Below are 63306 nucleotides of genomic sequence, written 5' to 3'. Positions count from 1 at the left end.
GTTTGTGGGTAAATTTCCTCAAGAGCTAGCCTTGAGCCTTCCTCTAACTTTTGTATGCCTCACAGCTTTGTATCTGCCTCCTCTCAACTATGGTGTTTATTTCAAGACTTTGGCCTTCTTAGAAATAACCTCAAAAGAAGAAGATAATTATCTGACTGAATGAGATGATTACATGTTAATGACTGATGGACTCTTCAGGTTAAAGATCTGTGGTTTCCTTGCACAGCATACAGTTGACATAATCTGGAGTCAGAAGTACTGGGTTTCATCTTTCAAGCCTTAACATTTCAGCCTAGTCCTTTTAACTCTATGACTCAGTCTCTGTAACTGTGTGGAAATGCCCTGTGTATTCCATGCAACTCCAGTGATGTTCATATATTTTGAAATATATTTTCATATATTTCATATATTTTGAAATTTTTCTAAAATATCCTATTTTCAGTGAAAAAAAATTTAGGCTACAATTTGAGATTTAAGGGATAGCAGGATATAGCTACTGCTTCAGGAAAGACAGACCATGAAACTTTTTATATTTTGTTTGCAAAGGTCATTGCATCATTTGTATGATGCCACATTTAGTGTTTTGTGTCTGTAAATTTCAAGACACCTTCATTGTAATGTTTTCTAGACATCGTGTCATCAAGCACCTGATCAGGTTCACAAGCTTAGTGACTGAGTGGTAGCTGAAGGAGACGACAAGAAGCCTCCATTTTAATCATCAACATTTGGGCTCAGATGTATGATCAGAATGAGAGTGCAGCAGTCTGGACATGTAATCAGAAATACAGCTCCAAAACTCAGTGTCATTCCTGAGGATAAGAAGGGAACCTCTGTGTTCAAAATTTTAGCAATCTCTGTGTCGGAAGAGAAATCCTTATTAGACATTTGGGGTTTTGTTGCTGAAGGGTTAGATAAAAATCCAGGACATGAAGGATATCTGCCTTGCTTCCTTTGATTGCAAAAAAGGGTGACATTTACTTTGAATGCTATAAATTGAAACATTAAGTCGTGATACTACCCAAGCACATTCCTTATAGCACTGCAATTGTTCAGTCAAAGGATATGAGAAGAAAGGATTTCCTTGATGTTTGCAAAGCAAGTGTTTAGTTACTATGAAACAAAGGAAAATATGCACATTAGTCTAACTATGAGGATTTAGAAACTCAAACTGTGTTTTTTCTGAAATTTGTATTTAGTGAAAGAAATTGTTCTTTCTTTTGAAAGGGGGAGTTTGGAGGGGGAAAAATGGATCTTTATATTTGCTTTTAGAGTCACTTGTCCTGATATTCTGAGTTAAAATCTCACTGTCACAGAATGTGGACACTAAATGTTCCCTCTTGTGAAAAATAAAATACCAGCTAAGGCACAGGTGACATGAAAGAAAAGTGCTGATGGAGAAGGAAAAATGGTCACCAAAGGTGGCTTCCCAGGTTGCTCAGTGGTAAAGAAGCCACCTGCTAATGCAGGAGACCTGGGTTCAATCCTTGGGTTGGGAAGAAACTCTGGAGAAGGAAATGGCAACCCACTCCAGTATTCTTGCCTGGGAAATCCCACGGGCAGAAGGAGACTGGCGGGCTACAGTCCATGGGGCATATGTCATTCGAGTCAGAAAAGGAGAATCTATATGGGCTTGTTTTTAAAACCTTGGAAAACCTTAAAGAGGAGGCTGGTGTATAGGGCCAGAATTAAAAGGAAAAACACACAGAAAAACAGGAGAGAGTCACTCCTGCCCTCCAAATGGGAATATATTGTTTTGAAGGGGTCACAAAAGCAATTTGAGTAACTTGGAAAAAGAAGTTTACCTGACTTCTTTCAATATATTCTGAAACAATGCCATGTTTTTTAAATAACATGTGTCCAAATGAAGAGAGTGTTGTGCTATTATGTGTAAAAAATGCCCAAAACAAAAGGAAAGGCACAGGAACTAATCATCCAAGTTTTCAGGTGAATAAAAAATCAATGTTCCACATAGTCAGTGAATGTTAAACTTGAAAACAAAGCACTGCAGGCAATTTATATTTAAAGACAGACATGAAATATTTAACTGCAAATAACTAAGTGTATGTATATATTGATGAGGGCTTCCCAGGTGGCACTAGTGGTAAAGAAACTGCCTGCCAATGCAGGAGACACAAGAGACACCGGTTTGATCCCTGGGTCGGGAAGATACCCTGGAGATGGGCATGGTAACCCATGCCAGTATTCTTGCCTGGACAAGAATTCCATGGGTAGGGGAGCCTGGTGGGCTACCGTCCATGGGGTTGTAAAGAGTCGGACATGACTGAGTCCCTAACACTTTCACACCAATTAAAGTAACATTTTGATGTCTCTGTGGAAATGACGTAGTCACAAGCCCATGTCTCAGCACTGATATTTATGTATTTCAATAGCTAGGTCTTTTCTCTTACTGATATTTTAGAAGCTCAGTTAATTAAAAAACATAAATGTAAGTTGCTTTTAATAATTTTTATAAAGCAATGGAGTAGATTTTTCCTTTGAAATCATTTTTTTCCCTTTGGAATTGGATCTGTAAACTAATGAGTAAATACAAAAGGGTGCACAGATAGAATGGATCTTATACTCTTTAATTTTTTTCCTTAAGGGAGAACAATGTGCTGAGACATGGGCTTGTGAATATGTCATTTCCACAGAGACATCAAAATGTTACTTTAATTGGTGTGGATGTGTTAGTCACTCGGCCGTGTCTGACGCTTTCCAACCCCACGGATGGTAGCTCGCCAGGCTCCTCTTCTTTCTATACTCCTTGGACTGATATAGAACACACTGATGACAAACCTAGAATTAAATCACCTTTATTGCTAAAAGTTTATTTGACAGTGTTAGGCACAAAACATCAATGTTAATAACGAAAAGAGCTGAAAGCTTGACGCTTATAATTTGAGAATTGCTGATTATAATCACAAACTCTTTAGGTTTTATATGGGCTTTAACACATAGGATGTCTTGCACTGAAAAAATGTGCAAAGATAAACAAGATGTACCCACTTCAACTACAATTTTTAAAATAATGTGCTTCAATGTGGCTGATGTTGCACTTGTATCATACAACTTGGGTTCAAGCTCTTTCTCCAAAGCCCTCAGAATAACAGGGACAGAAGAAACCTTTGAAGCATTTGCAGTTCATTCTGCAGCTGTTTCAGGAAGGGAAAGAAATGTTAAACATCTGCATATTATTTATGTAATTGTTATATATACTTCATTAAAAAAATACCCCAATGCTCACATCCCTCTGTAGTTCTCAATATTAAATACACACTACTTACAGCTTCAACGATAATTTTGTCTTGCAGCATGGCCATTCCTTGTCTAATTTCACTTTGCTCATCACTCAGAAAATGTTCATGATCCTTCTCTAACTCCTCCATGCGCTAAAAGAGAAAGTCTAGTTCAGTGAGAAAGCACCACTTTTCATCTCACATTCTAAATGGATACGATTAAAGTTCAAAAGTAGTAACACTTAATATTCAAAGGATGCCCACTATTTATTCCAAATAAAAATACTGTAACAAATACATGGAGATCGAAATATTCACTTAAGGGATCTTCTAAATGCTGACTTGAGTCAAATTGTATTATTACAGTGGTACAATCACCTTACCCTTTGCTCAAAACAATAACTTAAGGAAGAGTAAAGGTCAAGGGGGACCAAAAACAAAAAGACTGATGGTCCCACGGAATGAAATACCAGAATTTAAAAACCCTCTAATGAGCTTTCTAAACAATAAGTAACAATGCATGTATAGTGACTAATAATGAGTGCAACATGGCTCCACTGGAGGGAATAGAATGAGCTCTACTATGACCTCGCTACATGATGAAAAACAAATTTATGTTCTAAATCTTTACCATTCATTCAACAAATATTGACCAAGTGCATTCTATCTAAAAGTAAGAGTGGTCCTCCTTCCATCCTATCTAAAAACAAACAACAACAAAACAAACAAACAAACAAAAACTAAGGAGAGGTTGTAGGCCCAGCTGTGGTTTTCTATACATATTTTTAAAATTAAAAAACAAAAGACAAAAACATTATAACAATTCAGGAAGCACATTCTGCCGTGACTATGTAGTGGAAAACAGGATTGATTCTGACTTTGTTGGCAAAAGAATAAGATGTCAATTAGTAAAAGAAGGAGGGAATCAAACCTATTGTAGGCGAGGAGCATATGCAAAGCAAGGAGGTAATGGTGACTTAGTGCAGAGAAAGCAACCAATCTGGACAGGTGGGAGGAGACAAAGAATGTATGTGGGAAACCACAAAGGCAGGAGGGATCTTGTTATGGGGGACACGTTGAACACCTGAAACTTCAAACTCGGAAGCTATAATGACAGGATTGCAGGAGGGAAGGGATAAGTGTTGGAGGATCATTATTACAGAAGTGTGAAGGATGGACTGGAGAGAAGTCAGGCAAGAGTTTAATAGAACAAGCAAGGGATGATGAGGCCCTGAACCAGGTAGGGCAGCAGCAGTGGGAATTCAAAGGAAGAAATGAAATAGGTGCAAACTATTGTACTATACATAAAACAGACAAAGAACACAGGATTTACTATGTAACATAGGGAACTATATTCACTATCTTATAATCAGCCACAATGGAAAATGATTGAAATATATATGTATGTATATATTTAGAAACATGTGTGTGTGTGTGTGTGTGTGTGTGTGTGTGTATGAACTCTACATATGTATGTATCAGTTCAGTTCAGTTCGGTCGCTCAGTTGTGTCGGACTCTTTAAGACCCCATGAACTGCAGCACGCCAGGCCTTCTTGTCCATTACCAACTCCCGGAGCCCACCCAAACCCATGTCCATTGAGTCGGTGATGCCATCCAACCATCTCATCCTGAGTTGTCCCCTTCTCCTCCTGCCCTAATCTTTCCCAGCATCAGGGACTTTTCAAATGAGTCAGCTCTTCGCATCAGGTGGCCAAAGTATTGGAGTTTCAGCTTCAACATCAGTCCTTCCAATGAACACCCAGGATTGATCTCCTTTAGGATGGGCTGGTTGGATCTCCTTGCAGTCCTAGGGACTCTCAAGAGTCTTCTCCAACACCACAGTTCAAAAGCATCAATTCTTTACCTCTCAGCTTTCTTTATAGTCCAACTCTCACATCCATACATGACCACTGGAAAAACCATAGACTTGACTAGATGGACCTTTGTTGGCAAAGTAATGTCTCTGCTTTTAAATATGCTGTCTAGGTTGGTCATAATTTTCCTTCCAAGGAGTAAGCATCTTTTAATTTCATGGCTGCAGTCACCATCTGCAGTGATTTTGGAGCCCAGAAAAATAAAGTCAGCCACTGTTTCCACTGTTTCTCCATCTATTTGCCATGAAGTGATGGGACCAGATGCCATGATCTTAGTTTTCTGAATGTTGAGCTTTAAGCCAACTTTTTCACTCTCCTCTTTCACTTTCATCAAGAAGCTCTTTAGTTCTTCTTCACTTTATGCCATAAGGGTGGTGTCATCTGCATATCTGAGGTTATTGATATTTCTCCCATCAATCTTTATTCCAGCTTGTGCTTCCTCCAGCCCAGTGTTTCTCATGATGTACTCTGCATATAAGTTAAATAAGCAGGGTGACAAATATAGCCTTGACGTACTCCTTTTCCTATTTGGAACCAATCTGTTGTTCCATGTCCAGTTCTAACTGTTGCTTCCTGACCTGCATACAGATTTCTCAAGAGGCAGGTCAGGTGGTTTGGTATTCCCATCTCTTTCAGAATTTTCCACAGTTTATTGTGATCCACAGAGTCAAAGGCTTTGGCATACTCAATAAAGCAGAAATAGATATTTTTCTGGAATATGTATCTAAATATATATGTATGTATATGATCTACATATACACCCAAGCCAGGGTTCAATAGTACATGAACCATGAACTTCCAGATGTTCAAGCTGGATTTAGAAAAGGCAGAGGAACCAGAGATCAAATTGCCAGCATCTGCTGGATCATCAAAAAAGGGAGAGAGTAAAAAAAAAAAAAATCTACTTCTGCTCTATTGACTATGCCAAAGCCTTTGACTGTGTGGATCACAACAAACTGTGGAAAATACACATGTATGTATATATATGCATAACAAATCACGCTGCTGTATACCAAAAACTAAACACAATGCTGTAAACCAATCAGACTTCAATTTTCTAAAATGAAAGAAATTGCAGATGCAGAGCTAAAAATTGCAGAGCCCAGTAATTGCTGGGTGGGAAGGACAAGGGACTTGGAGGTGTCAAAGATAACACTGAAGTTAGTACCATAAATGCTGACATTTAGCAATGTCCTTCAGAAGCAATCTTCTTTGGTACTTTATCAAATCTTCAACCAATTAGTAGTAAATGGTTCTCAGGGAACATTAGAGCTACACCTTGTCTACTTAGAAACATGTTCAAGATAACTTTTGCACATATATGATTCTAAAGTTCTTTAAAGATTATCTATTTAAAAGCCTTTTACTAGTTTACTTAAGCCATCTCAATTAGTTTAAAAAGAGTGACACATTAACATCTTGTATTTGGACAAGATGGTCACTCAAAAGAGCGCTTCTGCTTCCTCTCCAAGGAAAAAGAAGGGGAATGTGCAGGGTCCCATCAACTCCTGAGTAAGTATGCACATATATATATGAAGAAAGGGACAACAGGCACTGAGGACAGTTTGCTAATGTGCAAATATCACAGCAAATCACTCTCAATCCACAAACATGTAGTCCTCTTCTGGGTTTTTCATTCAGTTATACACTTTGATTTCTCATGTGATTATAAATTTGCATATAAAGTCACTATTAGTTACTCATATTCTAAAAGCAAATACACCATAAATGCTCATACAATGCATTTGAAAACAAAAAAGGTCTTCACTAATTACAACTGCCTGACTTTATATGCAGCAGCAACAGTTAATAGGAGAAAGGTAAAAGACACCTAGAGATGATTTATTAAATTCCTAAATTTCCAGTATATATTTGTCCTTGGCTGATCGCCTAAATACTCATTGCTGAACAAAATAGTTTTGATAAAAAGGTTAATCAAGTATCAGTTTTCTTCACCATGTATATACATCTAGATTAAATTCCCAGTTTGCAGTTCCCCATTTTAAATGATTCCCACAAAACTATAAGGCTTCCCTGATGGCTCAGTGCGGGGAGCCAGCCTGACTGCTCAGGCTCCTTCTTGGCCCTGAGAGAGATCGGGAGGTCCCTCTCTGTCCCGCCACCCCTGATTTATTAAAGTGCAGGTTGACCTTTCTCACCTCCCTCAAGGAAATTGCTGTAGCGACCTTTTACCCATTTTCCTGACGAGATTGTCAGGCTCCTGTGTATGGTTTATGTCTAGGTAATCTTTAGATAATCTTTAATTGATTGTAATCATGATAATCTTTTAACTGATTGTAATCATACTAAGACGCCAGTCCCTTGCTCTGATAGTCTTAAAGAGTTGAGATAAAATTCCTGAGCGAAGACTAATGCCTGCGATTCTGCACGTATACATGTCCTTGATCTAAATTTAGTGAGTCCTGTTAGCATATATAAGCATGTTACTCCTCAATAAAGTTGTCGGTTTCAGTCGAGAGCTGACTCCGTCCCTCTCAACCCCATCTTTCCGAGTCTTTATTTCTTAGGTATTTCGGCGATTGCGCCCGTGACCGGTTCGTTTGCCGGCAGGCTCCGGCAGCTCAGATGGTAAAGAATCTGCCTGCAATGTGGGAGACCTGGGTTCGATCCCTGGGTCAGGAAGATCCCCTGGAGAAGGGAATGGCAACCCACTCCAGTATTCTTGCCTGGAGAATTCCTTGGACAGAGGCTACAGTCCACAGGATTGCAAAGAGTCAGACATGACTGAGTGACTAACACTTTCACTTTCACAAACGTATAAAGGAATTCTAAAACTAAAAACACATTTACCAATTAGGCTGTATTCAGACCAATGAATTCAAAATGGAGAATGTTTAACAAGTTAAAGGCAGGCACAACCTACAGTGTTTTTTTTCCCCCCCATAAGTTTGGATGGACACAGACTATCTTCTACTTTTATATGCATATTGTTTTTATGAGACTGTACTGTGTTACCAAATACAACAGACCTTCAGGAATTGCTCGTATGAATTTTTAATTTTTTTCAGCCTCTGGTTCTGAAGAAGTCTAGCTTGTTGAAGAACATTTCGTTGCTCTCGAAACATACGCTACAAATATAAAAGAAAAAAGTAAAATGTTGGCAACGTTTAATATTTGGAAAGCAGGTTTATACATTAAGCTTTAAAGGAACTCTAACTCAATGCTTGTTAACATTTCCTGTTTTGACAACTTTGATGACCAAGTTGAAGTAACTGTGTTCACGACTACAAGACAGAAACCATGTAATAATCCTACCCTATCAGTCACTGAGTAGGAGATATTCTTTCTTAACAATCTTCAAAACATGTCATTCTTGATGTCAAAATCCACAAATGACCCTTCCAATAATGTGTTTACCACGGGTAGGCAAAATCTACAAAGTAATCCTTCCTAACAGTAATTGCTGAGGAACTATTCTTTCTTAACAATACTCAAAATATATATTAATTCTTGGCCCCTTCAATATGCACATAGATGATCCTTCCAATAGCTGGCCTTTCTGTTCTTTGACCTAAACTCCAACAATAAACTTACCCTCTTCTTTACATTAGCCACTCACTTATATAGTCATACCCCATAGTCACGGGATTCAGTCATTCCCAAGAACTGCCCCGGCTACATGATATTAATTAGAGCAAAGACTTATACAGCAACTACGGGCCAGGTATGGCTCCAATGACTTTAATAAACTTCTTCTATATGATCTCATTTTTTTATTCCTCAAAAAGTCTCTATGAGTACGCACTCTCACTGTGTTCCCTTTCATAGATGAGGAAACTGAGACACACAGATAAACAATCTGTCCTTGGTTTCACAGCTAGCACTGGTCAACCAGGATTGGACCCCAAACATTTACCGTTCCAGAGTCCAGGCCCTAGACCACTGTACTACATATACTTTTTCATTTCCCCTAGCATTCAACCACTACCTCCCTGTTTTGCACTTCATTCCCTTTCTTGCTACATACAGGTCAACACTACATCAGGATTAACATCCGCTGATGCTAGGACTGTTCATTGTCCCCAACCCCCACTCTCTTGACTTCCTCTTTCGTCCTTCTCAGCTTAAATCCCACCATTGATCATTACACCTATGCCCTTGTGCATGTACCTTGGCCCCTTCTTTGTCAGTCTTCATGACTAAACCCCATCCTGGGAAATCCGCCTCTCCAGCTGCTCTGCATCAGCCATGTGGAGTGGCCTCACTTTAAATTCATGATCACTAGGACAGCAACTTAAGTTGCACCCATAATTGCTGCTTGGCAATGGGATCTCCCTGGTCCTCTCAGGAAACATTCCAAGGCTTCTTCTCTGTCCCCCAAAGGCAACAACTTATCCACCATCCTTACTCCTAAACGGTGACTTTACTACTTCACTAAATAAACAGAGGCACTCCCAAGAGAACACTCATTCTCCCTTCACTACATCCCCCACCCACCTTCACCCATCTGAATTCAGGGGCTCTACCTTCTCTCCTGCATCATTGCCTGAGCGATTGCTAATTGAGACTTTGATACAATAAGCTGATTTTAAAGCTAAGGCTGATACTAACAGCTAGTTTTTCTTCTTGTTCCTGGGCTTTCTTCATGTCTAAATCCCACTCCCGAAACAAAGTCTGAAACTGCTGAGCATATTCGAGATAAAGATTCTGCCTGTAAAACATAAGAAAGAGTAATGTCAAACTCCACAAAGATACAAACAAATATCAACTGTATTTAAAACAAAATTGATTTGACACAATTTACACTATAAAAGAAGAAAGCAGTAATAGCACAATAGCAGCTGAAATATTCTCACAGGAAACAGAGAGGTTAAGTGGATAACTTACTCTTCAGTTCCAAAAGTACTGCTCCTGACTGAATAAATACAAACACTATCGCACATGCTCTCCACTTCTTGAAATCTAGTGACAATTTATTGTACTATGAATTTCCCAGAAACATTCATTTTATCTATTAATAAAAGCAGTTTACTTTTCATTTCTTCTTACTGAATATCCTATATGTCCTAATATGATAAGTAGATTCAGTCAGCTTATACTATCTATTTATCAGAGAAGATTACCAAACAGGAATATTTCACTTAACTATTTCCCCTCTTTGGCACAACCATGAATTTTGAAAAAAAGAACAGTAAACACAACTCAGTTAAATGGTACAAATTTTTCACAATATAAGATTAACCTTTTCTGCATAACTGAATATAGTTAACTGTCACAAGAATAATGGTTTAAGACATCAGCCTTATGTTCAGCTAGGATAGGTCTAGAATGAATATAATTTAATTACATAGAATGAAAACTCAATTGTTCTTTGAAAGGGGAAGGAAAAAGGTCATCTTTATTGTCTTCTAGGAAATATATCTCAATTCTCTTAAGGAGTAGGATTACAAAACTAATGGCTTTACCTGGTTAGGAAAAAAAAAAATCAAGCAAAATATGTTTTGCACTGGAAAATGTAATAGTGTTTGTCTTAGGTTATATGTACCATCAGATACTAAGAAATTATACAAAATGTCATTGTGGCACAAAAACTTAAACCACTTTTACCTTTGTTCTTGGTGTGTTTTCCAAACACTATCAAGTTTTTCATTAGTGATTTTGATAGTAGCTCTTGTGTTCATCTCAAACTTTTTTCTCTTTGCAAGAAGAGCCTGTTTCATGTCAACTATATAAAAAAATATTTACTCATTAAAGTCAAATGTGGAAAATTATCTTGTTCTGATACATTCAAATCAATATGGGCAAATGCTGCCTCAGCAATATGCAAAGACACTTAAGATTTATAATATACAGACACCATTTCAAAACGCAAGATTTGCTCACTTTTCTCTGGAAAACCTTTCCAGTACTAGTATCACGACTCTAATTTTTCTAACCACAGACCACCTTTAGATTTAGAGATACTGGAAAAGTGATAACAATCAAAGCATTTTCCAAGTTTCAAAACGTGTATAAAGAATCTCAAGAGAAAACTTTCCATTCATTCCTCATCAGAAAACAGTGAAAAGGCAACTCTTTCTAACTGTGTAAAATATCCTGTAGTTCAAGGGACATGTTTAGATGGATTACCATCAGGATGTGTTGCAAAAATCGCAGAAAAGAATCCTTCGTGAAAGTATCCTTCAAAAGGATAAAAATCATTATAAAACTGATTTTTCAAGCAATCTAGTGAGTGATGCTTTTTTTTTCTTTTTTTTTTCCATTTATTTTTATTAGTTGGAGGCTAATTACTTTACATCATTGCAGTGGATTTTGTCATACATTGAAATGAATTAGCCATGGATTTACATGTATTCCCCATCCCGGTCCCCCCTCCCACCTCCCTCTCCACCCGATCCCTCTGGGTCTTCCCATACAGAGCAAAGTAAGCCAGAAAGATAAAGACCATTACAGTATACTAACACATATATATGGAATTTAGAAAGATGGTAACGATAACCCTATATGCAAAACAGAAAAAGAGACTCAGATGTATAGAACAGACTTGTGGACTCTGGGAGAAGGCGAGGGTGGGATGTTTCAAGAGAACAGCATCGAAATATGTATATTATCTAGGGTGAAACAGATCACCAGCCCAGGTTGGGTGCGTGAGTGATGCTTTTGACTGTATTTCACTAAAGGAGACAAAGACCAGGGGTATAAAAACCCAGTTTTCAAGTAAGCAGTTCAGGAACATTTAAAAAATATTTTTCCCGGAGCTTTGTACATAATGTTTTTATCCGTAAGTGCTGCATTTCACAAAGATTTATTCCTTTAAGATAAGCTTTGCAAATCACATGGTTTGATTTTATGGGCCAACAATAAATAGTTATCTTTCAGTAATCATGAAGGGTCTGCAATATAATAAAATATATATATATATATATATAAAAATAATTTATACATCCAGAATCTATACATAATAAACGGTTCACCAGGCAGCTCACAAAAGAAGCACTTTGTCCCAACGAAGCAGACCAAAGTATTCAGAGCATATTTGCCTGTGAGGGTGATCTCTATCAAAGGGTCACAAATTATCCCAGATGCTTTCCTAAGTGTACTGTCCTCTAACACAGATATGGTAACTAGTATCTGACAGAACAGTAAAATTCTTCCAAGTTTGGGGACCTGATTATACATCTCTCACTAGCTAGGAGAGTTGTCTCTAGTTTTCTCTGACACAGATTATAAATGTTTAAATAACGAAAAAGGATTCCATTTCTGCTGCTAACCAAAGAAAAGAACATCAGAAAGTCATGAGAAGTAATTAAATTAAGACTATTTAAAATTGACCTGAAACACTGATACGTCACTTTAGTTGTGCACGCCAAAGGTGGTACAAACTATCTCATCCATTTCCTTACACGGTCCATTCAGGGTACACATGCACAAATTAAAGCATCATTCTTGGTTCATCAACAATGTTAGTACCATTTTCACTTTGCAAAAACCTACAAAACCTAAAAGTCAAAACACACTGAATACTTGCATAAAATCCTGCATCTGAGAAGAAGTCTTATAATCCACCAATTTAACATCTAAATTTATAAAAGCTACATGGTTTAAAACAATTTTCATTAATTATAAATATCACTCAAACATACCTCTAAATTCTTCCAGCATTTTCTGTATTTCATTCCTGTGAAGAAGTTACATCAAATATTATTCAATAAAGACAACCTAAAAGACCATACTTGTTATGAAAGAAATCCCCCACTCAAGGATTTCACAGACAATACTTGTTACATGAGCCAAGCTGACTTTACCTAGCAGGTAAAAATTGCTACAAAACATTACCGCAAATCTTCCTGAAATGTTTCTGCAGAGGGCTGTTTCCCCCCGAGGGTTTCAGTCACTGAGCTGTTTTCTGCACAGAAATAAAAATGGAAAACATTTTAAAACTGATGTGTGGCATTTTGGTCAGGTTTCCTGAAGAAACAGCCTCACTGTAGAGGGTCCAGGCTTTGCCCCAACAAAAGCTTCTTAAAGCAGACATCTCAAGAGGAATCATGTATGTGCAGGTCAGATGAAGTTAGGTCAGGGACCAGGACCACTTTTTGGAGACAGTGTTATAAGCCTTTCAGGGTTGACCAGCAGGTGAAAAAAACTGTAGCACCCTGGGAAATGGTTTGGAAAGAAGGATGTGCAAGCTGTTATGAAGGAGAGCTGCTAGGAAGCTTACAGGGCAGTCCCAGTTTGGGATATGAGGCTGAACTGGGCAGTCTCCGATACATGACACAGCTTGGCACACACATGGCTTTCCCTGCTTACCATGTGGAGGACTGGGAAGCAGTGACCCAAGGGACAGGGTTACTGCCCGACCCCGCACCCCCACCCTCACCCATGCACTGTGATCTGCAAAGGTTTCCAACAGACCATACCTTGGCAAACACTCTCTGGCTCACTCAGCTCTCTTCTCTCTTGACTCCCAGAGTCACAGGCTGCCATATCCTGAGCCTCCATCGGGGCATCCTGAGTCTCCTTCGAGGCATCCTTAGCCCTCCTGAGACGCTTCCTCCAAGGCCTCTCCATCTACTCGCGTCTTCCGAGGTACAGACAGCACACCTGCACCCTGGGAGCACAAATGTAAAGACACAGATTGGCACAAGGTCAACGGGCGATGGCCGGCATGGGTCCTCCATGGCAGATCAGAGTGTGTGTATTCTCCTGTCTCTTGTTGGACCAGGAGCTGATGAAGCACGCAGTGATCATGACCCCCTCCCCCCAGCACTGTGATGGGAGGACTGGCTCCTGCACCGCCCCTCACAGCCCCGTGCTGCCCACCGACATCTGAGTGTCAAGACCCTCTGGGGACAGAGTGTCAGGATCCCACGTGGGGACAGAGGCTGACCCCTGTGCCTTGCGTCCCCAAGGATCAGGTGTTGGGCAGGGAGGCCCGATCACAGGCAGGACAAACCTGAGTGTCCCTCCATAGGGGTGGGGAATAAACCGTTCAGCACCTGTCCAGGCACAGTCGGGTTGGGGGCCTTCCCGACACGCCATCTGGACCCCACGATAACCTCAGGGCACTGGCCCATCCTTCCTGCCCGGTAGGAAGGGCAGACCTGGGTGGATGATGCTTGCCCACCTTCTGAGACTCTTAATGGGTTGTGGGGACTGACAGCTCTCCCCAAACCCCGCCTGCTGGCCCAGCCCTCGGGGTCCTCCTTCTGCCCGGCTGGAGGCCGAGGGGAATCCTTGGGGACATCCCCTCAGAGGCCAGCCTGGCTGCCACAGCCCCACACTCTGGTTCCTTCAAGTCTGAGAAGATGGCGCCGCCCCTCCCCCAGCCCTGCTCACGGTCACGTGGTGCCGCCGGCCTCCCTGAGGGTCCCTCTGTCCCCCTCTTGGATCCCTCCGCCTGTCCCTCCCTCCCTCCATCCTTCATCCACACAGGGTGAGCTCCTCACCACAATCTCCAAACTGCGAACCTCACACCGCATACGCGATGCTCCTCTCAGGACCTCGGGACAGCCGGGAAGCAAAACCGGCCTCTCCTGAGAGGGAGCAGCGCCAATTGGCCGGCACAGTGCGCATGCGGGAGGCGGGGCCTGGGCCTCACCCCGCCCCTTACAGAACAGCTCTCGGGGCGGGGCGGGGCGGGGCGGGGCGGGGCGGGGCGGGGCGGGGCTGGGCGTGCTCAGGCTGGGGACCCACGCTTCGGCTCTCCAGGTTCTGCCTGCCGAGGACACTGCCCTTGCGGGCCGTTTTCCTGGGAAATCACAGAAGGCCAGGGGAGTGAGGAACAGGTGCTCCAGCCTCCGCCCGCCTGATGAAGGAGCATTTACCAACTCCTAGTCACTCTCCTCCTGGTTTCCGTTCCATTCACTCCCTTCCGCTTGCAGACGAAGAACCGTACTGCAGGGTGTCTTATACAAACCATCACCCTCCATTTTCCGTTTGGATTTTCCCTTTTTTTTTTTTTTTTAAGACACTGTTATCTCATCTTTAAATAGTCTTGCTTACACTTGTTGTCTGCAAATCACCATCAATTGTATCAGGTTCTCTGTGGTCTTCCGCCACTTCCTCTTTGCATCACTCGACATTGTGGCAGTATCAACCAGTATCTACAGTGTGACCTGTCTCCACCGGGCTTTCTCTTTCCCGGCTCTGTCATGTACCCTTGTGGAGCCACGCCTCCCTTTGTCCCTCCATTTTTCTTCTTGTCCCTGGACATCTGCATGCTTTCCACTTGAGAGCCCTTCAGAGCACCGATGCAAGCAGTGTTCTGATGTCTAGCCCAAGTGCAATACGCATTTCAGTGTTTAAAGGAGTGGGATGGCTAGGTCATAGGCTCACTGAGTGCAGGGAAACTGTGTCCAACTTCTTCCTCCACCAGCGGGTTGAGTCCCATTGTTCCGTATCCTCACCAAATACGTGGTGGAATAGGGATTCTTGCCTGTTGGCACTCTAGTGGGTGTAAAATTACATCGGGGAGAATTATTCTTTTGCATGTCTCCAGTCACTCATATGGTTGAACTCTATTTTTATGCTGAATGACCATTTCAATTTTTTCTCCGTGACAAGTGTCACTGGGGGAGATTTTTCAATTTTCCCTTTGGTAGAAGGTTTCTGTTATAAATTCATAGAAGTCACAGGTATGTTGGGATATTAGTCTTTATATGTGTGCTTTCCTGTGCCTGTTAAAAGAGCTTTATCTTTACTCTGGGGTTGTAACATCTTTCTCCTTAATTTTTTTTTATGCTTTGAAGGTTTATTTTTCATTTTTGAATAGGTGTTCCTGGGGAAACTGGTGTTTTTTGCTGACATCATATAGAGCTCCAATTGCTTTATTTCCCTTCATGTGGACATTCAGATTTGACATATTCACTAATAGTGTATACTTTCCTCACAATCATATCATTTAGAAAAATGTACATCTTTGCACACACTGATTCAAATTCCACCTTTATCATACCATAGATTTCTGTGTGTTATTTGGTCTAGTCTGTGCTTCCCATTACATTCCATTGGTTATTCTGTCTATTTGTGGTCCAAGGCCACACTGTTTTAATTATAGAGACTTTGGGCTATCCTGTAATATGTGGTTAGCTTGTTCTCACGTAAAGCTCTTCCCTTTGGTTGTTTTTGTAGTTTTCTTGCTTTTTTTCTATTCTATCATTTTGATATCTCTGGGAGGAGAGGGAAGAACTTGCTGGCATTTGTATGGGATTGCATTAAATCTGTAAGTTATCTCAGGGAGAACTAACATCTGGATGATGTTGAAAGGTCCTAACAAGAGACAAGATGATACACAGCTAACTGATATTTTAACAAGTGTCCAATATAACAATTGGATTTAAAAGTTCCAAAATTGTAATTTGCAAAGTTAATCTTCAAAGAAGACCTCTGAAGCAGCCTTCCCATCTGTCTGTCTGTAAGTCACCTGTGTGTGTGTGTGTGTGTGTGTGTGTGTGTGTGTGTTCACTCACTCAGCACTTTGGAACTTGTTCTCACCCCAATTTCGGTGTGTATTCTCTGGCATCTTGGTTCCTTAAGTGTCCTCATCTAAAATGACCTGCTCCTGCACTCTGTTTAAACTACATCAACTTCGAGGGCCTCACCCAAAGTTGCTCTGTCTTAAAAATCTGCCCTTCTTATATCATGCACTTGAACCACTGCCTCCTATCCTTCCAGTTCCACCACCGCATCCATTTACCAGCCTCATCAGAACACCCACTCCACTGGCCCTTTTTCTTTCCTATGTCCACAAATCCTCCTAGCGTCTCATGAGTGAAGGTCCAGCATCTCAGTCAGTTCCTTCCCTATAACCTCCTGGGATGCCCCTGCCTTTGTCGGGTGAAATCCTATTTTTCTGAAAACCTGACTCTCTTTACTTTTGCTGGCCCCTGCCATGGTGGAGAAAATTACCTAAGATGGCCAAGAATTAGCACCTTGGATTGATGACTGACAGCCTCAACCAGGCCCACAAATTCCTCCCCACTTATCCCATTTGCATCTGGTCAACCCACTTTCTCAACTTGCCATTTTCGACGTTTTCCACTCTGCTCCACCTTTAATCCTGCTCCTTACCCTCACAACTCCCCTGCCATGCTCAGCAACTCACTCTCTCCCTATTTTTCTGAGAAAAAATGGTTCAGATGGAAACCCCAGCACCTATTGCCCTCAAACCTACAGGCCACCTGCACCTGTCCCAAACTGTCCCCCTGTCTGAGGAGAGAGGGCCTCACCCCTCTGTTCTAGGGCACATGGCCTCCTGTCTTCCAGGAACCTTGCAGTATCCACTCTTTTATCCACGGTGTCTCTCCATCCTCTATCTCGAGCCTCTCTTTCTTTTTCCCACCACTCCCACTAACCTTTGCACGTATTCAAATCTCCTTCAACTCAAAGGAGAACCTCTTGGCTCTATTTTCAATCAAACCACCCCACCCCCACTCTCCTTCTCTTAGCAGTCAAAGGTCTATCAAGACTTGTGTATGCTTGTTGCCTCAATTTCCTCCCCTCCCATGTGCTCTGTGACCTACTGTAAGCCAGCACAACATGAACTCCCACAACTCTTCAAATGGCATTCACCTGAAAGCTGCCAGTGACCTCTGTGTGGCTAAATCGAGTGGATTTGGTCCTCATCTCTTTTGATTTGCAGCAGCATTCATCACCACAAACTGCCTTTTGCTTTTCTTTGCCCTCTTCCTGTGTTCCTTTGGCTTCCATAAGTACATATTCTCTGGTTATCCTCTTGTCCATCTGGCCACTTCTCAGTAACTTTGCTACCTCTGCCTCCCCTGACACTAGTGGGAAGTTACATGGTGGGCCTCTCCAGAACTCGCCTTCACTCTGCTCCCTTCTCGACTTATACCCTTTCTCTTACATTTCCATATATTCCCGCCAGGGTACAATTGCCATTTACATCAGAGTTTCTCAAGGTGTGGAGCATGCACCAGCCTGCCTCAGGATTACAGGTTAGTGGGTATGTTAAAATCCAGACGCCCAGGGACTTCCCTGGTGGTCTGGTGGCTAAGACTCTGTGCTCCTAATGCAGTAGGCCCAGGTTCAATCCCTAATCAGGGAACTAGTTCTCATATGTCACAACTGAGAACTCACATGCCCCAGCTAAGGATCTCACATGCCTCAAGGAATATTGCTGTAACAGAGGCCCGGCACAGTCAAATAAATAAATAATCCAGTCTCCTTGGCCTTATGCAAGGCCCACAGAAACAACTCCGCAGGTGGGCACTGGGAAGCTACATTTTAAATGCATTCTCCAGGTTGCTCTCAACCCCACTAAAGTTGGAACCACTGTATTTGTGAAGGAGGGTCTGGCTGACATTCACAAAGGCAGCTCAACATCTCCACCTGCTGGCTTCCTGACACTAGTGTCTTAGTTTCCCAATTAGAGTCCAGGGATGCTAAGAAAGGATCAAAAACGAGGGGAAAAGAAAAAAAATAAAACACACACACACACAAAGAAAACAAAGAACAAAAGATAAGAATGGAGTATCTGCCCGACCAACAACCAAGATTAAGTTATATCCTCTTCTGACTTTCCTAGCTCCAAATTAGAACCTTCTGTGCCAAAGGTTTAGGGGTGAATTACATTGACGCCTTTCACTTCTCACCCAACAACATGAGAATTCAGGTGTTGGGTGAATCTTTTTATCTATAGACCATCACACCAACGTTCTTACTTCTTACAGTGTACCAACAACACTTAACAAATGTTCAAAGGTAGCCTTCCAGAAGTTAGCTAAGGAGAAGCATTCTACATTCCCCTGATAATCTATGATGGGGTACTCTAATTTAACCTAACTTCTAATGTGAACTCTTTGGTCCAATTGTAGAAATAATAAATCTTGAGTGTAATAAAATTGATAACAAATATGCTTTATGAAGGAAATGGAATTCACCCCTAAGTCCACTACTCAGGCATAATATGCCATTTCAAATTGGTGGTATTACTTGCTTTCATCCTTCTCTCTGCATGTAGAGACAGATAGACAGGTGCCTACACAGAGGTGCAGATGTAAATAGAAAGATACAGTTATATAGACTGTTACAGATAGAGATATTGAGTCTCCCTACATCAATTTAACTTTTCTACCTCCCTCAGTTATCTGCTTGCTCATGCATTTTCCTTCTTTCATCAAAGATTGGCAAACAAAGGCTTCAAGATTTTATTGATTCTGATCACACTTTCACACTGCCTAATCGAGAACTGAGTTAGTTCAAGTAACAAGATGCCGTTAACTAATTGTTCACTTTGAATAACTCTCTTTCTCGTGGCCTTCAGTGTTTCATTAACCCGTGTGAGAACACCAGTGTGTTGAGTGAGGGATGGTTGATTCTCAGATCCCTTCCTGCACCACTAAACTGCTCATTCTGTCATCACGTAATTGAGTCACATTTTTCTGCAGTGACCTTTCTTAAAGAGTATCATTTCACATCTTTATTCATGCTAAAGCTCTCTTAAGATTGCTCCCCTTCATCCTGGCCTTTTACTATTGAAAAAAAAAAACATATAATAACCTGAAAAAATCTGGAGATTGTGCTCCAACAGACAATCTATAGGGAATGTGGAACAGATGCACCACCATTTCACAATTTGTTGCAGGGTTAGTCCTTAGGAGGGCATATTGTTGATACTTGTCCATAGAGAGTCTTGTCCATTTTCTCCCTCTAATTCCCTGTATCCATGACAAAACACTTGCTTTTTTTTTTTTTGGCAGCCTGGGATGCAGAATCTTATTGAGGCCATTGGACAACCTAAATATTACATGCTTTCTTTCCTCATCCACACCCTCAAAGAACTCAAGACCAGAGGTCAGCTCTTAGAGAATTTCTCAGTGCGTGAAATGTTGGTGATGGATCCTGACACATCAGTAGAAGTTTCACAGGTGAGTGAGGACGGGGAAAGATGGTCCAAGCAATAAGAGCGTCATCTGCAAGAGTATCGGGGAAGAGAAGTGCATGGCACCTGTGGGAAATGTGATGTGGCTGACAAAGGGTGTGGCTAGAGCTGGGGCCCGCAGTGGAGGATGAGCAGCTCTAAGATCATGAATATAACCTGAGGGTCACTGGTGAACCATGATCACTGCTGGTCTTGGAGCAACTTTACTATAGAGTCGCTACCGGACTAAGTGCTTGGCAGACCTTTCTTTGGAGCCTCTGAATAATGAAATCCGTCCAATTACAAAAGTTTCATGTAAAAACAGAGCCACAGGTTCATCATATTCATGTCAAATATATTCATTCTGATGACGTTCTGCAGTTGCTTTCAAGTGTGGCAGCATGCCAACTTCAGTAATTAATTACTTCAGGGCTTTGGTCTCCCATGGGCACTTAATGTGTTTTCTGTAAATCTAGAGTGGAGTATTTTGTCAACCCAGTACCCTGACCCACTTCTGCTGAAAAATCTCCATCTGCAGTCCCCACCAGAGGCAGAGTTGGGCATAGTCCCAGCCTGAGCCTGTCGTGGTACCTCACCCCACCGGAATGTTCTAGATTGGAGCCAGAGAGGAAGCTTCTTCTTCCTCTCTGGGGGATGTGAGCCAGGACCCATCCCCACATAAAGAAAACGTTGTGCAAACTGTCTTATTACAGCTAGAAGCACAGGGACATACGGGAGAATAGAGCAGGTGCTCCTAACCCAATGTGGAATGACAGCCTGTGAGTTGTACAAACTACTGTGTCCCCAGCCTAGCTTAGGGGACAGCACACACTAAGTACATGTGCAAAACTCTTGAATAAACAACAAATGGAGAACAATGTTTTAACTGATTCGCACCAGGTATTTGGCAACTTGGGGTGGGGGGAGTGTGTGAAGAAAGAGAAGAAACAGAAACGAGGAGGGAAGAGTCTGGGATTTACTTTAAAATATATCAACAAAGGAGAATGAAATGATACAACTGTACCTAACCCATTGTTCAATGGGAATTCACTGTGCTGTTCTCCTGGATTTTTTTATGTTTGAAAAATGTCATTAAAATCTTTGCTGAAGAAGCAGAGATCTATTGAGATGATCATGCTGTTTCTATTTCTGGTCCTGCTGAAATGGTGAAGAGCACCGATTTCCCACTGTTGGGCCAACCTTACCTTTCTGGAGAGGGTCCAGCTTCATCGTCAAGGGTTAGGTTTTTCAGGAGATCCCTTGACTCGGGGTGCTAGTGTTGTGTTTGGGATTTTCATGGAGGAGATTGACATGTGGTTTTCTTCTTGTGATAACTGAGCCAAGCTTCAGTGGCATCACTGTCTTGATCACCTGGGATGAGTTAGACCCTGTTCCTCTGCTTTCTCTGCTCTCTGAGGAGGTGTGTGGTATTGGTGCTATTTCTTTCTTAAATGCTTTTGGCTGAGTACTGTTTAAACATTACTTTCGAATTTTTGACCTGACAGTCATGATTTGTATACTTTATGGCATGTTTTAAAATAATTTTAAAGTACACACTTTCAAAGAAAATGAGTAAGCAAACATCAATGTTAACTTAGAAACTGTGTCCCTTGTCAGCTAAGGGCAATGCATTCATCTGACCCTAATGACTGGGCCAGAAATCCCACCCTGGCCTGGATAAAAATCCTTCACACAAACTTGCATTGACACTGTCATGATCACTGACACTTACTGGGTGGGACTATATGGCAGGCAGAGTGCTAGATGCCTTGCCAGTGTTGTTTCCTTTCCTTTCCTCATCACTGTTAGCCTATGCCAGCATTGCTTCCAGACATTCCCAAAGAGAAAGCAGAAGAATACCAAGTGATGTCCAGGATCCAGGACTCAAATTACATGCAGACTCCGTTAGGTTCTAACCACAGAAATCTCCATTACACCCAAATGGTCATTTCTCAAAAACCTTTTCAACTGTAAATTCTTCACCTCTCAAATGATGCCCACATGCCCCCCTAAATTCCTACCATATGGTAAATCCCCTTTAGATCCCATTTTTTTCCGAGTAAAAAATAAATATTTTCCAGCATGGGATATTACTAAACTATCCCTCCATGGCTTTTCAGTTAATTTTAGCAGAATTCACTACAGACTAGTGCATTGTCTTGAACCTGACTCACTGTAGTGTCACTCAAGTGACTACTGGATTTGCAAAACAATAAACTCATAAAGTACAATGGATCATCAATATGATTAATAGCCAACTTCTCTTCACAAACCATGGAGGCCAGAAAGCAGTGAATGAATGACTGATATACCTTGAATGATGAAGGTAAAAAGAAAACCTGTCAGCCAGGGTTTCTATTAAACATGACCAGGGAAATCAAGACACATCCACATTCAAACAAAGCAAAACAAATAAACAAAAACCCAAGACACACACACCAAAAAAACCTGACAAACTTCATAACTATTAAAACTACCATACCAGAGAGACTAAAGGGTTAAAATGAACTTCAAGTTAAAATTAAAAGACACTAGACAGTACTCAAAATCATATGCAGAAATAAAGAATAAGAGAAAAGTTAACCACATAGGTAAAGATAAAATCCTATTGAAGACTCAGCAGTGGCCACAGGACTGGAAAAGGTCAGTTTTTATTCCAATATCAAAGAAAGGCAATGTCAAACAATGTTCCAACTATCATACAGTTGCACACATTTCACATGCTAGTAAAGCAACACCAAAATCCTTCGAGCTAGGTTCAACCATCCGTCACCCCAAAACTTCCAGATGTGCAAGTTAGATTTAGACAAGGCAGAGAAACCAGAGGAAAAATTGCCAACATCCATTGGATCACAGAAAAAGCAAGGGAATTAAAAAAAAAATCTGCTTCAATGACTACACTAAAGCTTTTGACTATGTGGATCATAACAAACTGTGGAAAATTCTTTAAGAGATAGGAATACCAGACCACCTTACCTGTCTCCTGAGAAACCTTGTATGCAGTACAAGAAGCAAAAGTTAGAACCAGACATGGAACAACAGATTGCTTCAAAAATGGGTAACAAGTATCACAAAGCTGCATATTGTCCCGCTGCTTATTTAAATTATATGCAGAGTACATCATGCGAAATGCTGAGCTGGATGACACACAAGCTGGAATCAAGATTGCAGGAAGAAATATCAACAACCTCAGGTATGCAGATGATATTACCTTAATGACAAAAAGCAAGAGGAACTAAGAGACTCTTGATGAGGGTGAAAGAAGAGAGTGAAAGAGCTGGCTTGAAACTCAACATTAAAAAAAAAAAAAAAACGATCATGGCATCCGGTCCTATCACTTCATGGCAAATAGATGGGGAAAAGTTGGAAACAGTGATAGATTTTATTTTCTTGGGCTCCAAAGTCACCATGGACAGTTACTGCAGTCATGATTAAGAGTCGCTTGCTCACTGGAAGGAAAACTAAACAAACCTAGACAGCATATATAAAAGGTAGAGTATCACTTTGCTGACCAAGGTTCATATTGTCAAAGCTATGGTTAACCCAGTAGTCACATACAGATGTGAGATTTGGACCATAATGAAGGCTAAGGGCCAAAGAATTGATGCTTTCAAACTATGGCACTAGAGAAGACTCGAGAGTCCCTTGAACTGCAAGGAAATCAAACCAGTCAGTCCTAAAGGAAATCAACCCTGAATATTCATTGGAAGGACTGATGCTGAAGTTGAAACTCCAATACTTTGGCCACCTAATACAAAGAACTGACTCATTGGAAAAGATCCTGATGCTGGGCAAGATTGAGGGCAAGAGGAGAAGGGCGTGACAGAGGATGAGATAAATGAATGGCATCACTGACTCAATGGACAGGAGTTTGAGCAAACTGCAGGAGATAGTGGAGGACAGGGAAGCCTGGGTTGCTGCAGTCCATAGGGTCGCACATAGTCGAGCATGACTTAGTGACTGAACAACAAGAAGGATGTCTAAAATTTAGACACAGGAAAATAACAAGTGTTGTTGAGAATCTAGAGAAACTGGACGCCTTACGCACCATTGTTTCTGCTGTTCAGTCTTTTAAGTCATGTCCAACTCTGTAACCCCATGGACTGTAGCATGCCAGGCTCCTCTGTCCTCCACTAGCTCCCGAGTTTGCTCAAATTCAGGTCCACTGAGTTGGTGATGCTACACTGGGGGAATTTAAAATCAAACAGTGGATGTTGAAAACGGTCTGGAGCTTCCTCCAAAGCTTCAACATAGGATTACTGCCAGATGTAGTGATTCCACTCTTAGAAATAAAACACCCTCCCCCCCAAAAAAGAAAAAAAAACAACTTTTAAAGCAGGCATTAGGAAAACCCAGGGACTATATATTCAGAGTAGCATTATTCAAAACAGCCAAAGGGGGAAACAACCCAATTTTCAGGGGACAGAAGAAGGGATAATTGTTAAGGTGAACTCTCCATGAAATGGAAGAATATGCAGACAAGGAAAGGAATGTTACAACATGAATCAGTTGGGAAATCACCATTGAATTGAAATGAGCCACACACAAAAGGACAGATATGGTGTGATTCCATTGAAAGGAGATGTCCCAAAAAAGCCAGTCCATCAAGACTGAAAGCCGATTAGTCCTTGACCGGAGATGAGGGTGGGGATGGAGGAGGTGGGAATCAGGAGTGACTTCTTAATGGAAGAATTAATGGGGAAAAGAAGATGTCCTTTACGACTTATGGGAACATGTCATAAGAAGATACAGGGGGTGGCTTCCCAAGCTTGTGAATTGGCTTAATGTCACTGAGTGGAACTATGGTCATGGCATCCAATCCCATCACTTTTGGCAAATAAATGAGGGGGAAAAAATGGAAACAGCAACAGATTTTAGTTTATTGGGCTCCAAAATCACTGCAGACAGTGACTGCAGCCATGAAACTAAAAGACACTTGCTCCTTGGAAGAAAAGAAAAGCTATGACCAAACTTGATAACATATTAAAAAGCAGAGACATCACTTGCCGACAAAGGCCCATCTAGTCAAAGGCCTATCTGTGTCATCACACCCAATGTATCAATTTTATCAAACCCAGTGTATGTATGACATCACCTCCACTATATGTATGACATCACAGCCACTATATGTATGACATCATATGCACTGCCTATGACATCACATCCACTTTTTATGACATCACACCACTTTATTTATGACATCACGTCCACTCTATATGACATCACATCCACTATATCTGACCTCACGTCCACTGTATCTGTGTCATCACACCCACTCTATCGATGATATCACAGCCAATATATGTATGATATCACATCCAGTATACGTGTGACATCATATCCACTATATTTATGACATCATACCACTATGTATGACATCACAACACTGTGTGTTGATGACACCACACTCAGCATATGTATGACATCATTTGCACTACAGATGACATCACATCCACTCTATCACACCAAACCACAGTATTTTGATATGTCACATCCACTTCAGGCATGACATCACACCCACTGTATCAGACATCGCACCCACTGTATCTTTGTCATCACAACCTCTCCACTGATATCACACCCACTTTTGAATGACATCACACCCCCACTATATGTGTGACATCATATGCACTATATACAACATCACATCCACTCCTTATGTCATCACACTACTGTACTTATGACATCACAACCTCTATATATGAAACTACATCCAGTATATAGGGCAACATATACACTACACATGTGACATCACAACCACTAATCTGTGTCATCACAACGACTGTATTGACAACATCACACCCACTCATTGTATGACATCACACTCGCCATATATATGGCATCTTTTGCACTATACAAGACATCACATCCTCACTTTATGACATCAAACCACCGTTTTTATGACATCACACCCAGTATATTTGACATCATATCCACGGTATCTGTGTCATCACATCCACTGTATTGATGATATCATACCATCTGTATTTATGAGATCTCATCGACTATATATGACGACATCATATCCATTGTATAAAACATGACATCCACTGTATCTGTGTCATCACACCCACTCTTTTGATGATATCACACCCTTTATGTATGACATCACACCAACTATATGTTTAACATCATATACACTCTATAAGGCATCACATCCACATTTTATGAGATCACACCACATTACTTATGACAGCAAATGCACTGTACTCATGATATCACTCCCACTATATCTGACATTGCATCCACTGTATCTGTGTCATCACAACCACTCTATTGATGATCTCTGAACAACTGTATATATGACATCACACCCAGTTTATGTATGACATCTTATGCACTATACATAACGTCACATCCACTCTTTATGATTTCACACCATTGTAGTCATCACATTACATCCACTGAATTCATGATATCACACACACTATATATGACATCACACACAAGACAACACAAACGTTATATCTGCCATCTCACCCACTATATCTGACACTGCATCCACTGTATCTGTGTCATCAAACCCAGTGTATCAATTATACCACACCCACTCTCTGGATGACATCACACACACTATATGTATGACATCATATTCAGTATGCATGACATCACATGAACTCTTTATGACATCAGACAACTAAATGAATGACATCACACACCCAGTATATTTATGACATCATATCCAATATATATGATATCACTCATACTGCTTTCATGACAACACAACATCTATACCTGACATCTCACCCACTATATTTGACATCACAGCCACTATATCTCTGTCATCACACACTCTGTATCGATGACATCACAAAGTATGGAAGTCATCACACTTGGCATACATATGACATCATACACATTCTACATGACATCACATTCACACTTTATGACATCAATGCTCAGTATTTATGACATCACAAACACTGCATTCATGCCATCAGATCTCCTATATATGACATCACATCCACGGTTTATGACATCTCATCCCCTATACCTGTGACATCACAGCCACTCCATCTGTAACATCACACCCACTATGTCTGTGAATTCATATCCACTATATTTGACATCAAACACACTGTGTTAAGACAATACAACCACTATATCTGACATCATACCCTCCATATCTGTATCTGTGTCATCACACCCACTCGTTCGATGATATAACACACTCTGTATGTATTACATCACACCTACTATATGTATGGCACAATATGCACTATATGCGACATCACACCCATGATTTATGACATCACAACACTCTATTCATGACATCAAAGCTACTCTATCTCACATCACACCCTTTATATCTGACAGCACATCCACTGTACCTGTGTCATCACACACAGATTATCGATCATATAACCCCCATTGTATGTATGATACCACAGCCACAATATCTATGACATCTTATGAACTACATATGACATCACATCCACTCTGTATGATATCACACCACTCTATGACATCACACCCACTGTTCTCATGTCATCAACCCAGTATATCTGACATCGCATCCACTGTACCTGGGTCATTACTGAGTATATTGATTATACCACACCTACTATATGTGTGACATCAAACCCACTATATGTATGACATCATATGAATTCTATGTGACATCACACCCACTCTTTATGACATCACGAGACGGTATTCATGACATCACATCCACTCTATTCATGAAATCACACGCACTGTATATGACATCACATACACTATACTTGTGACATCACAGCCACTGTATCTATAACAACACACCTACTATGTTTATGACATCATACTCAGTGTATATGACATTTCACATGGTGTATGAATGACAACACAACCACTGTATCCGACATCACACCTACTGTATCTGTGTAATCACACCAACTTGATTGATGTATGAAACCCTATGTATGTATGAAATCACACCCACAGCATGTAGGACACAATAGGCACTGTATATGACATTACATCCACTCTTGATGACATCATACCATTGTTTGTATGTCATGGCAACCACTATGTTTATGACATCATATCCACTATATATGATCTCACCCACACTGTGTAGATGACAACACAAGTTCTATATCTGACTTGAAACCCATTCTCTCTGCCATCACACCCACTGTATATGTCATCACACCCACTCTGTCGAAGACATCACACCAACTATGTAAGACATCACAGGTGGCATATGTATGCCATCCTATGCACTATACATGACATCATATCCACACTTTATGACAACAATCCTTAGTATTTATGACATCACATGCACTGCACTATTTATGACATGTCAACTACTATGTATATCACATTCACTATATGTGTGACATCGCACAATGACTGTATCTATGACATCACCCACTCTATGTTTACAATATATCTACTTTATATGGCATCACACACAGTTTTATGACAACACAACCATTGTGTAACTTCACAGCCACTATGTCTGACATCACACCCACTGTATCTGTGTCATCACACCCAATGTATCAATTTTATCAAACCCAGTGTATGTATGACATCACAGCCACTATATGTATGACATCATATGCACTATATATGACATCACATCCACTCTTGATGACTTCACACCATTGTCGTCATCACATTACATCCACTGCATTCATGACATCACACGCACTATATATGACATCACACACATGACAACACAACCACTATGTCTGACATCTCACACACTCTTTATGACATCACATCACTTTATTTATGACTTCAAGTCCACTATATCTGACCTCACGTCCAATGTATCTGTGTCATCACACCCACTCTATCGATGATATCTCAGCCAATATATGTATGATATCACATCCAGTATACGTGTGACCTCCTATCCACTATATTTGTGACATGATACCCACTATGTATGACATCACAACCCTCGGTGTTGATGACACCACACTCGGCATATGTATGACATCATTTGCACTATAGATGACATCACATCCGCTCTATCACAGCAAACCACATATTTTATGATGTCACATCCACTTCAGGCATGACATCACACCCACTGTATCAGACATCACACCCACTGTATCTTTGTCATCACAATCTCTCCACTGATATCACACCCACTTTTGTATGACATCACACCCACTATATGTGTGACATCATATGCACTATATATAACATCACATCCACTGCTTATTCATCACACTACTGTACTTATGACATCACAACCTCTATATATGAAACTACATCCAGTATAGAGGGCAACATATACACTACACATGTGACATCACAACCACTAATCTGTTTCATCACACCCACTTGTACTGACATCATCACACCCACTCTTTGTATGACATCACACTCGCCATATGTATGGCATCTATTGCACTATAGAAGAAATCACATCCTCACATTATGACATCAAACCACCATTTTTAAGACATCACACCCACTCTATTTGACATCGTATCCACTGTATCTGGGTCATCACATCCACTGTATTGAGGATATCACACCAACTGTATTTATGAGATCTCATGCGCTATGTAAGACGACATCATATCCATTGTATACGACATGATAGCCACTGGATCTGTGTCATCACACCCACACTTTCGATGATATCACACCCTTTGTATGTATGACCTCAAACCCACTATATGTATAATATCATAAACATTATATAAGGCATCACATCCATATTTTATGACATCACACCACATTATTTATGACATCACATGCACTGCACTCATGATATCACTTTATATGACATCACATCGACTCTTGATGACATCATACCATTGTTTGTATGTCATGGCACCCACTATGTTTATGACATCATATGCAATATATATGATGTCACACACACTGTGTGTATGACAACACAAGCTCTATATCTGAGTGAAACCCATTCTATCTGCCATCACATCACTGTATATGTCATCACATCAACACTGTGGAAAACATCACACAAACTATGTAAGCATACAGGTGTCATATATATGCCATCATATGCACAATACATGACATTATATGCACACTTTATTACAATAATCCTTAGTATTCATGACATCACACGCACTGTATTCATGACATCACACGCACTATATATGACATGTCATCTACTGTGTATGATATCACATTCACTATATATGTGACATCACACAATGACTGTATCTATGACATCACACACTCTATGTTTATGACATATCCACTTTATATGGCATCACACACAGTGTTATGACAACACAACCATTGTGTAACTTCACAGCCACTATGTCTGATATCACACCCACTGTATCTGTGTCATCACACCGAATGTATCAATTTCATCAAACCCAGTGTATGTATGACATCATCTCCACTAAATATATGAAATCATATGTAATACATATGACATCACATCACTCTTTATGACATCACACCACTTTATTTATGACTTCAAGTCCACCATATATGACATCATATCCACTATATCTGACCTCACGTGCACTGTATCTGTGTCATCACACCCGCTCTATCGAATATCACAGCCAATATATGTATGATATCACACCCAGTATATCTGTGACCTCATATCCACTCTATTTATGACATCATACCCACTTATGTATGACATCACAACACTGTGTGTTGATGACACCACACTCGGCATATGTATGACATCATTTGCACTATAGATGACATCACATCCACTCTATCACACCAAACCACCGTATTTATGATGTCACATCCACTTCAGGCATGCCATCACCACCCACTGTATCAGACATCGCACCCACTCTATCTTTGTCATCACAGCCTCTCCACTGATATCACACCCACTTTGCTATGACATCACACCCACTATACGTGTGACATCATATGCACTATATATAACATCACATCCACTGCTTTTGTCATCACACTACTGTACTTATGACAGCACAACCTCTATTTATGAAACCACATCCAGTATGCAGGGCAACATATACACTATACATGTGACATCACAGCCAGTAATCTGTGTCATCACACCCACTGTATTGTTATCATCACACCCACTTTTGTATGCCATCAAACCAACAATATGTGTGACATCATATGCACTATATATAACATCACATCCACACCTTGAGTCTTCAGACTACTGTACTTATGACATCACAACCTCTATATATGAAACTACATCCAGTATATAGGGCAACATATACACTACACATGTGACATCACAACCACTAATCTGTGTCATCACACCCACTCTATTGATGATATCACACCAACTGTATTTATGAGATCTCATCCGCTATATATGATGACATCTTATCCATTGTATACAACATCATAGCCACTGAATCTGTGTCTCACACCCAATCTTTCCATGATATCACACCCTTTGTATGTATGACATCACAACCCTGTTTACATAACATCATAAACACTATATAAGGCATCACATCCACATTTCAGGACACGACACCACATTATTTATGACATCACATGCACTGTACTCATGACATCACTCCCACTATATCTGACATTGCATCCACTGTATCTGTGTCATCACAACAACTCTATTGATGATCTCAGACCAACTGTATACATGACATCACACCCACTTTATGTATGCCATCTTATGCACTATACATAATGTCACATCCACTCTTTATGACTTCACACCATTGTAGTTATCACATTATGTTGGGGTCCTTTAATGAACCGGAACCTTGTGGTACGGAGTTGGCGATCAGAAAGTAAAAGAGAGAAGGAGGCTGATATCCCTTGGTTTACGCAAAGGACCAATAAAGTCCTTGACACAGGGCTTGCATCACTCACGAAGGCACCAGGCGCCCTCTCGAGGGGGGTCTTAGAAGCCCGGGCAGAAAATTGAGCACGACGGGTCTCCACGCTCCAGAGAGTCAGCCAGAAAAAGAGAGAGAGAGAGAGAGAGAGAGAGAGAGAGAGAGAGAGAAAAAAAGACCCGGGGACCTAAGCTCTAATGGAGCAAAGGTGCTTTAATGATTTTCTATGAGTATATATATGCTGTGGTACAAGAAACTTTTTTCGGGAATGATAGAAATCAGAAAACCAAACTTACAGCAACCATTACCAAGTGAACAAGGGGTAATGTTAGTCAAAAGGTCAGGACACAATCCATATCTCAAGAAAGGGGAACGAGACTAAGCAGTTTTGTCCTAAGGAGAATGTTTACTGAAGGAGACCCAAGCCTGCCTCACACAATGACCTCAGTCCCTGGGAGCAGCGTGCTGTTCCGCTTGAAGAGGGACAAAGGACTCATGAGAGACAGCACGTAGGAATCCTCCCATCAAACATTCCCTGACAATTCCCCCTTATTTATTTATAATATTTGTAAGAAGAGTTCTGACCATCAGAGTTTGTTCAGTTTTGACAATCTTTGCATGAAGGCAACAGTAGACAACAAATATAATTGTTAAGACAATCACCAAAATTATAGTTCTAGACCCAATGCTATGAGTAAGGCTTTGAAACCATCCATGTGGGTCTAGCCCAGATAATTGATCAGCTAATTGTTTAGCTAAAGTTCCCATACTAGTGGAAGAGGGCAGATTATTAGAAAAGGTTTCACATATTTTTTGTAATAACTGTACATTCAGAAAGGCATTATCATATATGTTTTAAAAATGAAACTTGATTTGTTTCCAGTTGTAGCCACTATTATAGAAATGAACAGGAGTAACATGAAATTGAGTAGAATTTCAATCACATTTTAGCATCATCTGTTTTTGTACATCTGTTCATTGATCTCCAACCCATTTGATGGCTGTTCTCAGTTCCTGTATTTCTTTTTGAATATCCTCATCTATTTGAGCCTGAGTGGCCCACATAGTATGAGCATCTTTAGTCCAATTTTGGATAAAATTATGTGTTTGAATTGAGGTTTGTAAAGTAACGCTAGTGATGGCAGCAATGGTGCAAATAGTTATTAATCCTATAATGCCAAAAATCAGCCATCCAATGAATCATTTAGATCACTAGAGCAATTTAGTAAATAACTGGGAAGCAAGTCTAGCCTTGGGACCTTCTTCCCAGGGCCATTGGAGATTTATTGGTAACCATAGATTATGTCGAGATTGAAGAATCAAAAGGGAGTCATTTTTTAAGGAAATAGAGGAGTTAAGACAAGTATATAATTTACAATTTATGCAAGTTACAGAACGTAAAGTCTTATTGAATTGTAAATTTCCTATAGCTACAACAAAAGGAAGTGGAACATAGGCTTGTATAAAATATGATTGATTATAGTGAAAGAAATAATTGCTATAGCTATGATTGGTCCCTGTGAAATGTCTGGTCCAAGTCCCAAGTTCTTTGGTGTTTGCAGCAAGTTTTCAGATGTCCCATTGTTTAGGCCCAATCTGTTTATCAAGGATGATTCGAGGACGAGGTGGGGGCCATTCCATCATCAAGCTAGCCAAGAAGTCCTCTGTCATGGTAATGTTCCATTGTAGTATTAGTAACCTTCCATGTTACTTGAGTAATATAATCATACATAGTATTGTTAATATCATCTGAGCAGTTCAATAACCACATACTATGGGGTCCCCAATTGACAATTGTATGATTAGCTATAAACATTAATTTTCCTGGTTTGGCCTGACATTTGTCCCAATGAACAGGAATATATTTAAAGTTCTTATTAGTAAACCCTTTGCATAATGTTTTTTTAATTCTTTTCCTAAAGTTTTAGTAGTATAAACATTATTCATGGACAAATAAAAGGCAGTAAGTAATCTAAGAAGCATCAGAAAGTCCTCTTTTGGAGGCAGGGGGAGGCCTAAGTTTGTCAGCTAACGTTTATGCATAATTCTGTTGTGCCCATACACAAAGGAAGGATTTCATAACCTAGAAAGATATTAGTTTTTCTTTTTCTTCAGGATGAGAGGGCCCCTCCAAGTTTTAAGGAGGAGGCATATGTGTTGACTCATTAGTGGATATGATTGGTCCTATATCTGTCCATTTTACAACCTACAATAAAAAAGGGGGGTTAGGTATATAAGCCCAGTAAGTGTGATCAATCAAGTCAGCCTGAGCGGGGGAAGCAAAAGCAAGCAAAGCAAGCATAGCGAAGAAAAATATTTTCAGGATTCCGAGGCATTCCCTGTTGAGAAATCAGGTTTTCAGTTTAATTAGTAAGGGTTTTTATCTGTCCCCAAGTAGGGAGATCATAAGGTCGATGACGTCGAGTGCGGCGTTTTTTGGAAATTTTTAATGTCGCCATGGCTTGTATTGGAATTCTTTCTTTTTGGGTTTTTTGCTGTTTTATCTCTAGTCTGAATGCTGGGGGCCCCCTTAGGTTGAATCTTCTGAAGAGGAAGTCATGTGAGCTCGTTGGATCCATCTGGAGAAATAGAAGCATATCCTTTCCCTGTAAGATTAGTTTCTTAGATTTCCATTGATTAGTTAACCCGTCTTGATATCAAATGGGCAAAGGAAAGGAGGTGTCCTTTAATGTTTCAAAACTTCTTTTTTTGTTTGTTTTTTGTTTTTTGTCAAAACATCTCTTTGTGGTAAGTTTAAAAAGTTTAAAACAAATAAGGCTATATTAACAATAGTTATAAAAAGAAAGGAAAGCGATGATGATGAAAACATTCTTAGGAAATATTTCAGTTCAAAAGAAAAAAAATCATTCAGAAATCTGTTTGGGACTGGTATTTGGCTGTGGTTTGTGTTATTTGGGGCAAAGGATTAGGAGTAACCATTTAAATATTTTTTCCTAAGTGAAATTATTGAAAAGGTGATGCAGAACAACTTGACAAATGAAATGTTGCTCACATCCAAATATATTTGACCTTGTCCTTGAAAAAGAAATGCAGCTTAGCAACTGTTGAATCTCACTGTTCAGTGTGTTAAAGAGGATGACTACACTTTCAAGACAGACCTGAAAAGAAGGCAAACATTCCACATTTCTGATATTCTTAGGAACAAATAATCCATTCGGGAAATGGTGTCTTTTTTTTTATGCCGTTTTCGCCCTGCTTTAAGAATCTTACAGATTGGAAACAGAAATAAAGTCACACCAACAATAGTTATAGGCTTAAAGACTACATTACACCAGAATCTAGTAAAGTTTGTTCTGGACAAGGAAGACAAAAGTGTTCCTGTGTATTTTTTCTTATTTAATTTTTTATTTGTAGTTACAGTGTGTAATGTGTTTGTCCAATCATGTCTTGTGTTTGTGGACTATAAGGAATGTCTGTAATCTGTTTAATAGAGAATGAATGTAAAAATTGTTTGAACTGCTTAGAAATATAGGCAGAGTCATTGTCTGTTTTTATAGAATTAGGTGTTCTCATTATCGTGAAGTAAGTTGATAGGTGGGTTATAACATGTTGTGTAGTCTTACCTTAGAGAGGTGTTGCCCCTAGAAAAGAATTTGTATTGATCAAGACATGTAAGAAGGAAGAGGAAGAAAGTTCAGGATAATGAGTTACATCAATTTGCCATAAAATTTTCCTTCATTTGTCATAAGCTTTTTAAAATTCTAGCACTAAATATCTTTAAAAGTTAAAAGGCCAAAACAAAATATGATAGCACAATAAACAAATGCAATGTTTATTTCAAATAAACATATCATACTTTGTGGTTTTCATTGTGATCCACCCAAGCATTTCAACTGCATTTTCCAATATATTTGCAGTCTGAATGTATCTGCTGACCAAAGTTAATTCTGTTAAATGTTGTTTTCCCAGAATTTTTCTTTTGTTTCTAATTTGGTTTAATTTGGAGAAAGAACATTTTCTGTAGCTAGAACAACAATGAAAAACTAGTCTAGTAAAGCTTATGTAAATACCACTTTATTTTATAATAAATGTTTTAACAGTTAAAAAATTATTTTTGTATTTATCATTTTTTTGCCACTTTTTATATTTTTTATTAAAAGCATATATTTTACTTTTCTATAGCAACCATGAAATATCTTGTATGTTAGCATTTTATAGATCATTGAACATATTTATCAAATCATATTATATTGTATATATATATATATCCATTCCATACAAATATATATTTATATTCATTAACAGCTCAAAATCTCTTCAGCTCTTCTGCAAGAAAATCCCCTTTTAAGAGTAAGCCAATGTTCAGCAATTAACGCTTTAAAATCCTAATTCATTTGGAAATGACCCAGCCATTCAACAAACTTCTACTACTTAGTTCAGCACAACTCTAGCAACCTAAGTCACTCTGATCCCAAGAGACCACTCCAGATTATAGAGAATAGATCATTTTATCAAAAATACAATTCTTTTTAATAGAGCTTATCTAAAAGTTTTCATCTCACCTATAAATATATATATATATATATATAGAGTTACCTTTTTTTTTTCCCCATCCCGGTCCCCCCTCCCACCTCCCTCTCCACCCGATCCCTCTGGGTCTTCCCAGTGCACCAGGCCCGAGCACTTGTCTCATCACATTCACAATTAAATAAACATTATACCCAACATTGAACACCCTTCAGTTCATGTTAAGCTGAATCCAAATAGAGCTCATTAACTCCACACTATCTAAAAACAAATACATACAGTGAGAAATAGATAATTTTAGATACATAGATATAGTTCTCCTTTTGAAATTTAAAATATCTCTTTGTTTTATTTATTTATTTTGAGCTCCACCAATTTGCTCATTGCTGGAGTCCTAGATAGAGTGGGCTGTGTATCCCAAGGACATGATAAGAGTTAACTTAAGGTTTTTTCTTAGGCCTATTTTTGTTTCCCAGGCAGAACTGGAGTTCCGAAAAAAAAAAAAAAAAATTTTAACAAGTTAACCTTTTCCTAACTACACGTGCAAGAAGAACTGGTTTTGCAATTTCAAAAAAGATTTTATTTTCATCAGTTTTCACCAGAGTCTAAAGAATATCATAGCCATTCAGTGTCAAAAATATCCTTTCTCATTTTTGTAGCTATAGTATATTATTAATGATATATGCATGAGGGAATTTTTGTCACATAGGACGTAAAGCCTTGGCTACAAAATTTTGACAAATGCTAGGACTATTATGGAGACGGCAATGGCACCCTATTTCAGTACTCTTGTCTGGAGAATCCCAGGGATGGGGGAGCCTGGCGGGCTGACATCTATGGGGTCGCATAGAGTAGGACACGACTGAAGTGACTTAGCAGCAGCAGTAGCAGGACTTTTAAGCATACCTTGAGGTAACATAGTCTACTGAAATCTTTTATGAGGCCCGATATGATTAGGATAAGGGAGAGAGAAAGTTAGTCTCTCCCGGTCTAAAGGGTGTAAAGGCATATTAAAAAAACAATCTTGTGAATCAGTAATAATAATGTGCCAATTTTGAGGAATAGTAATAGGTGATGGGATCTCTGGTTGCAATGCACCCATAGGTTTCATAAAAGAATTAACTTTTTTAAACTCTGTTAAGAGACACCATTTGTTATATTTCCTTTGTATAACAAAAATAGGAGAGTTCCAAAAAGAGCAAGATTCTTCAATATGTTTCCATTTTAATTGTGTGTTTATAAGTTCTTTAGTAGCTTGTAATTTTTCTTTCGTAAGGGGCCATTGCTTTGTCTAAATAGGCTCATAAATTTTCTCAGTTATTTTAATAATTGTTTTGTTTGTTAAATGAGCAGTGGCCCCTAGGAAAAATGTGGAATGTATATCTGAGTTTGCCATTGCATAAGTAAGTCCCTTCCTATTAGATTAAGGGTGCATTTATCACATAAGGTCTTAATGTTGTAGGTTGGCCTTTTGGTCTCTCACATGAGTATATTTGAACACTTTGATAAACTTCTTCTACTTTAGTTTGAAAAATTTCTGCAATGTGGCAAGAGACTTTTGTACAGGCCAGGATTTGCACCATAAATGTTTGGAAATAACAGTAATATCAGATCTAGTGTCGAGGAGACCAGAAAATCTTTTACTATTAATTTTGATATTTATATTTGGTCGGGCATACTCAGATACTAATGATGTTCACAAAGATTGTTTTTGATCTGTACTGTCAAACCCATCTGTCCATACATTATTAGAGGAATTAATAGAAATGTAAGGTAAAAGAAGTAATTGAGCAATTTTGTCCCCCTTTTTGAATTGCCATAGAATCTGAGATGACATCAGAATTTGAATCTCTCCTTTATAATCTGAATCAATTACTCCAGGGTGAACAGTAATTCCTTTAGAAGTCAGACTAGATCGGCCAAGCAAAAGACCAAAAGTTTGTGGGGGCAGGGGTCCAAAAAGTCTGGTAGGCATTCTAGTAGGGACTGCTTGAGGGTAAAGGGAAAAATCATTTAGGGCTGGTATATCGATGGCAGCACTGCCGGATGTTGAGGGTTTGAGGGAAAAGATAGAATTTGCCCCCTGGTTTTTGTTGTAGGGGACCTGGGGGGTCCCCTGTTTGGAGTTTCCCGGAATAGGTTTTCCATCAATATCAAATTTAAATTTACAACTCTTTGGCCCAGTGCATTCCTCTACGGCAGCAAGGGCAAATATTTTGAGGCTTTTTATTAGCCTTTTTAGGGCAGTCCCTTTTTCAACGGTTTTTATCTCCACAATTAAAGCATCTTTCATTTCCCTTTTTAAAGGTAGCAGCCATTGTTTCAACCAGCATTTGCATCTTTTGAGTTTCTGATCTTAGATTGTGACAAGCCTTCAAATAATCAATAATAATCCTAGTCTGACAAATTGCAGCTATAGCTCTTTGACATTTCTGATATGCATTCTCATAAGCAAGTAATTTCTCTAGCTGTTTTTTGGTTTCTTCTCCGATTACAGTATGGGAAATAGCAGCTTCTAGTCTAGCTTAAAAATTAATGTAACTTTTCATTAGGTTCCAACAAAGAGACTTTTGGAGTTGCGACTCTTGGCAGAGGAGAAGCATTTGGAGCAGCCAGGGCAGGGCTAGCAAGAAAATTTTGAGATATTTTGTATTGTTTTAATTGAGCCTTTTGTAAAGTTTAATCATTTAATTTATATGTATATAATAAGTGTTTTGTCTGTTGCTGAATATTGGAAGGGCTAGAATATACCTTGAAATGGCAGAATTACAGCTTTAATAAGAGCCCATAGGGGCTAGAGATCAATTGGAATAGTTTTTCCTTGTTTGGCTGCTCATTTAACATTTTCTTTGACCCGGAGCCAAATTTATAAGTCAAAACTGCATTTATGAGGAAACTAAGGATTATGTTCAACTACTGTTTGAAGGCAAGCCTCTATTCATTGGCATGAAACCAGAAGTCCCTGAAATGTAAAGAAGTGGTGAAGTAAAGTAGAAAAATAATGGGGCTGGCCAGCCTTTTAACCCAAGCCTTAGTCTTTACAGACCTCAATAGGTCCATGAGTCACTCCACCCGATATGCCACGTATACCAGTGTCCCTGTTCCTTGGCCACATTTGTTGGGGTCCTTTAATGGACCAGAACCTTGTGGTACAGAGTTGACGATCAGAAAGTAAAAGAGAGAAGGAGGCTGATATCCCTTGGTTTACACAGAGGACCAATATTGTCCTTGACACAGGGCTTGCATCACTCACCAAGGTACCAGGCGCCCTCTCGAGGGGGTCTTAGAAGCCCGGCAGAAAAGTGAGCACGATGGGTCTCCACGCTCCAGAAAGTCAGCCAGAAAAAGATAGAGAGAGAGAGAGAGAAAGAGAGAGAGAGCAGTTTTGTCCTAAAGAGAATGTTTACTGATGGAGACCCAAGCCTGCCTCACACAATGACCTCAGTCCCTGGGAGCAGCGTGCTGTTCCGCTTGAAGAGGGAAAAAGGACTCGTGAGAGACAACACGTAGGAACCGTCCCATCAAACATTCCCTAACAACATTACATCCACGTCATTCATGACATCACACACACTATATATGACATCACACACATGACAACACAAACGTTATATCTTCCATCTCACCCACTATATCTGACACTACATCCACTGTATCTGTGTCATCAAACCCAGTGTATCAATTACCACACCCACTCTCTGTATGACATCACACACACTATATGTGTGACATCATATGCACTACATATGACACCACATCCATTCTTTATGACATCACACCACTTTATGTATGACATCAAGTCCAATATATCTGACATCACATCCACTATATCTGACCTCACGTCCACTGTATCTGTGTCATCACACCCATTCTATCGATGATATCACAGCCAATATATGTATGATATCACATCCAGTATACGTGTGACATCATATCCACTATATTTATGACATCATATCCACTATGTATGACATCACAACACTATGTGTTGATGACACCACACTCGGCATATGTATGACATCATTTGCACTGCAGATGACATCACATCCACTTTATCACACCAAACCACAGTATTTATGATGTCACATCCACTTCAGGCATGACATCACACCCACTCTATCAGACATCGCATCCACTGTATCTTTGTCATCACAACCTCTCCAGGGATATCACAGCCACTTTTGTATGACATCACACCCACTATATGCATGACATCATATGCACTATATATAACATCACATCCACTGCTTATATCATCACAATACTGGACTTATGACAGCACAACCTCTATATATGCAACCACATCCAGTATGCAGGGCAACATATACACTACACATGTGACATCACAGCCACTAATCTGTGTCATCACACCCACTGTATTGACATCATCACACCCACTCTTTGTATCACACCACACTCGGCATATATATGGCATATTTTGTACTACACAAGACATCACATCCTCTCTTTATGACATCAAACCACCGTTTTTATGACATCACACACACTATATTTGACATCGTGTCCACTGTATCTGTGTCATCACATCCACTCTATTGATGATATCACACCAACTGTATTTATGAGATCTCATCAACTATGTATGACGACATCATATCCATTGTATACGACATGACAGCCACTGTATCTGTGTCTCACACTCACTCTTTCCATCATATCACAACCTTTGTATGTATGACATCACACCAACTATATGTTTAACATCATATACACTATATAAGGCATCACACCACATTATTTATGACATCACATGCACTGTACTCATGACATCACTCCTGCTATATCTGACATTGCATCCACTGTATCTGTGTCATCACAACCACTCTATTGATGATCTCAGACCAACTGTATGCATGACTCATCACACCCACTTTATGTATGACATCTTATGCACTATACATAACGTCACATCCACTCTTTATGATTTCACACCATTGTAGTCATCACATTACATCCACTGCATTCATGACATCACAGACACTATATATGACATCACACACAAGACAACACGATGTTATATCTGCCATCTCACCCACTACATCTGACACTGCATCCATTGTATCTGTGTCATCAAACCCAGTGTATCAATTATACCACACACACTCTCTGTATGACATCACACACACTCTATGTATGACATCATATTCAGTATGCATGACATCACATGAACTCTTTATGACATCAGACCCCTATATGTATGACATCACACCCAGTATATTTATGACATCATATCCAATATATATGATATCACACATACTGCTTTCATGACAACACAATGTCTATACCTGACATCTCACCCACTATATTTGACATCACAGCCACTATATCTTTATTGTCATTCCGATGTATCTATGCCATCACAACAAGTATGGAAGTCATGACACTTGGCACACATATGACATCATACACATTCTACATGACATCATATTCACACTTTATGACAAGCATCCTTAGTATTTATGACATCACAAACACTGCGTTTATGACATCAGATCCCCTCTATATGACATCACATCCACAGTTTATGACATCTCATCCCCTATACCTGTGACATCACAGCCACTCCATCTGTACCATCACATCCACTATGGTTCTGAATTCATATCCACTATATTTGACATCAAACACACTGTGTTAAGACAATACAACCACTATATCTGACATCACACCCTCCATATCTGTATCTGTGTGATCACACCCACTCTATCGATGATATAACACACACTGTATGTATGACATCACACCTACTATATGTATGGCACAATATGCACTACATACGACATCACCCCCACGCTGTGTGACATCAAATCACTCTATCCATGACATCAAAGCTAATTTATCTCACCTCACACCCATTATATCTGACAGCACATTCACTGTATCTGTGTCATCACACCCAGATTATCAATCATAAAAACCCTATTGTATGTATGATATCACAGCCACAATATATATGACATCACATCCACTCTGTATGATATCACACCACTCTATGACATCACACACACTGTTGTCATGTCATCAACCCAGTATATCTGACATCGCATCCACTGTACCTGCGTCTTTACTTACAGTGTATTGATTATCCACACCTAATATATGTGTGACATCAAACCCACTATATGTATGACATCATATGAATTCTATATTGACATCACACCCACTCTTTATGACATCACAAGACTGTATTCATGACATCACATCCACTCTATTCATGAAATCACACGCACTGTATATGACATCCCATACACTATACTTGTGACATCACAGCCACTGTATCTATAACAACACACCTACTATGTTTATGACATCCTACTCAGTGTATATGACATTTCACATGGTGTATGAATGACAACACAACCACTGTATCCGACATCACACCTACTGTATCTGTGTAATCACACCAACTTGATTGATGATGTCACAACCTATGTATGTATGAAATCACACCCACAGCATGTAGGACACAATAGGCACTCTATATGACATTACATGCACTCTTGATGACATCATATCGTGTTTGTAAGTCATGGCAACCACTATGTTTATGACATCATATCCACTATATATGATCTCACCCACACTGTGTAGATGACAACACAAGTTCTATATCTGACTTGAAACCCATTCTCTCTGCCATCACACCACTGTATATGTCATCACACCCACTCTGTCGAAGACATCACACCAACTATGTTAGACATCACATGTGGCTTATGTATGCTAAACTATGCACTATACATGACATCATATCCACACTTTATAACAACAATCCTTAGTATTAATGACATCACATGCACTGTATTCATGCATAACACGCACTATATATGACATGTCATCTACTGTGTATATCACATTCACTATATGTGTGACATCACACAATGACTGTATCTATGACATTACACACTCTATGTTTATGACATATCCACTTTATATGGCATCACACACAGTGTTATAACAACACAACCATTGTGTAACTTCATAGCCACTATGTCTGACATCACACCATTGTATCTGTGTCATCACACCCAATGTATCAATTTTATCAAACCCAGTATATGTATGACATCACACCCCTATATGTATGACATCACACCCAGTATATTTATGGCATCATATCCAATATATATGATATCACACATACTGTTTTCATGACAACACAACATCTATACCTGACATCTCACCCGCTATGTTTGACATCACAGCCACTGTATTTGTGTCATCACACCCTCTGTATCGATGACATCACAACAAGTATGGAAGTCATCACACTTGGCATACGTATGACATCATACACACTCTACATGACATCACATTCACACTTTATGACATCAATCCTCAGTATTTATGACATCACAACCACTGCATTCATGACATCAGATCTCCTCTATATGACATCACATCCACGGTTTATGACATCTCATCCCCTATACCTGTGACATCACAGCCACTTTATCTGTAACATCACACCCACTGTGTTTGTGAATTCATATCCACTATATTTGACATCAAACACACTGTGTTAAGACAATACAACCACTATATCTGACATCATACCATCCATATCTATATCTGTGTGATCACACCCACTGTATCGATGATATAACACACACTGTATGTATGATATCACACATACTATATGCATGGCACACTATGCACTCTATACGACATCACACCCACACTTTATGACATCACAACACTCTATTCATGACATCAAAGCTACTCTATCTCATCTCACCCCCATTATATCTGTCAAACATCCACTGTATCTGTGTCATCACACCCAGATTATCAATCATAAAAACCCCATTGTATGTATGATATCACAGCCACAATATGTATGACATCATATGAACTACATATGACATCACATCCACTCTTTATGATATCACAACACTCTATGACATCACACCCACTGTATTCATGTCATCACACCCAGTATACCTGACATCGCATCAAATGTTGCTGGGTCATTACTGACAGTCCAATGTTTATACCACACCTACTATATGTGTGACATCAAACCCTCTATATGTGTGACATCATGTGAATTCTATATGACATCACACCCCCTCTTTATGCCATCACGAGACTATATTCATGACATCACATCCACTCTATTCATGACATCACACCCACTGTATATGACATCACATACACTATACTTGTGACATCACAGCCACTGTAACTATGACAAGACACCTACTATGTTTTAGACATCATACTCAGTATATATGACATCTCACATGGTGTATGAATGACAACACAACCACTGTATCTGACATCACACCTACTGTATCTGTGTAATCACACCAACTTGATTGATGGTATGAAACCCTATGTATGTATGAAATCACACCCACAGCATGTAGGACACAATAGGCACTGTATATGACATTACATGCACTCTTGATGACATCATACCATTGTTTGTAAGTCATGGCAACCACTATGTTTATGACATCATATCCACTATATATGATCTCACCCACACTGTGTAGATGACAACACAAGTTCTATATCTGACTTGAAACCCATTCTCTCTGCCATCACACCCACTCTATATGTCATCACACCCACTCTGTCGAAGACATCACACCAACTATGTAAGACATCACAGGTGGCATATGTATGCCATCCTATGCACTATACATGACATCATATCCACACTTTATGACAACAATCCTTAGTATTTATGACATCACATGCACTCTACTCATGACATCACATGCACTATATATGACATGTCATCTACTGTGTGTCGCAGACTTATAACAACACAACCATTGTGTAACTTCACAGCCACTATGTCTGACATCACACCCACTGTATCTGTGTCATCACACCCACTCTATTGATGATATCACAGCCACTATATGATATCACACCCAGGATACGTGTGACATCATATCCACTATGTATGACATCACAACACTGTGTGTTGATGACACCACACTCAGCATATGTATGACATCATTTGCACTACAGATGACATCACATCCACTCTATCACAGCAAACCACAGTATTTTTGATGTCACATCCACTTCAGGCATGACATCACACCCACTCTATCAGACATCGCACCCACTGTATCTTTGTCATCACAACCTCTCCACTGATATCACATCCACTTTTGTATGACATCACACCCACTATATGTGTGACATCATATGCACTATATATAACATCACATCCACTGCTTTTGTCATCACACTACTGTACTTATGACAGCACAACCTCTATTTATGAAACCACATCCAGTATGCAGGGCAACATATACACTATACATGTGACATCACAGCCAGTAATCTGTGTCATCACACCCACTGTATTGACAACATCACACCCACTCTTTGTTTCACACCACACTCGGCATATATATGGCATCTTTTGCACTATACAAGACATCACATCCTCTCTTTATGACAGCAAACCACCGCTTTTATGACGTCACACCCACTCTATTTAACATCGTATCCACTGAATCTGTGTCACCACATCCCATGTTTTGATGATATCACACAAACTCTATTTATGAAATCTCATCCGCTATACATCAGGACATCATATCCATTGTAAACGACATGAAAGCCACTGAATCTGTGTCTCACACCCAATCTTTCCATGATATCACACCCTTTGTATGTATGACATCACAACCCTGTTTATAACATCATAAACACTATATAAGGCATCACATCCACATTTTATGACATCACACCACATTATTTATGACATCACATGCACTGTACTCATGACATCACTCCCACTCTATCTGACACTGCATCCACTGTATCTGTGTCATCACAACCACTCTATTGATGATCTCTGACCAACTGTTTGTATGACATCACACCCACTTTATGTATGACATATTATGCACTATAGATATGGTCACATCCATTCTTTATAAACTCACACCACTGTAGTCATCACATTACATCCAGTGCATTCATGACATCACACACACTATATATGACATCACACACAAGACAACACGATATTATATCTGCCATCTCACCCACTATATCTGACACTGCATCCATTGTATCTGTGTCATCAAACCCAGTGTATCAATTACACCACATCCAGTCTCTGGATCACATCACACACACTATATGTATGACATCATATTCAGTATGCATGACATGGCATGAACTCTTTATGACATCAGACACCTATATGTATGACATCACACCCAGTATATTGATGACATCATATCCAATATATATGATATCACCCATACTGCTTTCATGACAACACACCGTCTATACCTGACATCTCACACACTATATTTGACATCACAGCCACTGTATCTGTGTCGTAACACCTGCTGCATCGATGCCATCACATCAAGTATGGAAGTCATCACAGTTGGCATACATATGACATCATATACATTCTACATGACATGAGATTCACACTTCATGACATCAATCCTCAGTATTTATGACATCACAACCACAGCATACATGATATCAGATCTCCTATATATGACATCACATCCACGGTTTAAACATCTCATCCCATATACCTATGACATCATAGCCACTATATCTATTACAACACACCCACTATGTTTGTGGATTCATATACAATACAATATTTGACATCAAACACACTGTGTTAAGACAATACAACCACTATATCTGACATCACAGCCTCCATATTTGTATCTGTGTTATCACACCCACTCTACCAATGATATAACACACACTGTATATATGACATCACACATATTATATGTATAGCACAATATGCACTATATGCGACATCACACCCACGCTTTATGACATCAAATCACTCTATTCATGACATCAAAGCTAATTTATCTCACCTCACACCCATTATATCTGACAGCACATTCACTGTATCTGTGTCATCACACCCAGATTATCAATCATAAAAACCCTATTGTATGTACGATATCACAGCCACAATATATATGACATCATATGAACTATATATGACATCACATCCACTCTTTATGATATCACACAGCTCTATGACATCACACCCTCTGTATTCATGTCATCACAACCAGTATACCTGACATTGCACCCACTGTAGCTGCGCCACTACTTACAGTGTATTGATTATACCACATCTACTATATTTGTGACATCAAACCCACCCTATGTATACCATCATATGAATTCTATATGACATCACACTCACTCTTTATGACACCACAAGACTCTATTCATGACATCACGTCCTCTCTATTCATGACACCACACCAACTGTATATGACATCACATACACTCTACTTGTGACATCACGGCCACTGTAATTATGACAAGACACCTACTATGATTATGACATCATACTCAGTATATATGACACCTCATATGGTGTATGAATTATAACACAATCACTGTATCTGATATCACACCCACTGTATCTGTGTAATCACACCCACTTGATTGATGATATCACACACTATGTATGTATGAAATCACACGCACTGCATGCAGGACACCATAAGCACTGTATATGACATTACATCCACTCTTGATGACATCATACCATTGTTTGTATGTCATGGCAACCACTATGTTTATGACATCATATCACTATATATGATGTCACACACACTGTGTGTATGACAACACAAGCTCTATATCAGACTTGAAACCCATTCTATCTGCAATCAAATCCACTGTATATGTCATCCCACCCACTCTGTAGAAGACATCACACCAACTATGTAAGACATCACTGGTGGCATATGTATGCCATCATGTGCACAATACACATCATATCCACACTTTATGACAACATTCCTTAGTATTTATGACATCACACACACTATATATCACATGTCATCTACTGTTTATGAAATCACATTCACTATATGTGTGACCTCACACAATGACTGTATCTTTGACATCAAATACTCTATGTTTATGATATATCCACTTTATATGGCATTCACACACAGTGTTATAACAACACAACCATTGTGTAACCTCACAGCCACTATGTCTGACATCACACACATTGTATCTGTGTCAACACAAGCAATGAATCAATTTTATCTAACCCAGTGTATGTATGACATCACAGCCAATATATGTATGCCATAGTATACTGCATATGACATCACATCCACTCTTTATGACATCACACCACTTTATGACATCACGTCCACTATATATGACATCACTCCACTATATCTGACCTCACGTCCACTGTATCTGTGTCATCACACCCACCCAATCGATGGTATCTCAGCCAATATATGTATGATATCATATCCAGTATACGTGTGACATCCTATCCACTATATTTATGACATGATACCCACTATGTATGACATCACAACACTGTGTGTTGATGACACCACACTCGGCATATGTATGACATCATTTGCACTTCAGATGACATCACATCCACTCTATCACACCAAACCACAGTATTTATGATGTCACATCCACTTCAGTCATGACATCACACCCACTGTACCAGACATCGCACCCACTGTATCTTTGCCATCACAACCTCTCCACTGATATCACACCCACTTTGATGTGACATCACACCCACTATACGTGTGACATCATATGCACTATATAAACATCACATCTACTCCTTAAGTCTTCACACTACTGTACTTATGACATCACACTACTGTACTTATGACATAACAACCTCTATTTATGAAACCACATCCAGTATGCAGGGCAACATATACACTATACATGTGACATCACAGCCAGTAATCTGTGTCATCACACCCACTGTATTGACAACGTCACACCCACTCTTTGTATGACTTCACACTCGGCATATGTATGGCATCTATTGCACTATAGAAGAAATCACATCCTCACTTTATGACATCAAACCACCGTTTTTATGACATCACACCCAGTATATTTGACATCGTATCCACTGTATCTGTGTCATCACATCCACTGTATTGATGATATCACACCAACTGTATTTATGAGATCTCATCCGCTATATATGACGACATCATATCCATTGTATACGACATGACAGCCACTGGATCTGTGTCATCACACCCACTCTTTCAATGATATCACACCCTTTGTATGTATGACATCACACGCACTATATGTATAACATCATATACACTATATAACTCATCACATCCACATTTTATGACATCACACCACATTATTTATGACATCACATGCACTGTACTCATGACATCACTCCTGCTTTATCTGACATTGCATCCACTCTATCTGTCATCACAACCACTCTATTGATGATCTCAGACCAACTGTATGCATGACATCACACTCACTTTATGTATGACATCTTATGCACTATACATAACGTCGCATCCACTCTTCATGATTTCACACCATTATAGTCATCAGATTACATCCATTGCATTCATGATATCACACACATTATATATGACATCACACACAAGACAACACGATGTTATATCTGCCATCTCACCCACTATATCTGACACTGCATCCACTGTATCTGTGTCATCAAACCCAGTGTATCAATTACACCACATCCACTCTCTGGATCACATCACACACACTATATGTATGACATCATATTCTGTATGCATGACATCGTATTCTGTATGCATGACATCACATGAACTCTTAATGACATCACACACCTATATGTATGAAATCACACCCAGTATATTTATGACATCATAACCAATATATATGATATCACACATACTGCTTTCATGACAATGCAACGTCTATACCTGACATCTCAACCACTATATTTGACATCACAGCCATTGTATCTGTGTTGCCACTCCCGCTGTATCGATGACATCACAATAAGTATGGAAGTCATCACACTTGGAACAAGTATGATATCATACACACTCTTCATGAGAACACACTCACACTTTATGACATCAGTCCTCAGTATTTATGACATCATAACCACTGAATTCACGACATCATATCTCCTATATATGACATCACCTCCACGGTTTATGTCATCTCATCCCCTATAGTTCTGACATCACAGGCACTGTATCTGTAACATCATACCCACTATGTTTGTGAATTCATATCCACTATATTTGACATCAAACACAATGTGTTATGACAATACAACCACTATATCTGACATCACACCCTCCATATCTGTATCTTTGTGATCACACTCACTCTATCAATGATATAACATGCACTGTATGTATGACATCACACCTACTATATGTATGGCAAAATATGCACTATATACATCACACCCACGATTTATAACATAACAACACTCTATTCATGACATCAAAGCTATTATACCTCACATCACACCCATTATATCTGACAGCACATCCACTGTATCTCTGTCATCACAACTAATTTATCAATCATATAATCCCCATTGTATGTATGATATTATAGCCACAATATGTATGACATCATAGGAACTACATATGATATCACATCCACTCTGTATGATATCACACCACTCTATGACATCACACCAACTGTATTCATGTCATAACATCCAGTATACCTGACATCGCATCCACTGTAGCTGCGCCATTACTTACAGTGTATTGATTATACCACACCTACTATATGTGTGACATCAAACCCTCTATATGTATGACATCATATGAATTCTATATGACATCACACCCACTCTTTATGACATCACAAGACTGTATTCATGACATCACATTCACTCTATTCATGAAATCACACGCACTGTATATGACATCACATACACTCTACTTGTGACATCACAGCCACTGTATCTATAACAACACACCTACTATCTTTATGACATCATACTCAGTGTATATGACATTTCACATGGTGTATGAATGACAACACAACCACTGTATCCGACATCACACCTACTGTATCTGTGTAATCACACCAACTTGATTGATGATATCACACCCTATGTATGTATGAAATCACACCCACAGCATGTATAACACTATAGTCTCTGTATATGACATCACATCCACTCTTGATGACCTCATACCATTGTTTGTAAGTCATGGCAACCACTATGTTTATGCCATCATATCCACTATATATGATCTCACCCACACTGTGTGTATGACACACAAGTTCTATATCTGACTTGAAACCCATTCTCTCTGCCATCACATCCACTGTATATGTCATCACACCCACTCTGTCGAAGACATCACACCAACTATGTAAGACATCACAGGTGGCATATGTATGCCATCCTATGCACTATACATGACATCATATCCACACTTTATGACAACAATCCTTAGTATTTATGACATCACATGCACTCTATTCATGACATCACATGCACTACATATGACATGTCATCTACTGTGTATGATATCACTTTCACTATATATGTGACATCACACAATGACCCTATCTATGACATCACACACTCTATGTTTATGACATATCCACTTTATATGGCATCAAACACAGTGTTATGACAACACAACCATTGTGTAACTTCACAGCCACTATGTCTGATATCACACCCACTGTATCTGTGTCATCACACCCAATGTATCAATTTTATCAAACCCAGTGTATGTATGACATCACAGCCACTATATGTGTGACATCATATGCACTACATATGACATCACATCCACTCTTTATGACATCACACCACTTTATGACATGACATCACGTCCACTATATCTGACATCACATCCACTATATCTGACCTCACGTCCACTGTATCTGTGTCATCACACCCACCCTATCGATGATATCACAGCCAATATATGTATGATATCATATCCAGTATACGTGTGACATCATATCCACTGTATTTATGACATCATATCCACTATGTATGACATCACAACACGATATGCTGATGACACCACACTCGGCACATGTATGACATCATTTGCATGACAGATGACATCACATCTACCCTTTATGACATCACATCACTTTATTTATGGCATCAAGTCCACTATATCTGACATCATATCCACTATATCTGACCTCACGTCCACTGTATCTGTGTCATCAAACCCACACTATCAATGTTCTCACAACCACTATATGTATGATATCACATCCAGTGTACGTGTGACCTCATATCCACTATATTTATGACATCATATCCACTATGTATGACATCACAACACTGTGTGTTGTTGATACCACACTCGGCATATATATGACATCATTTGCACTTCAGATGACATCACATCCACTCTATCACACCAAACCACAGAATTTATGTTGCCACATCCACTTCAGGCATGACATCACACCCACTGTACCAGACATTGCCCCACTGTATCTTTGTCATCACAACCTCTCCATTGATATCACACCCAATTTTGTATGACATCACACCCACCTATATGTGTGACATCATATGCACTATAGTAGCATCATATCCACTGCTTTAGTCATCACACTACTGTACTTATGACAGCACAACCTCTATTTATGAAACCACATCCAGTATGCAGGGCAACATATACACTATACATGTCACATCACAGCCAGGATCTGTGTCATCACACCCACTGTATTGACAACGTCACACCCACTCTTTGTATGACATCACACTCTGCCATATGTATTGCATCTTTTGCACTATAGAAGACATCACATTCTCACGTTTATGACATCAAACCACCATTTTTAAGACATCACACACACTATATTTGACATCGTATCCACTGTATCTGTGTCATCACATCCACTGTATTGATGATATCACACCAACTGTATTTATGAGATCTCATCCTCTATATATGATGACATCATATCCATTGTATACGACATCACATTCACTATATTTGTAACATCACAGCCACTGTATCTGTGTCATCACACCCACCCGTTCGATGTTATCACACCCTTTGTATGATTGACATCACACCCACTCTATGTATAACAGTATATACACTATATAAGGCATCAAATCCACATTTTATGACATCACACCACATTAAATTATGAGATCACATGCACTGTACGCATGAAATAACTCTCACTATATCTGACATTGCATCAACTGTATCTGTGTCATCACAAAATCTCTAATGATGATCTGAGACCAACTGTAAGTATTACATCACACCCAATTTATGTACAATATCTTATGCACTATACATAACGTCGCATCCACTCTTCATGATTTCACACCATTATAGTCATCACATTACATCCACTGCATTCATGACATCACACACACTATATATGACCATCACACACAAGACAACACAAACGTTATATCTGCCATCTCACCCACTATATCTGACACTGCATCCACTGTATCTGTGTCATCAAACCCAGTGTATCAATTATACCACACGCCACTCTCTGGATCACATCACACACACTATATGTATGACATCATATTCAGTATGCATGACATGGCATGAACTCTATGACATCAGACCCCTATATGTATGACATCACACCCAGTATATTTATGACATCATATCCAATATATATGATATCACACATACTGCTTTCATGACAACACAACGTCTATACCTGACATCTCACCCACTATATTTGACATCACAGCCACTGTATCTCTGTCGTCACACCCGCTGTATCGATGACATCACAACAAGTATGGAAGTCATCACACTTGGCATACGTATGACATCATACACACTCTTCATTACATCACTTTCACACTTTATGACACCAATCCTTAGCCTTTTTGACATCACAACCACTGCATTCATGACATCAGATCTCCTATATATGACATCATATCCATGGTTTAACATCTCATCCACTCTTCCTGTGACATCACGGCCACTGTGTAACATCACACCCACTGGGTTTGTGAATTCATATCCAATATATTTGACATCAAACACACTGTGTTGAGACGATACAAACACTATATCTGACATCACACCCTCCATATCTGTATCTGTGTGATCACACCCTCTGTATCAGTGATATAACACAAACTGTATGTATGATATCACACATACTATATGCATGCCACATTATGCACTATATACAGCATTAAACCCACGCTTTATGACATCACAACACTCTACTCATGACATCCAAGATATTATATCTCACATAACACCCTTTATATCTGACAGCACATTCACTGTATCTGTGTCATCACACACAGATTATCGATCATATAACCCCCATTGTATGTATGATACCACAGCCACAATGTCTATGACATCTTATGAACTACATATGACATCACATCCACTCTGTATGATATCACACCACTCTATGACATCACACCCACTGTTCTCATGTCATCACACCCAGTATATCTGACATCGCATCCACTGTACCTGGGTCATTACTGAGTATATTGATTATACCACACCAGCATTATGTGTGATATCAAACCCACTATATCTATGACATCATATGAATTCTATATGACATCACACCCACTCTTTATGACATCACAAGACTGTATTCATGACATCACATCCACTCTATTCATAACATCACATCCACTGTTTATGACATCACATACACTATACTTGTGACATCACAGCCACTGTATCTATGACAAGACACCTACTATGTTTTTGACATCATACTCAGTATATATGACATCTCACATGGTGTATGAATGACAACACAACCACTGTATCCGACATCACACCTACTGTATCTGTGTAATCACACTTACTTGAATGATTATATTACATCCTATGTCCGTGTGAAATCATACCCACTGCATGTATGACACTATAGGCACTTTATATGACATTACATGCACTCTTGATGACATCATATCGGTGTTTGTAAGCCATGGCAACCACTATGTTTATGACATCATATCCACTATATATGATCTCACCCACACTGTGTGTATGACTACACAAGCTCTATGTCTGTCTTGAAACCCGTTATAACTGCCATCACATCCACTGTATATGTCATCACACCCACTGTCGAAGACATCACACCAACTATGTAAGACATCACAGGTGGCATATGTATGCCATCATATGCACTATACATGACATCATATCCACACTTTATGACAACAATCCTTAGTATTTATGACATCACATGCACTCTATTCATGACATCACACGCACTATATATGATATGACATCTCATCTACTGATATGATATCACTATATATGTGACATCACACAATGACTCTATCTATGACATCACACACTCTATGTTTATGACATATCCACTTTATATGGCATCACACGCAGTGTTATAACAACACAACCATTGTGTAACTTCACAGCCACTATGTCTGACATCACACGCATTGTATCTGTGTCAACACACGCAATGTACCAATTTTATCTAACCCAGTGTATGTATGACATCACAGCCACTATATGTATGACATCATATGTACTACATATGACATCACATCCACTCTTTATGACATCATACCATTGTTTGTCTGTCATGGCACCCACTATGTTTATGACATCATACCACTGTATATGATCTCACCCACACGGTGTGTATGACTACACAAGCTCTATATCTGTCTTGAAACCCGTTATAACTGCAATCACATCCACTGTATATGTCATCAAACCCACTTTGTCGAAGACATCACACCAACTATGTAAGAGTTCACAGGTGGCATATGTATGCCATCCTATGCACTATACATGACATCATATCCACACTTTATGACAACAATCCTTAGTATTTATGACATCACATGCACTGTATTCATGATATCACACGCATTACGATATGACATGTCAGCTACTGTGTATGATATCACATTCACTATATATGTGACATCACACACTATGACATGATATTTATGACATATCCACTTTATATGGCATCACATGCAGTGTTATGACAACACAAACATTGTATAACTTCACAGCCACTATGTCTGATATCACACCCACTGTATCTGTGTCATCACACCCAATGTATCAATTTCATCAAACCCAGTGTATGTATGACATCACAGCCACTATATATGTGACATCATATGTACTGCATATGACATCACATCCACTCTTTATGACATCACACCACTTTATGACATCACGTCCACTATATATGACATCACTCCACTATATCTGACCTCACGTCCACTGTATCTGTGTCATCACACCCACCCAATCGATGGTATCTCAGCCAATATATGTATGATATCACATCCAGTATACGTGTGACCTCCTATCCACTATGTATGACATCACAACACTGTGTGTTGTTGACACCACACTCGGCATATGTATGACATCATTTGCACTATAGATGACATCACATCCGCTCTATCACAGCAAACCACATATTTTATGATGTCACATCCACTTCAGGCATGACATCACATCTCCTATATATGACATCACATCCACGGTTTATGACATCTCTTCCCCTATACCTGTGACATCACACCCACTATATGTGTGACATCAGTTGCACTCTATAAACATCACATCTACTCCTTAAGTCTTCACACTACTGTACTTATGACATCACAACCTCTATATATGAAACCACATCCAGTATGTAGGGCAATATATACCCTATACATGTGACATCACAGCAAATAATCTGTGTCATCACACCCACTGTATTGACAACATCACACCCACTCTTTGTATGACATCACACTCGCCATATATATGGCAACTTGGCACTATACAAGACATCACATCCTCACATTATGACATCAAACCACCATTTCTAAGGCATCACACACACTATATTTGACATCATATCCACAGTATCTCTGTCATCACATCCACTGTATTGATGATATCACAACAAGTGTATCTATGAGATCTCATCCGCTATATATGATGACATCATATCCATTGTATACGACATCACAGCCACTGTATCTGTGTCTCACACCCACTCTTTCCATCTTATCACACCCTTTGTATGTATGACATCACACCCACTGTTTGTATAACATCATATACACTATATAAGGCATCACATCCACATTTTATGACATCACACCACATTATTTATGACATCACATGCACTGTACTCATGACATCACTCCCACTATATCTGACATTGCATCCACTGTATCTGTGTCATCACAACCACTCTATTGATGATCTCAGACCAACTGTATGCATGACATCACACCCACTTTATGTATGACATCTTATGCACTATACATAACGTCACATCCACTCTTTATGATTTCACACCATTGTAGTCATCACATTGCATCCACTGAATTCATGATATCACACACAATATATATGACATCACACACAAGACAACACAAACGTTATATCTGCCATCTCACCCACTATATCTGACACTACATCCACTGTATCTGTGTCATCAAACCCAGTGTATCAATTATACCACACACACTCTCTGTATGACATCACACACACTCTATGTAGGACATCATATTCAGTGTGAATGACATAACATAAGCTCTTTATGACATCACACCCCTATATGTATGACATCACACCCAGTATATTTATGACATCATATCCAATATATATGATATCACACATACTGCTTTCATGACAACACAATGTCTATACCTGACATCTCACCCACTATATTTGACATCACAGCCACTATATCTGTGTTGTCACACCTGCTGTATCGATGCCATCACAACAAGTATGGAAGTCATCACTCTTGGCACACGATGATATCATACACACTCTACATGACATCACATTCACACTTTATGACATCAATCCTCAGTATTTTACTTTTTTAAATAACCAGATAATCCTTGAGCCTACAAAGTATCTATTGGCATTGAAAAATCTGTTCCCTATCAGGTTAAATATATTGATTTTTTCTAGGACCTAGTAATGCCATCTTGGCCCATTCTGGAAAGATGCATATTAGAGGTTTTGAGGGACAGTACATATAGAGCAGTTCAAAGGGAAAATGATTAGAAGTCACCAAGGATAAATTTGAGGTGTATATCAAAATATGTGTACATCTGGACATTTAATCATAACTTGACAAGTAAAATATATTTCTACATTTTATGATTAACTGGAAAATTGTGGTATATTTCTGCCTTAGAGAGAGATTAACTAGGAAACATTAAAACATAAAAAATAACAATTGATATAGTCCTAGAATGATCTACAGAATACGTACACAGTGCAAGTACAGATAATACATACAATTAGAACCAAGGAAAATATAGGTAAATATAAATAAATTTCAACAGCTGACATTTTTCACACAATTATAAAAATGTGAGCATTTTAGTTATAGTGCATAAATGAAAAGCTTTGATGGAGAAAAAATAAAGGGAAATATCAGTTTAATAATTTTCTGTGATGATGGTAAAATATAATGAAAGCAATCATCTGAATCTGATATTGTGCTTGGAAGGAAATATGTATGTTGGTTTAAGAAAGGGAATGAGTGATGAGTTGTTAAGACAGCCTTAATAAGCCTTTATATATAATATATAAAATATTATATAGTATATCTCATCAGCTGTCACTTATAATAGTTTATAATGTAAAAATCACATTGTAAAGTGAAGTTTTCAGGAGTCAGATATCAGTAATGTATGTCAGAGAAGAAAATTAAAATTTTCAAAACCAAATGTATACATTGTGCACACACACACACACATCCTTTCACATGAATTGTCTTCAGCTAGTCCCAAGACTGAAGACTGTTTATTTCTTCAGGAGGTTGGTTTGTGACATACATAAGATTATAAGAGGCCTATCAGTTGACTGCACTGGTTACAAAACACATCAACAAAGTATAAATCCACATACACTCATTTCCTTATCTTAACCATTAAAGAATAAAAAGCATTTGAAAAGAAATCTATTAATCACTATGCCATTTTTAATATACAAGTAAGCAATGTTTTTGAAAGAATTCTAAAAATAGAATTTTCAATTAATGTTTCTTTGAGTGCTGATATGCACAGGGATGTCTAAATACCAGGCAAGATATAAACATGAATAAGATAGAATTCTTAACCTTAATGAAGTCATCACTATGTTTCCACAAGCCAAAAAAGCAAAGAAAGCATTTACTTATATACTGCATATGTAACACATTCGTTCCATACTGTGGAGAGCAAAACTGTGACTAAACAAGTTTTTCCCAAAAAGCTTACAATCTTGTTGAAGAGAGAGACAAATATTTTAAATACATGTGTTTTATCCTAAAAGAACTTCATTAAATTAATCTTTGCTTCCCTGGTGGCTCAGAGGTTAAGGCTTCAACCTCCAATGTGGGAGACCCGGGTTCAATCCCTGGGTCAGGAAGATTCCCTGGAGGAGGAAATGGCAACCCACTCCAGTGTTCTTGCCTGGAGAATCCCATGGACGGAAGAGCCTGGTAGGCTACAGTCCACGGGGTTGCAAAGAGTCGGACACGACTGAGCGACTTCACTTTCTTTCTTTCTTTCACTTTCCTTTCAACAAATGTTTTTACTGCTCAATTTGTTTCATTACTTCTCAATGATTCATGCACAGTGAAGGTAGCAATGGGGATTTCATCTTTTCCAGAGGTCATTTTGTACCAATGCTGGGAAGAGTACATTAAACTGGGTTGCTGTTCAAGTCTCTTTTCAAGGAAAAATAAAAGCAAAACCCAGTTTCATTTTTAATACTATAGACTTAATGAAGTTTTTCTGCCTAATTTGGAGAAATGAGAATCTCTAAATATACCTCCAAAATGGCTTAGGAATTATGCTATGCTAAGGTACTTCATGTTTCTACACACATGCATGCATACACACACACACACCCATTAAAAAATTATCAACTCTTTGATCTTAGGGAAGCACATTATAGTGAATAAAAATTACACACAGCTGTTTTTGATGGCTTCTGTACTCCACTGCATAAATGCATCACCTTTGTCTTGAAAACAAGATGAAAACTAAGCTTCTCAAAAGACTAGAAAAATGAAACATGCCCAGAAATATAGGAAAAAGTGTTATGCTTCTGAAAGATGAAAGAGGAGTCAAAAAGTATATTATTGAACAAATGCAAGCAAAAATAAATAGCAATTGCTATAAATATAGAGTCTAGAAAACATGGATATCAGAGCAAAAATAAGTCATAATAGTCTCAAGTAGAATTTGTAAAAATGGAAAATAATTAAAATAAATTAGGTAGGTGAAACAATGCACATTTAAAACATTTGAATTTGTTGAGAGTTTTGAATTAATACAAATAATTTACACTATCTCCTAAAAATAGTCTATGCTTATACATTTTATTTTTAACATTTAAAAATATTTTAAAAAATCAAAGATTGTTTTACATATAAAGCAATCTAAATTTCAAATAATTTTTTTATAACCACTGATGCTTGAATAAATGATCTAAGTAGTTACAAAAGTTTAAACAAGAATTACCTGGAAAATAAAAAATACATTCTGAAATAAGCTTTCAATAGAGAAAATGAAAATTACAATTCAAGGTTATGTACAAGAAAAGCTTTAAAATATAAGAAACATTAGTATTCTAAATGATTAAATGCCATGGGTTACCAGAGCTTCTGAATTCATTGCAAATTGGAAGATATATAATTTTTCTTTGTCAAAAAAAAATAGATGAACCAAGCACTCAGATTAAGAATTGAGTTTTAACAATCATATCAAACCTATAGAAATAAGGAGAAAGGCAATAATGTTTTAAAACACACAGAATTTCAACAAAGATGCATTTACTGAAGCTTGTTGACCTGTAACAGAAAGGTAGCCTTATTAAATATTTTCAGTTGGAAAGGGGGTGCCAACCCAAGAGTGAAGGAATATACATATACTTATAGCTGATTCAGAATCTTTCCAACCCCATGGACTATAGAGTCTACGTGATTCTCCAGGCCAGAATACTGGAGTGGGTAGCCATTCCTTTCTCCAGGGGATCTTCCCAACCCAGGGATTGAACCCTGGTCTCCCACATTGCAGGCAGATTATTTACCAGCTGAGCCACAAGAGAAGCCCAAGAGACCATTCAGGTATAACCTAAATCAAATCCCTTATGATTATACAGTGGAAGTGAGAAATAGATTTAAGGGACTAGATCTAATAGACAGAGTGCCTGATGAACTATGGATGGAAGTTAGTGAAATTGTACAGGAGACAAGGATTAAGACCATAACCATGGAAAAGAAATGCAAAAACCTAAAATGACTGTCTGAGGAGGCCTTACAAACAGCTGTGAAACGAAGAGAAGTGAAAAGCAAAGGAGAAAAGGAAAGATATCCCCATCAGAATGCAGAGTTCCAAAGAATAGCGAGGAGAGGGAAAAAAAGCTTTCTTCAGCAATCAATGCAGAGAAATAGAGGAAAACAACACAATGGGAAATCTCTTCAAGGAAGTTAGAGATACCAAGGGAACATTTCATGCAAAGATGGGCTCGATAAAAGACAGAAATGGCATGGATCTAACAGAAGCAGAAGATAGGTGGCAAGAATACACAGAAGAACTGTGCAAAACAGACCTTCATGACCCAGATCATCACAATGCTGTGATCACTCACACTCAGCTAGAGCCAGACATCCTAAAATGTGAAGTCAAGTGGGCCTTAGGAAGCATCACTACGAGCAAAGCTAGTGGAGGTGATGGAATTCCAGTTGAGCTATTTCAAATCCTGAAAGATGATGCTGTGAAAGTGCTGCACTCAATATGCCAGCAAATTTGGAAAACTCAGCAGTGGCCACAGGACTGGAAAAGGTCAGTTTTCATTCAAATTGCAAAGAAAGACAATGCCAAAGAAAGCTCAAACTACTGCACAACTGAGCTCATTTCACACGCTAGTAAAGTAAGGCTCAAAATTTTCCAAGCCAGGCTTCAGCAATATGTGAACTGTGAACTTCCAGGTATTCAATTTGGTTTTAGAAAAGACAGAGGAACCAGAAATCAAATTGCCAACATCTGCTGAATCATTGAAAAAGCAAGAGAGTTCCAGAAAAACATCTATTTCTGCTTTATTGACTATGCCAAAGCCTTTGACAGTGTGGATTACAATAAACTGTGGAAAATACTGAAAGAGATGGGAATACCAGACCATCTGACTTGTCTCTTGAAAAAGATGTATGCAGGTTAGGAAGCAACAGTTAGTACTGGACATAGACCAACAGACTGGTTCCAAATAGGAAAAGGAATATTTCAAGGCTGTATATTATCACCCTGCTTATTTAACTTACATGCAGAGTACATCATGAGAAACACTGGACTGGAAGAAGCACAAGCTGGAATCAAGATTGCTGAGATAAATATCAATAACCTCAGATATGCAGATGACACCACCCCTATTGCAGAAAATGAAGAGGAACTAAAAAGCCTCTTGATGAAAGTGAAAGAGGAGAGTGGAAAAAGTTGGCTTAAAGCTCAACATTCAGAAAACTAAGATCATGGCATCTGGTCCCATCACTTCATGGCAAATAAAAGGGGAAACAGTGGAAACAGTGTCAGACTTTATTTTTTTTTTTTGGCTCCAAAATCACGGCAGATGGTGATTGCAGCCATGAAATTAAGAGATGCTTACTCCTTGGAAGGAAAGTTATGACCAACCTAGACAGCATATTAAAAAGCAACCTAGACAGCATATTAAAAAGCAGAGACATTACTTTGCCAACAAAGGTACATCTGTTCAAGGCTATGGTTTTTCCAGTGGTCAGGTATGGATGTGAGAGTTGGACTAGAAAGAAAGCTGAGAACCGAAGAACTGATGCTTTTGAATTGTGGTGTTGGAGAAGCTTGAGAGTCCCTTGAACTGCAAGGAGATCCAACCAGTCCATCCTGAGGGAGATCAGTCCTGGGTGTTCATTGGAAGGACTGATGTTGAAGCTGAAACTCCAATACTTTGGCCACCTCATGTGAAGAGTTGACTCATTTGAAAAGACCCTGATAATGGGGAAGATTGAGGGTGGGAGGAGAAGGGGATGACAGGATGAGATGGTTGGATGGCATCACTGACTCAGTGGACTTGAGTTTGGGCAGACTCCAGGAGTTTGTGATGGACAGAGAGGCCTGGCGTGCTGCGGTTCATGGAGTGAGAAAAAGTTGGACATGACTGAACTGAACTGAACTGAACTGACTAAATTACATACTGTGTGGAAAACAGTATGGAGTTTTGCACACACATACACACAAACATACACAAAAGCTAAATATAGAACTACCATATGATCCAGCAATTTCACTCCTGGTTATTTAATCTTTTCTATCTTTAAAGGAAAT

At 39.1% G+C, this 63306-nt stretch overlaps 1 protein-coding gene across 1 annotated transcript; it reads right to left on the bottom strand.

Moving 5' to 3' along the window:
* Nucleotides 1–2799: 2799 nt before the first annotated feature.
* On the bottom strand, nucleotides 2800–14640 carry LOC110143677 (synaptonemal complex protein 3-like). The gene is made up of 9 exons (XM_070463140.1): nucleotides 14522–14640; nucleotides 13493–13683; nucleotides 12909–12978; nucleotides 12716–12750; nucleotides 10680–10797; nucleotides 9684–9783; nucleotides 8102–8200; nucleotides 3285–3389; nucleotides 2800–3152 (listed from the first exon to the last, which is right to left on the bottom strand). Exons 2-9 carry the CDS (start codon nucleotides 13641–13643, stop codon nucleotides 3099–3101), a joined length of 732 nt encoding a protein of 243 aa, XP_070319241.1. The 5' UTR covers nucleotides 13644–13683; nucleotides 14522–14640; the 3' UTR covers nucleotides 2800–3098.
* Nucleotides 14641–63306: the final 48666 nt, after the last annotated feature.

The sequence above is a fragment of the Odocoileus virginianus genome, unplaced genomic scaffold (assembly GCF_023699985.2).
Source record: "Odocoileus virginianus isolate 20LAN1187 ecotype Illinois unplaced genomic scaffold, Ovbor_1.2 Unplaced_Scaffold_34, whole genome shotgun sequence".
Classification (NCBI taxonomy): domain Eukaryota; kingdom Metazoa; phylum Chordata; class Mammalia; order Artiodactyla; family Cervidae; genus Odocoileus; species Odocoileus virginianus.
The sequence above is the reverse complement of the archived record's forward strand: the minus strand, read 5'-3'. Positions and strand labels throughout refer to the sequence as shown.

Coding starts and splice junctions, on each gene's coding strand:
- LOC110143677 (XM_070463140.1), bottom strand. CDS start 13,643: ATGGAGAGGCCTTGGAGGAAGCGTCTCAGGAGGGCTAAGGATGCCTCG. Junction 12,751..12,908: donor ACATTTCAGGAAGATTTGCG/GTAATGTTTTGT, acceptor ACTTCTTCACAG/GAATGAAATACAGAAAATGC. Junction 9,784..10,679: donor AAAACACACCAAGAACAAAG/GTAAAAGTGGTT, acceptor TATGTTTTACAG/GCAGAATCTTTATCTCGAAT.